Source organism: Melanerpes formicivorus, unplaced genomic scaffold (genome assembly GCF_026170545.1).
Source record: "Melanerpes formicivorus ecotype bairdi unplaced genomic scaffold, bMelFor1.0.p_v2 SCAF_117, whole genome shotgun sequence".
NCBI lineage: Eukaryota > Metazoa > Chordata > Aves > Piciformes > Picidae > Melanerpes > Melanerpes formicivorus.
Window position 1 is genome coordinate 1 of NW_027142469.1, and position 70,636 is coordinate 70,636.

At 48.9% G+C, this 70,636-nt stretch overlaps 2 protein-coding genes across 4 annotated transcripts in view; one reads left to right on the plus strand and one right to left on the minus strand.

Annotated features, from left to right (window-relative positions):
- Nucleotides 1-2,864: 2,864 nt before the first annotated feature.
- On the minus strand, nt 2,865-25,042 carry LOC137456132 (bestrophin-3-like; the record flags this gene model as incomplete). Its single annotated transcript, XM_068167437.1, has 5 exons — nt 24,905-25,042; nt 17,844-18,013; nt 12,798-12,892; nt 10,774-11,007; nt 2,865-3,019 (listed from the first exon to the last, which is right to left on the minus strand). Coding segments are annotated over exons 2-5 (636 nt in total), but the record flags the coding sequence as incomplete, so codon positions are not given.
- Nucleotides 25,043-38,095: 13,053 nt separating this feature from the next.
- Nucleotides 38,096-70,636, plus strand: part of RAB3IP (RAB3A interacting protein) — a 39,910-nt gene continuing 7,369 nt past the window's right edge. The window contains exons 1-7 of one of the 3 annotated variants that reach the window (XM_068167450.1): nt 38,096-38,170; nt 52,705-52,980; nt 54,589-54,850; nt 60,519-60,614; nt 63,969-64,046; nt 64,324-64,527; nt 66,515-66,643. In XM_068167450.1, the coding sequence (XP_068023551.1) occupies nt 52,730-52,980; nt 54,589-54,850; nt 60,519-60,614; nt 63,969-64,046; nt 64,324-64,527; nt 66,515-66,643 (1,020 nt within the window). In that variant the 5' untranslated portion in view covers nt 38,096-38,170; nt 52,705-52,729. The other 2 variants (XM_068167451.1, XM_068167452.1) reach the window with 2 other exon arrangements.

The window sequence follows — 70,636 nt, forward strand, 5'->3', positions numbered from 1 at the left end:
AAAGAGAAGAGACGCGAAGAGGCAGAAGAAGAAGAAGAGAAGAGAACGAGAAGAGAAGAGAGAAGAGAGAGAGAGAGAGAAGGAGAAGAGAAGGAGAGAGAGGAGAAGGGAAGGGAGGAGAAGGGAGGGAAGGGAAGGAGGAAGGGAAGGGAAGGGGAAGGGAAGGGAAGGGAAGGGAAGGGAAGGGAAGGGAAGGGAAGGGAAGGGAAGGGAAGGGAAGGGAAGGGAAGGGAAGGGAAGGAAGGGGAGGGGAGGGAGGGGAGGGAGGGGAGGGGAGGGGAGGGGAGGGGAGGGGAGGGGAGGGGAGGGAGAGGGAGAGGAGAGGAGAGGAGAGGAGAGGAGGAGGAGAGGAGAGGAGAGGAGGAGAGAGAGGAGAGGAGAGGAGAGGAGAGGAGAGGAGAGGAGAGGAGAGGAGAGGAGAGGAGAGGGAGGAGAGGAGAGGAGAGGAGAGAGAGGAGAGAGGAGAGGAGGAGAGGAGAGGAGAGGAGAGAGGAGAGGAGAGGAGAGGAGAGGAGAGGAGAGGAGAGGAGAGGAGAGGAGAGGAGAGGAGAGGAGAGGAGAGAGGAGAGGAGAGGAGAGGAGAGGAGAGGAGAGGAGAGGAGAGGAGAGGAGAGGAGAGAGGAGAGGAGAGAGAGGAGAGGAGAGGAGAGGAGAGGAGAGAGGAGAGAGAAGAGAAAAGAAAAATGAGAAGAAAAAAGAGGAAAACAAAAACCAAATCCCAACAAATTAAACCTGCATGGAGTTCAACTCTAAATCATTTTGCTCAAGTTCATTTATGCACATATAAACCACAGAGAAACATGAAAGTGTAGTATACGGAAATTGAGAGCATGACTATGCCAAGCATTCCCCTGTCACATTTCACAGAATCACAGAACATTAGAGGCTGGAAGGGACCTCCAGAGATCATCCAGTCCAACCCCCCTGCCAGAGCAGCAGCACCCAGGGGAGTCCACACAGGAATGCATCCAGATGGGGTTGGAAAGGCTCCAGAGAAGGAGACTCCACAACCTCTCTGGGCAGCCTGCTCCAGGGCTCTGGCACCCTCACTCCAAAGAAGTTTCTCCTCATGTTCAGCTGAAACCTTCTCTGGTCAAGTTTGTCTCCATTACTCCTTGGCTTATTGCTGTGCACCACCCAAAAGAGCTTGGCCCCCTCCATTTGACCTTCACCCCTCAGCTATTGATAGACATTGATCAGATCCCCTCTCAGTCTAAACAATTTGAATATCAAGATGGTTCACAGAATTGGAATTCTTAGAATTACAGGATTGTTAGGGCTGGAAGGGGACCTCAAGGATTATCATGTCCCTGCCATGGGCAGGGTCACCTCACACTACAGCAGGTTGCCCAGAGCCACATCCAGCCTGGCCTTAAACACCTCCAGGGATGAGGCTTCCACCATGGGCAACTTGTTCCAGTGCCTCACCACCCTGATGGCGAAGAATTTCTTCCTAACATCCTACCAATTCTTGGTATACTATATATCTCCTCACCAATTACCCTTATATGCAGTCTAGTGAACATGAAAGATTATTATATCATGGAAAAAAAACCACAAACAGCTTAACCTCCTAATTAAATAGTCAGGAAAATTATTTTCCCTGAAATTGATATTAAGCTCTTCCAAACATCAAATATTCTCAGCTTCTCCCCTGCAGCAATGAAACAGACATTCAGGCATTGGAATGTGCTGCCCAGGGAGGTGGTGGAGTTCCCCAGCCTGGCTGTGTTTGCAGGTGGTTTGGCTGTGGTGCTTGGGGCTGTGGTTTAGGGGTGAGCCTTGCAGAGCAGGGTTCTGGGTTGGCCTTGGTGATCCTGGGGCTCTTTTCCAACCTGAATGTTTCTGTGATTCTGTGAGTTTACAGTGAGGTTACAATAACTTTTTAACTCAGCAATCTGTTGCTTCAGTTAACCCTTCCTCAGTCATATGAATACAAACCCAGCACATTGCTGTGTGTGTGCTTCAGTGGATATTGCTGCACAGAGACAAGTGGTATAAATCCTGAGTAAGATTGTTTGGATGACACTGGAGAGCTGTGCACATGAAATCATAGAATCATAAGATGGTCTGGGTTGGAAGGGATCTCCAAAGGTCATCCAGCCCAACCAGTTCTGCAGTCAGCAGGGGACATCCTCAACTAGATCAGGCTGCCCAGAGCCCTGTCCAGCCTCACCTTGAGTATCTCCAGGGAAGGAGCCTCAACCACCTCCCTGGGCAACCTGTTCCAGTGTTCCACCACCCTCAGGGTGCAGAACTTGTTCCTCACGTCCAATCTAAATCTGCTCTGCTCTAGTTTGAAGCCATTGCCCCTGCTCCTGTCCCTGCAGGCCTTTGCAAACAGTCTCTCTTCATCCTTCTTGTAGCCCCCTTCAGGTAATGGCAGGCTGCTATTAGGTCTCCCCAGAGCCTTCTCTTCTCCAGGCTGAACACCCCCAGCTCCCTCAGCCTGTCCTTGTAGCAGAGCTGCTCCAACCCCCTGATCATTTTTGGGGCCATCCTCTGGACCTGCTCCATCAGGTCCATGTCCTTCCAGTATTGAGTACACAATACTCCAGGTGAGGTCTCCCCAGAGCAGAGCAAAGTGTCAGAATCACCTCTCTGGCTCTGCTGGCAGCGCTGCTTTGGATGCAGCCCAGGCCTGCCACTGGCCTTCTGTGCTGCAAGCTCACACTGCCTGCTCATGCCCAGCATCTCACCCATCAGCACCTCCAGATCCTTTTCCTCAGGGCTGCTTTCTACTACCTCACCCCCAGGCTGCATTGATGGTGAGGATTGTTCTGGCCCAGATTCTGTCAAGGCAAGGCTCCCATGCAGCAATTTCAGTTTAGCTTGCTTTAGAGGATTTTTTGCTCCCTACTTACGTTCATCAGGGTCTGCAGATCGACGCTGTCGCGAATCCTTCCCTCTTTCCGTGCCTTTGATGCCAGATTCCCAAACCACACAAATGGAACCCAGTATTTCAGGTGGGGAGACTTAAGGTCATCAAAAAGTTTTCTTTCGTGTCTTGTCATAAAACCTGTTTAACGACCACCGCCACCAAAAAAAAAGACACAGTTTACTCTGGACTCGCAGTGCTGCTGGGATTGACAAATTCTGCACGTGCTTTGATCTTGTTATGTGATCACAGAATCACAGAGTGTTAGGGGCTGGAAGGGACCTCAAAAGCTCATCCAGTCCACCCCCCCCTGCCAGAGCAGGAGCACCTAGAGCAGATCACACAGGAGCACATCCAGGCAGGTCATGAATATCTCCAGAGAAGGAGACTCCACAACCTCTCTGGGCAGCCTGCTCCAGGGCTCCAACACCCTCACACCAAAGAAGTTTCTCCTCATGTTCAGCTGAAACCTTCTCTGTTCAAGTTTGTCTCCTTTGCTCCTTGGCTTATTGCTGTGCACCACCCAAAAGAGCTTGGCCCCCTCCACTTGATCTCCACCCCTCAGCTATTGATAGACATTGATCAGATCCCCTCTCAGCCTTCTCTTCTCCAGACTCAACAGCCCCAGGGCTCTCAGTCTCTCTTCACAGGGGAGATGCTCAAGTCCCCTAAGCATCCTCCTGCCTCTCCCTTGGCCTCTCTCCAGCAGGTCTCTGCCCCTCTTGAACTGGGGAGCCCAAAACTGGACACAGGATTGCAGCTGTGGTCTCAGCAGGGCAGAGCAGAGGGGGAGAAGAACCTCCCTGGACCTGCTGGCCACACTTTTCTTGCTGCACCCCAGGATCCCATTGGCCCACAGCTATTGCTGGAGGTGTTCAGGAGGAGACTTGACGGGGTGCTTGGTGCCATGGTTTAGTTGATTAGGTGGTGTTGGATGATAGGTTGGACACAATGATCTTGAAGGTCTCTTCCAACCTGGTCTGGTCTGGTCTGGTCTGGTCTGGTCTGGTCTGGTCTGGTCTATTCTATTCTATTCTATTCTATTCTATTCTATTCTATTCTATTCTATTCTATTCTATTCTATTCTATTCTATTCTATTCTATTCCTGTGTTCTGTGTGACCACTAGCAGGCTGCGGACACACCCTGGGGACTGTACAGACTGCTCTCTAGGTTCACATTCTCCATTTTGGAAAAAGAAGGAACTGGATCTATCAGTCAAGAAACAATCACCTTTCAGCAATGACAGCTCTTAGCAGCATCACAACATATGTTGTAAGGCCACTTACCTGACCTGAATCTGATAATTCTTTGCTAAATCTGCAAAGCAACAAGCAAGCAACAGAGGCTGCAAGTGCATGCATGAGACAGAGCTCAGCAGAGAGCGTGCCTTCTGCCAGCACAACACTTGCCTGCCAGATGGTGTTTCATGTTTTCTTTGGAGTTATGAAGGCTTGCAAAGAGATAGAAGAGGAATCATGCTCTGAACCTTGAGTCCTGTGTCCAGTTCTGGGCTCCTCAATTAACAAGGACATTGAGATACTTGAATGTGTCCAGAGAAGGGCAACAAGGCTGGGGAGGGGTCTGGAGCACAGCCCTGTGAGGAGAGGCTGAGGGAGCTGGGGTTGCTTAGCCTGGAGAAGAGGAGGCTCAGGGGAGACCTTCTTGCTCTCTCCAACTCCCTGAAGGGAGGCTGTAGCCAGGTGGGGCTTGGTCTCTTCTCCCAGGCACCCAGCACCAGAACAAGAGGACACAGTCTCAAGCTGCATCAGGGGAAGTTTAGGCTGGAGGTGAGGAGAAAGTTCTTCCCATAAAGAGGAATTGGCCATTGGGATGTGCTGCCCAGGGAGGTAGTGGAGTCACCATCCCTGGAGGTGTTCAAAAAAGGTTTGGATGTGGCACTTGGAGCCATGGTTTAGTTGTCAGGAGGTGTTGGGTGACAGGTTGGACTTGATGATGTGTGAGGTCTTTTCCAACCTTATTGATTCTATGATTCTATCTCTGAGGTCTTTTCCAACCTGGTTGATTCTATGAGTCTCTGAAATCCCACTGCTAGTGAGACACGAGGCCAGCTGACCTGCTGGGGGGCTGCAGGCTGAAGCTGCTCTCTGCCACCCAATGCTGGGGTGCTGGGAAGGTGTTAAATTTCCTGCAGAGTTCCCCTGGCCTTGTGAAGCCCTGCTTCCACCTGCTGCAAGCAAGTCCAAGGTCAGGTAGCAGAGGAGCCAGGGCTATGTGTGAGAAAACCTGTATCAGAGCAGCTTGCTGCCTGGGGCTGGCATGGGAGCTGCTTGGTTTTTGGAGCAACACTTCTCCCTCCTTGGGTAAGCAAGCTCTGCTCTGCTGTCCTTCTTCCACCCAGCCTCTGATTAAAAACCACCTCAGAAAATTGATGGCAGGAAATGGCACATTTTTCTTTGTCCAAGTTCTGGATTTTCTGGGATTTAAGGCAGTATTCATGTTTAGAGAATCTTAGGTTTTTTTTGCTCAGGTGTGTGTCACCTACCAGGATGGGTATTAAGGCTTCTTTGGTTCTGTTGACAGTAGGTCTGAAACAGGACAAAATAACCCGGCAGCCCCAAAATCATCACAGAATGTTAGAGGCTGGAAGGGACCTCCAGAGATCATCCAGTCCAACCCCCCTGCCAGATTAGGATCACCCAGGGGAGTCCACACAGGAATGCAAAACAAGTTGCTCAGACAATCAATTACAAGTTTGAGTACTGAGAATTCCACAAGGGAACTGAGAATAGAGAGGATTTTGTTTTCTAGTCTCTAGCTAATAACTAAGGATTGGCCCATTATTGCTACACATTGCTGTATGGGCCATACATTGCTAGAGCTACATGAAGCAGCAAAGAAACCTTAAATGCACACAAAGTCAGTTGTATTTTGTATAAAACTGTGCATAAGGTAAAATGAGATTTGTTAAACTTGATCAGTCTTGGCCCAGAAGGCCAAGGGCATCCTGGCCTGCATCAGGAACAGTGTGGCCAGCAGGAGCAGGGAAGTCATTGTGCCCTGTGCTCAGCACTGGTTAGGCCACACCTTGAGTCCTGTGTCCAGTTCTGGGCCCCTCAATTCAAGACAGATGTTGAGATGTCCCCTTCAGGCTGCTATTAGGTCTCCCCAGAGCCTCCTCTTCTCCAGGCTGAGCACCCCCAGCTCCCTCAGCCTGTCCTTGTGGCAGAGGTGCTGCAACTCCCTGATTATTTCCTTATTCAATGATGAGTTCACCCTTGTGAATGTCAGCTCAGGCAGGATACAGTGTGCTCTCCATTACACCCAGATCAATGTTACATCAGGGCTAGCAATATTCCTAGAAGCTATCATAGCTCAGGCAGAAATTGCACCATGGCAAAGGATGTTGTGAGCAAGCTTCTGTGCCTTGTGGTATGGGTGAGTCAGACTAGGTTGGAAGAGGCTGCCCAGGAGGGTTGTGGAGTCTCCCTCTCTGGAGATATTCCAGACCTGCCTGGAGGTGTTGCTGTGTGATCTGCTCTGGGTGATGCTGCTGTGGGAGAGGGGGTTGGGCTGGATGAGCTTTGGAGGTCTCTTCCAGCCCCTAACATTCTGTGATTGTGTGACACTCCCACGACACTGCTCTCAGATTTTAAATCCATGAATTCAAGCAGCTCATTTGCTGGAAAGAGAAGTGCATGGCAAGAGGTACACCATGGCAGTTCTCAGTCTGATAGCAAAACAACAAATTGGGCACAAGCTGTTCCAGGGATGGCTGTGCTCTAAGCATTAGATTCTGCTGCTCATGTTCATGCTGAGTGCTGCACTCCAATACAGTCTGATACGTAATGCCACAGGGAGCTAGGGAGGAGATAATTGCAGAGTACTGTCTTAATCCCTGGATATTAGTAACAGCAAACTACACCCTCAAGTGCTCAGTGCTGCACCCACAAAAATTCTGTGGCACAAATCAGTTTGCCCAGGTGGCCAAGAAAGCCAATGGCATCCTGGCTTGGATTAGAAACAGGGAGGCCAGCAGGAACTGGGAGGAGATCATCCCCCTGTGCTCAGCACTGCTGAGGTCACACCTCAAGTACTGTGTTCAGTTCTGGGCCCCTCTCTACAAGAGGGACATTGAGGGGCTGGCGTAGGTCCAGGGTAGGGCAAGGAGGCTGGAGAAGGGCCTGGAGCACTTGGCCTGCAAGGAGCATCTGAGGGAGCTGCGGCTGGTCAGTCTGGAGACGAGGAGGCTGAGAAGAGACCTCATTGCTCTCTACAGCTCCCAGAAAGGAGGTTAGAGGGAGGAGTGGGCAGCCTCTTCTCCTTGGTGTCAAGCAACAGGAGCAGAGGAAATGGTTTCAGCTGCACCAGGGGAGGTTCAGGCTGGATGCTAGGAAATATTTCTTCCCAGAGAGGGTTCTCCAACACTGGAATGGTCTGCCCAGGGCAGTGCTGGAGTCACCATCCCTGGAGGTGTTTAAGCAGCCTGTGGAGCTGAGGCTTAGGGACATGCTTTAGGACTGACCCCTAGGTGGGTTGAAGGTTGGACTGGATGAGCTCTGAGATCCCTTCCAACTGGATGTTTTCTGTGATTCTGTGTAATATATGTTGAAACCTACAGAACAAATACTGAAATCCACAATGCTGACTACACTACCAATACTCAGTGATACAATTTAGAATAGAACACTTTTCACTGTTAAAAAAATGCAAAACAAAGCACTCAAGCTGCACCAGGGGAGGTTCAGGCTGGATGGTAGGAAGAAATTCTTCCCAGACAGAGAGCTTGGCCATTGGGATGTGCTGCCCAGGGAGGTGGTGGAGTCACCATCCCTGGAAGGGTTTCAAAAGAGCCTGGATGAGGCACTTGGTGCCATGGTTTAGTTGATGAGATGGTGTAGGGTGATAGGTTGGGCTTGATGATCTCCAAGGTCTCTTCCAACCTGGTTAATTCTGTATTCTGTACTTGTTTTCCAGTCTGCAGTTTTAGTACAATGCTGTGATATTTTCTCTCATTTGGAACAGATTGTCCTTAGCAGTAGGGAGGCAGAGCTGGATTAGCCTGATGGAAGTGTTGTAATTTTCCAGTGCATATTAGAAGCAGATTGCTGGGGAGAGTAACAGAAGCTTCCTTGACCTTTCACAGGCTCAGGTAAACAGTTTTGTTGAACAGCAAAGGGAACTGAATCCAACTGAATCCAACATGCCTTTTTTTGGGGTAAGGTCACTGCATTCTGGATTTTGTGCATAGAGAATCACAGAACTGTCAGGGCTGGAAGGGACCTCAGGGATCAGCCAGTTCCAAACCCCCTGCCATGGCCAGGGACACCTCACACTACAGCAGGTTGCTCACAGCCACATCCAGCCTGGCTGCAAACACCTCCAGGCAGGAGGCTTCCACCACCTCCCTGGGCAACCTGTGCCAGGCTCTCACCACCCTCATGGGGAACAACTTCTTCCTAACATCCAGTCTGAATCTACCCACTTCTAGTTTTGCTCCATTCCTCCCAGTCCTATCACTGTATATATGCACACTTCATTTTTTAGCTTGCTGCAACTTTGCTTACTAATCTCTGCCAAAGGAGTCATTTTAAGAACTGCAACACTCAGTAAAACAAACAAAACCCACCAACAAAACCAAACCAACAAATCTATGACTTCTCCTATTGAAGGAGACCCTCAGATCTCTGTGCTAACAAATAATAATAATAAATAGGAGAGGATAGGATAGGATAGGATAGGATAGGATAGGATAGGATAGGATAGGATAGGATAGGATAGGATAGGATAGGATAGAATAGAATTAACCAGGTTGGAAAAGACCTCAGAGATCATCCAGTCCAACCTACCACCCAACACCATCTCATCAACTAAACCATGGCACCAAGTACCTCATCCAGGCTCTTCTTAAACACCTCCAGTGATGGTGACTCCACCACCTCCCTGGGCAGCACATTCCAGCGACCAAGCTCTCTGTGAAGAACTTCTTCCTAACATCCAGCCTGAACCTCCCCTGGTGCAGCTTGAGACTGTGTCCTCTTGTTCTGGTGCTGGTTGCCTGGGAGAAGAGACCAACCCCCTCCTGGCTACAACCTCCCTTCAGGGAGTTGTAGAGAGCAAGAAGGTCTCCCCTGAGCCTCCTCTTCTGCAGGCTAAGCAACCCCAGGTCCCTCAGCCTCTCCTCACAGGGCTGTGCTCCAATCCCCTCACCAGCTTTGTTGCACTTCTGTGCTGGTGTCGTACCCCTGACCCTGAGCAAGCCAGTTAGAAGGCATGGTATCACTCCTTGACTTCAAATACCCAGTGAGCAGTCCTTTACAAAGAGGTAAAGTCTCACATAACTGGATGCTTCTCCCAGTCATCACACTCGGCGTGTCATCACAACAAACAGGGCATAAAGACATGCTTAAAGCTTGGCATATTTATATCTGAAAAAGTAAACTTAAGGGAGGTTGTAAACTTAGAGGAAAAAAGACAAAAACCCTTGGGGCTGAGGTGCAATCTACTTAAAATTAATTGAAATAGGGCTGGACTTGTGAAGTGCCTGCAGAGACCAGACTCTGATACACAAGAAAAAGTGATAGACTAAACATTTTTCCTCCTGTTTCCATGGAACTTCCTCTGCCTCAGCTTCCACCACTGCCCCTTGTGCTGGCATTGGGCATCCCCCAGCAGAGCCTGGCTCCAGCCTCTGGGCACTCACCCTACACATCTTGATCAACAGCAATGAGGTCACCTCTCAGGCTCCTCCTCTCCAAGCTACAGAGCCCTCAGCTCCCTCAGGCTCTCCTCATGAGGAAGATCTTCCACTGCCTTCATCATTTTTGTGGCTCTGTGCTGGACTCTCTCAAGCAGTTCCCTGAGGTCCTTCTTGACCTGAGAGGCCCAGAGCTGGACACAATATTCCAGATGTGGCCTCACCAGGACACACTAGAGGGGCAGGAGAAGCTCTCTGGACCTACTAACCACAGCCCTTCTAATCCACCCCAGAATGGCCTTGGCCTTCCTGGCCACAAGAGCACATTGCTGGCTCATGGTCAACCTTCCATCCACCAGGACCCCCGGGTCCTTTTGCCCTTCCCTGCTCTCCAATAGCTCAGTCCCCAACCTAGATGATAGTCCAGTCTTGTTTAATATCTTTATCATGGATCTGAATAAAGGAGTTGAATGTACCCTAAGTTTTCAGGTGACACTGAATTGGGTGGGAGTGCTGATCTGCTCCAAATTCTTGCCCTGAAGGAATACCTATGGCTGTGATTCCCCAAATATTGTTTTCACAGAGTCACAGAAACATTCAGGTTGGAAAAGAGCCTCAGGATCACCAAGGCCAACCCAGAACCCTACTCTACAAGGCTCACCCCTAAACCACAGCCCCAAGCACCACAGCCAAACCACCTGCAAACACAGCCAGGCTTGGGGACTCCACCACCTCCCTGGGCAGCACATTCCAATGCCTGAACACTCTTGCCCTGGAAAAAGGTTTCCCAATGTCCAGTCTAAACCTCCCCAGGGGCAGCTTGAGGCCATTTCCTCTTGTTCTGTCACTAATGACCTGGGAGCAGAGACCAGCACCAACCTCTCCACAACCTCCTTGCAGGGAGCTTTCAGTATTCAGTATCACTAAGGTTGGAAGGGACCTCACAACTAGAGTAGGGAGGACACTACTGCACACTGCAGGCTTGAACTCACAACCTTCCCATTAAGGGTCTTATGCGCTACCAACTGAGCCACCTGTAGAGAGCCAGGAGGTCTCCCCTCAGCCTCCTCTCTTTCCCACTAACCATCCCCAGCTCCTTCAGTTGTTCTTAATCAGATTTCTTCTCCAGGCCCTTCCCAGCTTCCTTGCCCTCCTCTGCCCTGGCTCCCTCCCTTCCTGTGCCCCCACCACTGAAGGAAAGGAAAGGAAAGAAAGGCTGGGGAGAAGGATTGCAGTACCTGCCCCTACCACATGGTCCATGGTGGGGAACCTTTTGTACACAGCTGTGCTGACAGAGCGGAAGATCAGCAGCGAGGTTAGGTTGACGTAGCGCATGAGAGTCCTCCTCAGCAGGCGCCCGTATTCATCTCTGCCCTGCACACAGCTGGAGATCAGCAGCATCAACCTGTCTGGCCATGGCAGGTTCACAAACTGGTTCCACCACCGGTTCACCACCAGGGTAACATAGAAACCTGAGGGTTGGAAGAAAAGCAAACCCCGACCACAAAGGAAAACAAACAAAAGAAAGTCCAGTGTCTGTCAGGAGCTCTCTTCATGGCTCTGTGCTTTAAGTTCGCAGAGTGGTGTTCACAAGGCTAAGCTGCTACATTGTCCCAGAGAAATGCAGAGAGTCACCTCAAAGCCCAGGATGCAATCTGTGCTAATTATTTAACAGACACTGCAACTTAATGGACCATTCCAGCTGATTAATCCATACTCATGAACTTCTCAATTTCCACTTCTCTAGTGAACCTTGAGTGGATTTAGTGCTTTGAAAGTTCAGGCACAGTATGTTAGTGTTAGCGGGCATTAAATAGATATAGAGACAGAGACAGATAGAGATAGAGATAGAGAGAGAGATAGAGATAGAGATAGAGATAGAGATAGAGATAGAGATAGAGATAGAGATAGAGATAGAGATAGAGATAGAGATAGAGATAGAGAGAGAGATAGAGAGAGAGATAGAGATAGAGATAGAGATAGAGATAGAGATAGAGATAGAGATAGAGATAGAGATAGAAAGAGAGATAGAGATAGAGATAGAGATAGAGATAGAAACAGAGATAGAGAGAGAGAGATAGAAACAGAGAGAGAGAGAAACAGAGATAGAGAGGTAGAGAGAGAGAGAGGTAGAGAGAGAGGTAGAGAGCTAGAGAGAGACTATAGTAAACTTTGAATGGATTTAGTGATCTGAAAGTTCAGGCACAGTATGTTAGTGTTAGTGGGCATTAAATAGATATAGTGATAGAGACAGAGATAGTGATAGAGAGATAGAGATAGGGATAGAGATAGAGATAGAGATAGAGATAGAGATAGAGATAGAGATAGAGATAGAGATAGAGAGGTAGAGATAGAGGTAGAGATAGAGATGATAGAGAGAGAGATAGAAACAGAGATAGAGAGAGACAGAGAGATGTAGAGAGAGGTAGAGAGCTAGAGAGAGACTATAGTAAACCTTGAGTGGATTTAGTGATTTGAAAGTTCAGGCACAGTATGTTAGTGTTAGTGGGCATTAAATAGATATAGTGATAGAGACAGAGATAGTGATAGAGAGATAGAGATAGAGATAGGGATAGAGATGATAGAGATAGAGATAGAGATAGAGATAGGGATAGAGATAGAGATAGAGATAGAGATAGAGATAGAGATAGAGATAGAGATAGAGATAGAGATAGAGGTAGGGATAGAGGTAGAGGTAGAGGTAGAGGTAGAGGTAGAGGTAGAGGTAGAGGTAGAGGTAGAGGTAGAGGTAGAGATAGGGATAGGGACAGGGATAGGGATAGGGACAGGGATAGGGATAGAGATAGGGATTATAGAGAGATGGAAACAGAGAGACAGAGATAAAGAGAGGCAGAGAGAGAGGGAGAGAGAGGGAGATAGAGAGAAAGGTAGATAGAGAGAGGTAGAGAGAGAGAGACTATAGTAAACCTTGAGTGGATTTAGTGCTTTGAAAGATCAGGCACAATATGTTAGTGGGCACTAAATAAATATAGATTATAGATAAAGACATATATAGATATATACACATACATGCAAACTTTACTTTTTGCTAGTGTATATACAACATGAACATAAATGTTACGGTGTCAAAAGCAACTCAGATTTAAGGAGCCCTATTTGAAGCGGACAATTTTCATGCCAGCCTCTACTCTGCCACGTGCCCATCAGCTCTGCAGGGCTCCCATGCACAGGCATTGACAAAAGGCCTGAACAGAGACAGTGCTGGAGAAATAATTTCACCTGTGGTGAAAGTGGTACTTACCAAGCACAAAAGTCACTGGGATTTGCTCAGCATATCTGTCACAGTAAATGGATAGTTTCTCAAAGAAGCGTTTTTGGCTACCTGTAAGGAAAAATCTGCAGCAAAAATAAAATGTATCTGTCCTTTCACAGGATGCTGGCACGAGCCACAGAGTGCCAACAGTGTGCATAATCAGGCATGTGCAACAGGCAACAGCTTAGCTAATGTCTTCAAAAGCAGCATTAAAAGTATAGTGCTGAGCACCTTTGGCATGTAACAAAAAAGGCTGGAGGAGAAGACATTATTCACAGAGTCACAGAACTGTCAGGGTTGGAAGGGACCTCAAGGATCAGCCAGTCCCAACCCCCCTGCAACAGGCAAGGGACACCTCACACTGGATCACGTTGCACAGAGCCACATCCATCCTGCTCCTTAAAAATCTCCAGGAATGAGGCTTCCACCACCCCCCGGGCAACCTGTGCCAGTGTCTCAACTCCCTCAAGGGGAAGAACTCCTTCCCAATGTCTAATCTAAATCTCCCCTCCTCTAGCTTGGATCTATTCCCCCAGTCCTATCACTCCCTGACACCCTAAAAAGTTCCTCCCCAGCTTTCCTGTAGCTCCCTTCAGATACTGGAAGGCCACAATGAGGTCTCCTCAGAACCTTCTCATCCCCAAACTGAACAACGTCCAGTCCTCTGCTCATCCTTGTGGCCCTTCTCTGGACACCTTCCAGCACCTCCAGATCCTTCCTGTTATAGGGGCTCCAGAAGTGGACACAGTGCTCCCTGATCTTTGCAGTTTTCTTGTTGCTATTTTAAGTGGCACTGCCAGTTAGGATCACTGCCTTGCTATCCTAGGCAGAGCAAATGGTGATAGAGAAATGCAGAGCTTGCTCCCCTTAATAAATCCTAGAGTCTTCTTGAATTGCCAGAGGTTATCAATCTCTGATTGCTCTTACTTGAAAATGCTAATTACTCTTAACTGCTAGAAAATTTTTCTTTTCCACAAGATGAAGACTCCAACTGCAGTTATTTCACAGTGAGGAAAACATTCATCAGAAAAGTGAAGCATGGCAGCATCATAGAATCATAGAATCAATAAGGTTGGAAAAGACCTCAGAGATCATCAAGTCCAACCTGTCACCTACTAACTAATGCCTGCTGACAACTAAACCATGGCTCCAAGCGCCACATCCAAGCCTTGTTTGAACACCTCCAGGGATGGTGACTCAACCACATCCCTAGGCAGCACATCCCAATGGCCAATTACTCATGCTGGGAAGAACTTTCTCCTCACCTCCAGCCTAAACCTCCCCTGGCACAGCTTGAGACTGTGTCCTCTTGTTCTGGTGCTGATTGCCTGGGAGAACAGACCAACCCCCACCTGGCTACAACCTCCCTTCAGGGAGTTGTAGAGAGCAAGTAGGTCTCCCCTGAGCCTCCTCTTCTCCAGGCTAAGCAACCCCAGCTCCCTCAGCCTCTCTGCACAGGGCTGTGCTCCAGACCCCTCCCCAGCTTTGTTGCCCTTCTCTGGACACCTTCCAGCATCTCAACATCTTTCCTAAACTGAGGGGCCCAGAACTGGACACAGGACTCAAGGTGTGGCCTAACCAGTGCTGAGCACAGGGCAGAATGACCTCCCTGCTCCTGCTGGCCACACTGTTCCTGATGCAGGCCAGGATGCCATTGGCCTTCTTGACCACCTGGCACACTACTGGCTCATGTTCTCCCCTGCCCATGCAGACAGATCTCTAATGAAATACAACAAGCTTAAATATAAACAGTTGTTTTATTTGGAGAGATGAGCATTGCAGTTAGCATTTGGCTTCATATAAAAGGAAAAGATGACAAATACTCCGTGGGCTTTGCTTGCAGTTGTGCAGTAAAACCTGCAGTGCTCTCCATGGTGTATTTACCATGGTCTTCAGTTGCCTAACTTTTGTCAGCAAAATTGCCTAAGTTGTGTCAGCAAAACTGAATGAATTTCAGTAAATGTGTGGCTCTGGTGTTTCTTTGCATATTAATGTGTGGTCTTTTTTCCCAGCTTACAGGTATAGATTACTGAATCACAGGCTCACAGGATGTTAAGGGTTGGAAGGGTCCTCTGGAGATTTTCTAGTTCAAGCCCCCTGCCAGAGCAGCACCATAGAATCCAGCACAGGTCACACAGGAACACATCCAGACAGAGCTGGAAAGGCTCCAGAGGAGACTCCACAACCTCTCTGGGCAGCCTGCTCCAGGGCTCTGTGACCCTCACAGTGAAGAAGTTCCTCCTCCTGTTGAGGTGGAACCTCCTGTGCTGGAGCTGACATCCATTGCTCCTTGTCCTACCCCAGGGCACAAGTGAGCAGAGGCTGTCCCTGTCCCTTCCTTCCTGACCTCCAACCCTCAGCTATTGATAGACATTGATCAGATCTCCTCTCAGTCTTCTCCTCTCCAGACTAAACAGCCCCAGGGCTCTCAGCTTCTCCTCCCCAGGCAGTGCTGCAGTCCCTTCAGCATCCTTGTAGCCCTCCCTTGGACTCTCTCAAGTCCATCTTGAAATGGGGAGCCCAAAACTGAATGCAGTACTCAAGATGAGGTCTCAGCAGGGCAGAATAGAGGGGGAGGAGAACCTCCCTGGATCTGCTGGACATTCTTCTCTGCATGCACCCCAGGATCCCATTGGCCTTCTTGGCCCCCAGGGCACATTGCTGTCCCATGCAGAACTTGTTGTCCACCAGCACTCCCAGCTCCTTCTCCTTGGGGCTGCTCTCCAGCAGATCACCTCCTGTCCTGCTGCAGTTTGTTCTTCTTTCCCAGGTGCAGGACTCTGCACTTATCCTGGTTGAACCTCAGCAGGTTTCTCTTTGCCCAGTTCTCAGTCTGAACATTTGGGCATTAATCACAAACTGAAGCTGATTTCCCTCCTTGCTTCGCACAAAAACCAAACACCAAGGGCTAATTACAGACCAAGGGAAGAGCTGAATCATGATTTTAATACTTCTGTGTACTTCATCAATTACAAGTTTCCCTGCACTAATTGATGCATTCCATCTGTCATCCAGGTGTTTAGTTCACTCCTTGCTGGAGTAAGCAACTCTCTTTCTAACGTGACCCTCCAAGGCGCTGGGTGACACACAGAAAATAACCACCTAGGGGTTCCACGCAGTTTTACCTGGCTCTCTGCAAGGTTAGAGATAAAGTCTGCCATGCTGTCTTAGCTTTAAAAGCAAAGCTTTGCTCCCATAGAATGGCTTAGGTTGGAAGGGACTTTAGAGAACATCTACTTCAACCTCAGATTCACAGATTGCATAGGGTTGGAAGGGACCCTCAAAGGACATCTTGTCCACCTCAGGTGAGTACAGAGGAGTTCAACCAATGCCTGTGGGATGCTTTGCCACTACTGTTCCTGGCACACAACTTCCTTCTCCTTAGGCCATCTCTCAAACCTGCTTTTCCCCTTGGGTTCATCTTGCCTGACACTCTTTTTCCTCTTGGGTCTTGGTGTTTACTGCCTGTGTCTTAGGCCAGGTGCTGCTTTTAGCACTGACTCCTCTGTCCTTTAGTGGTGTGGGCAGCTGAGAGCAGCATCTCTTTGCCTTACAAAACTCAGGCCACAATCCTTGCAAAGGGAGCTGCAAAAGGATTACTGCAGCACCCCTCCACCTCAGGTGAGTTTTGAGACCAACACACCAGCACTAAATATCTCCTGCCCTTTGCTCAGCCACTCCTTGGCATCAGTGGCAGCAGCTTCAGTGCTGGCAGAGGTGTGAAACAGTCCCAGGTAGCTGTGCTGATCTGGCAAAAGAAGATTCACCCATATTATACCCACGGGAGCATTGGTTTGTGCTGCTAAAGCTGTCACTGCCTCTGTACGTGTGAATAAAAGTTAACCAAACAAAAGCTGCTTTGGACTTAGCTCTGTTTCAGTTTCATCTTCTACAACACCCCTGCACTGAGCAGGGACAACTCCAACTAGATCAAGATGCTCGGGGCCACATGGGTCTGATCTTGAATGTCTCCAGGGACAGGGCCTCCCTGGGCAACTTGTTCCAACCTCCCTGCCATGGGCAGGGATGCCTCTCAACTAGACTCAGCTGCTCAGGCCTCATCCAGCCTGGCTTTGAACACCCCCAAAGAGGAAGCATCCACAGTCTCCCTGGGCAACCTCTTCCAGAGTCTCACCACCCTCCTGCTGAAGAACTTCTTCCTAAGATCCAGTGTAAACCAGATCCTGACTATATAACCTGGCTCTCAAATTACTACCTTTCAGGGTTTACTAAAGAGATCACAACTGAGAGAGTGAAGACAGTTCTGCAAGCAAAATGAAAGGCCTATACTTATCACTTAAAGCAGAGCACTTAAAGCTGCTGCCAACTCAATGCCAGAATGATAAAAGCTATAGAACACAGGCTAGCCATGGGTGTTCATTTAGCCTGACTTCAGTAGGATGGGTGCTCAGTGCTGGGCCCAAGGTAGAATCAGATGAATGCCACAGGCAGTGTTTTATTTATAGCCTGCCTGCCTTCTCTGGAACATTAAGGAACATCCAATTCCAAGGAAAAGACAATCCAAGAGAGATGTGGAGGTGCTGGAGCCAGGGCAGAGGAGGGCAAGGAAGTTGGGAAGGGCCTGGAGAAGAAATCTGATGAAGAGCAACTGAAGGAGCTGGGGATGGTTAGTGTGAAAGAGAGGAGGCTGAGGGGAGACCTCCTGGCTCTCTACAGCTCCCTGCAAGGAGGTTGTGGAGAGGTTGGTGCTGGTCTCTGCTCCCAGGTCATTAGTGACAGAACAAGAGGAAATGTTCTGCCCAGGGAGGTGGTGGAGTCCCCAAGCCTGGCTGTGTTTGCAGGTGGTTTGGCTGTGGTGCTTGGGGCTGTGGTTTAGGGGTGAGCCTTGTAGAGTAGGGTTCTGCACTGGGCTTGGTGACTCTGAGGGTCTCTTCCAACCTGAATGTTTCTGTGATTATGTAGCAACCTCCCCCACCCCCCCCACCCCCACCCACCATCATTCATCAGCCTAATAGCACCAAGGGTGACAGCTCAGTACAACATACACCAAGATGCGAACTGGAAGGAGTGTACCTGTACAAGACACTGATCGCTGTGTAAAGAGTAGCAAAAACAATGAACTCTCTGTACAGCAATTTGTAGATGCTGCCTTTCCACCTCAGGAGCAATCTGTGAAATCCAAAGAAAGTGGCGTTTGCTACTTTGCTGGAATAAGTGACTGTCATCCTCCTGGCAGGCTGGGCCTAGAAACAGCAGGAAAGAAGCAAGAAACCTTTAGCGTTTTAGACAGCGGAGCCTAACCTGAATGCAGCCTTGGCTTGATAGGTACACAGCTACACAGGCACAAATGAATGAATGATACACAAACACAGAAGGTTAGGGGCTGGAAGGAACCTTGAGAGATCATCCAGTCCAACCCCCCTGCCAGAGCAGGAGCACCTAGAGCAGATTACACAGGAACACATCCAGATGGGTTTTTAATATCGCCAGGGAAGGAGACTCCACAACCCCCCTGGGCAGCCTGCTCCAGGGCTCTGTCACCCTCAGAGTGTAAAATAATTTCCTCCTGTTTCCATGGAACTTCCTCTGCCTCAGCTTCCATGACTGCCCCTTGTGCTGGCATTGGGCATCCCCGAGCAGAGCCTGGCTTCAGCCTCTGGGCACATCCTTATCAACAGCAATGAGGTCACCTCTCACTCTCCTCCTGTCCAAGCTAAAGAGCCCTCAGCTCCCTCAGGCTCTCCTCATAAGGAAGATGTTAATAGTATATGCATCCATAAACACCTGCTGTGTGCATTTGGATACAGAGAAAGAGAGAGAGAAACAAAGCTCTTGCAGTTACAAGCGCCATGGGGACCTGCAGGCTGACTGATGTGAGGCTGCATTTGAGCTTTACCTGCAAGATCACTCAAAAGCAACAGCTGGCACTGAATGTGGCCATCTGCCTAGGTGGTGAACAGAAGGGATACATTCCACCTCTGAAGCCTCTACTTACACTGTTTGCTACAGAATCACAGAATTATTGAGGCTGGAATAGACTTCTGAGATCATCAGGTCCAGCCTATGACCTCACACCACCATATCAGCCAAACCATGGCACCAAGTGCCATATTCAATCTTTTCTCGAAGACCTCCAGGGATGGTGACTCCACCACCTCCCTGGGTAGTTCATCCCAGTCTCTAATTCCCCTTGCCATCAAGAAGTGCTTCCTAACATCCAACCTAAACCTCCTCTGGCACAGCTTCAGGCCATGCCTTCTCCTCTTGTCACAAGGTGCCTGGCAGAACAGCCTGACCCCCACCTGACTGCAACTTCCCTTCAGGTAGCTGTGGAGTGTGATAAGGTCCCCCCCTGAGTCTCTTCTTCTCCAGGCTGAGCACCCCCAGCTCCCTCAGCCTCTCTTCATTAGATTTTTCCTCCAGCCCCTTCCCCAGTCTCATTGCCCTCCTCTGGACCCACTCCAGCACCTCTACATCCAGTCTGGTGTGAGCAAAGAAAAGCTTTACAAACATTTTCATCACTCCAGCAAGAGAAGTAAAGCTGAGCTCCACAAATGCACCTTTCTTGCCAGACAGTGTTCTTAGCTGGCTTTGGTAATTATACTCATCTACAACTAAATGAGATTTAGAGATGGTCTCTTTCATTAACTGAGATCAGCTGGGGAACCCTGCTATCCCTTGTCTTGGCAGCTGCACATACTTACCAATACTTGAGCATTCCATGGCTATGCAAAAACCAAACAGATAAACAAGAACCATAGGGTTCCTCTCAGGTAGGCAGCATGTGACATGGTGTAATTAAAGCAGTACTAAAAGTATATAGATATATACTTTATGCTAACTCTACCTGTGACTGAAAGCAGTTTTGTATAGTGTGCAAGAATGGGAGTAGCCAAGACAAGCACAAAGCTTCAAGGTAGATATTGTGTATTGTAAATATAGATCATGGAATTGTTAGGCTTGGAAGGGACTTCAAGGATCATCCAGTTCCAACCCCCTGCCATGGGCAGGGACACCTCACACTGCAGCAGGTTGCTCACAGCCACATCCAGCCTGGCTGCAAACACCTCCAGGGATGAGGCTTCCACCACCTCCCTGGGCAACCTGTGCCAGTCTCTCACCACCCTCATGGGGAACAACTTCTTCCTAACATCCAATCTCAATCTACCCATTTCTAGTCTTGCTCCATCCTCCCCCAGTCCTATCACTCCCTGACACCTTCAGAAGTCCCTCCCCAGGTTTCTTGTAGCTCCCTTCAGATACTGGAAGGCCACAGTAAGGTCTCCTCAGAGCCTTCTCTTTTCCAGACTGAACAACCCCAACTCCCTCAGTCTGTCCTCATAGCAGAGCAGCTCCAGCCCTCTGCTCATGCTCATGACCCTTCTCTGGACACCTTCCAGCACCTCCAGATCCTTCCTGTAACAGAGGCTCCAGAACTGGACACAGAGCTCCAGCTGTGGTCTCACCAGAGTAGAACAGAGGGGCAGAATCCCCTCCCTGTCCCTGCTGGCCACACTTCTCTTGCTGCAGCCCAGGCTCTGCTTGGCTCTCTGGGGTGCAAGTGCTCACTGCTGGCTCATGTTGAGCTTTTCCTCCCCCAGCACCCCCAAGGCCTTCTCTTCAAGGCTGATTCTTCTCTGTATTTTCTTGATGCCACTGTAGGTCATTTGGTCTCAAAAAAACCCCAACCACCAACCCTGTTCCCCTAGTTCCTGGGTGGCTTGACTGCATTTTGTGCAGCTTGGCTGTGTCTCCATTGCAGAGAGTATGAAGGAAGCCACGAAAGTGCAGCTGTAAAAGTGCCACTCTTTCTTTTACTCTCCAAGGCATTCAGCAGGGAAAAGACAGCATAAGCCTTCTACTGCTGACAGACTGTCTCCTCCCTGCAGAGTGGCTGCTTGAGGTTTGTCAGCATGGGCTTGGAGATTTTTTTGTGTGTGCCACTGGAGTTTTTTCTGAGATGCAGGGGCTTCATTCTTTAGCATCCAAATGATAGCTTCTCTCTTTCTGAGACTTGCCACAGGCCTTAAAATGTGTTTTGGGGGTGGTGTTGAACTCCAGAGAGTTCAATTCAGGAGGCAAACTGGCTGAGTGGCATGCAGAAATGCAGTCCTGTCTGCTCAAAAGCCTGTGGTCAGGAGGCAACACTGGAAGCAGAATGGTTCCCATTCTCCAGTAGAAGTGGGAAATGCTTTATAAACAATGGGAGAAGTCTGTGGCTGGGCTATAGGGGGGAATGGGGTAAAAAAAACCCTCTTAAGGATACACTGATTTTCTTGGGAATTGTGTAGAAGGCTTCAGTCTTTGCCCATTAATGCTGGGGAGTACCTAGGCTCAAGCTGGAGCCAGGGCAGAGGAGGGCAAGGAAGCTGGGAAGGGCCTGGAGAATGAATCTGATGAAGAGCAACTGAAGGAGCTGGGGATGGTTAGTGTGAAAGAGAGGAGGCTGAGGGGAGACCTCCTGGCTCTCTACAGCTCCCTGCAAGGAGGTTGTGGAGAGGTTGGTGCTGGTCTCTGCTCCCAGGTCATTAGTGACAGAACAAGAGGGAATGGCCTCAAGCTGCCACTGGGGAGGTTCAGACTGGACATTAGGAAAGCTTTTTTTCAGAGCAAGAGTGGTCAGGGATTGGAATGTGCTGCCCAGGGAGGTGGTGGATTCCCCAGGCCTGGCTGTGTTTGCAGGTGGTTTGGCTGTGGTGCTTGGGGCTGTGGTTTAGGGGTGAGCCTTGCAGAGTAGGGTTCTGGGTTGGCCTTGGTGATCCTGAGGCTCCAGGATCCAACAATCCAACATCCAACCTGAATGTTTCTCTGTGATTCTGTGTGTGAAGCCATATCATCAAGAAGAGTGTTTCTGTCTCCACACTAATATTCACTTTGTGATGGAAACCTCCAATTAGGGACTGCCTGCATGTAGGGACTTATATGTAGAAAAGATATCTGATAATGTGAGAGCTTACAGCCTGGCCTCAGAATATCACATGTGCAGCAATTCATAGGTGAAGATCATAGAATCACAGAATGGTCTGGGTTGGAGGTGACCTTCAAATCTCATCCAGTCCAACCCCCTCTGCAGTCAGCAGGGACATCCTCAACTAGATCAGGTTGCCCAGGGCCCTGTCCAACCTCACCTTGAATATCTCCAGGGATGGGGTCCCAACCACCTGCCTGGGCAACCTGTTCCAGTGTTCCACCACCCTCAGATTAAACAGACAAATGCAGCCTGGAGTAAAGCAAATTGCTAATTGAGGGGGCAACCAAATATCAAACTAGGAGACTGGACAGATGCCACAGAGCTTGACAAAAGATGACCCTCAGGAGGAATTCACATAGAGGGGACATGGAGGGGAAGTGGCTTTGCTGGTCACTGGATCGCAGGGTGTTAGGGGTTGGAAGGGACCTCTGGAGATCTGAAAGGGATCTCTGTGTTCCAAACCCCAGCCCTCTGTCTCCCTTGGTATCTGGGAATTTTTGAAAGTTTCAGTTCTATCCTGGGCCATGAAGGGAAGAAGGATGCAGTGACTGCTGTCAAAGCCATGGCAAGGGCCACGAGGATGAGCAGAGGGCTGGAGCATCTCTGCAATGAAGACAGACTGAGGGAGTTGGGGTTGTGCAGTCTGGAGAAGGCTCTGAGGAGATCTAATTGTGGCCTTCCAGTATCTGAAGGGGGGTACAAGAAAGCTGGGGAGGGACTTTTGAGGGTGTCAGGGAGTGATAGGACTGGGGGGATATGGAGCAAAACTAGAAATGGGTAGATTCAGATTGGATGTCAGGAAGAAGTTGTTCCCCATGAGGGTGGTGAGAGACTGGCACAGGTTGCCCAGGGAGGTGGTGGAAGCCTCATGCCTGGAGGTTTTGAAGGCCAGGCTGGATGTGGCTGTGAGCAACCTGCTGTAGTGTGAGGTGTCCCTGCCCATGGCAGGGGGGTTGGAACTGGCTGAGCCTTGAGGTCCCTTCCAACCCTGACAATTCTGTGATTCTATGATGCTGCATATGGGGTTGAGGAAGGAGTTGTCCTCCCAGGCACCAGGGGATGGCCTGTGCCAGAAATTGACCTCTAGCTGAGCTGGCTAAAGTGGGTGAGTCCACCTCCAGCAGCAAATCCTGTCTTGCAGGACCTAGTGATGGGGTTTGGCCACAATTCCAGAGCTGTAATGATAATAGGATTCAGGAGAAAGAATATTTCCTCCCACTTTAGGTGAGGATAGGAGAACCTTCTACACAAAGTGCAATTTGCCTGCTTGATTCAAGCAACTTTATTTCACTAAATCAGGTTCCAGCTCTCTCACTTAGGACTTCAATTGATGCTCTTGGCTCAGAATAGAATAGAATTAACCAAGTTGGAAGAGACCTTTGAGATCATCAAGACCAACCTATCACCCAACACCATCTCATCAGTTAAACCATGGCAATAAGCACCTAATCCAGTCTCCTCTTAAACACCTCCAGTGATGGTGACTCCACCACCTCCCTGGGCAGCACATTCCAATGGCCAATCTCTCTGTCTGGGAAGAACTTCTTCCTCACATCCAGCCTAAACCTCCCCTGGTGCAGCTTTAGACTGTGTCCTCTTGTTCTGGTGCTGGTTGCCTGGGAGAAGAGATCACTCTTCATATGAGCCTGGGAGGCACGGGGCACCTGCACCTTTTTCTTTCTACCCCTGAACTGGAGCAAAGAGAAGCAGGACTGCTACAGCAGGTTCAGGCTTCAGTGCCTTGGTCTCCTTGCCCTGCCCTGCACTGTCTTTTAGGTTCCTGCTAAGCAGTTGCTTTACTGAGTATTTATCACTGGGTTCATATGAGGACTTCAGGGCAATATAATGTAGTGTCCTAAAATATACATTAGGTCAGGTTAGGTGATGTAAGAACCCTTTAAAACTACATGAAGCTATAAAAGACAGCCTGCCTGATTAGTTTTCACAACACAGCAAGCACAGGTTTATATCTGCATTGGGTTTTCTTCTTCCTTCCCTCCCCTAGTAACAACCATAACCACCTGGGTACTGCTCCTTGTTCCAATAGGAAGTTTTGGCATAAAAACTTGTGCTGGGCCTGGTTCTTGCATGGTGGTCCCAAGTCTGTGGGCAGCATGTTGACTGGCAGTCCTTACCCTGAGAACATTCCTCATGGTCACAGGAAATTAAAAAGCTAAAACTGAGAAGGACAGGAAGAGCAAAGCATAACAATGTCCCCCAGCACATTCCTGCCTGAGTACTCTGTTGGCTGGGCCACAGAAAGGACAGGCAGCATTAGATCAGATACCACAGGCACTGGTGTCATGAAAGACTTTCCTGTTAATTGTGTTGCCCTTAAACTCCTTAGAAGATATAGGGCTTGGCTTCCTGCTGGCATGGATCTGTGAGTTTTGAGGACATAACACAAGTTAAGTCTACTTTATGGCTGCAGAAAGTTTGGCTCCTGTCTATGACTCTGCTTTTCCTTTTGCTCTGTGTTTGTTCCCTTTCTGAAACTTTCAGGTTCAAATGTGACCTGCACATTACTCCACTTTTGCTAAGATCATAGGATCATAGAATTGTCAGGGTTGGAAGGGACCTCAGGGGTCATCTAGTTCCATCCTCCCTGCCATGGGGAGGGACCCCTCACACTAGATCAGGGGATGACAGGCTCATAGGATGTTAGGGGTTGGAAGGGACCTCCAAAGAACATCAAGTCCAACCCCCCTGCCAGAGCAGGACCACAGAATCTAGTGCAGGTCACACAGCAACACATCCAGATGGGTCTTGAAAGTCTCCAGAGGAGACTCCAAGATCATAAAATCATCAGAAGCCTTTGTACATAAACACTCAAATAAAAGATTCCTCCCCAGCTCCCCACACCCCCTTTAATATTGAGCTAAAGTAGAAGTGGGCTTCTTGCCTGGCTGAGAACTTCAGGATGCATTAGGATTCAAAGAGAAACCACAGTAAAAACACAATCACAGCCACCAGAGTTTCCTAACTGAGCATGAAAGGCACATTAGAGAGTGTATAAATCCCTGGTGCCCCTGAACAGACCTGCCCCTTTGCCATTGTCCCACCTTAATTCTGGGTTTTTAGCACAGCAGAGAAAGGGAGCAAGAGGGATTCAAGTTAAGCCAACTACAGAAAAGCACTTTAAGATGGTGCTGTAGTCACTGACCTGCTATTTTGATTCAGCAATCCAAGCCCGAAGGCAAATCCTGTACCCCTCCTGTGTGTCAGACGTCCCCAGCCAAGTCCCCTTCTGGTCTGCAGTAGTCACCTTGCTCTTCCCTTAACCTGAAGCAAGGGGTTGCTGCTGCCGAGCTGCAGGAGGAGTGGACTGACAACAACAGGGGTTAAAATGTCTTTCCACTTCTGGAAGGCTGTTTTTGCCAAGTCCTCTGTCCTGTCAGTTACAGAGGGAACAAACACAAGCAGCAGTAGCAGCAGCAGCAGCTGCTGATCTTGCTCTTTCCTGGTCTATAATTATAACGCCACTTGCCATCGGGAGGACCCCTTGCATTTGCGTGGAGAATCTTGCAACGCTCTGCCTGGCACCTCCACTCCTCTGCTTTTTCATTTCCCCATCCTCAAACTGGCATGCACCAGACGGGAGGATTTTCCTCGGGGGCTGTTCTTGAACAGAGCAATCTCTTTGGGCCAGCCCTGCAAAGGCACAGAAGCCAACAGCACTGACTGCATCTACATGGGACTGGACTGGAAACAACCCCACCATGTACCCAGGGAGGTGGTGGAAGCCTCACCCCTGGAAGTTTTTGAGGCCAGGCTGGCTGTGATTCTGGGCAACCTGATCCAGTGTGGGGTGTCCCTGCCCATGGCAGGGGGGTTGGAACTAGATGATCCTTGAGGGCCCTTCCAACCCTAACAAGTCTATGATTCTATACTTCAGCAATGTGCCCTAGCTGTACCTCCATTCCACCCTGGAGCATACCTCTGCTGCTGTAATGCTGATTCAAACTGGAAAATCAGGACAGTGTGAGGTGTCCCTGCCCATGGCAGAGGGGTTGGAACTGGATGATCCTTGAGGGCCCTTCCAACCCTGACAATTCTCTGATTCTATGACTCTGGGGTGTGCTGTAGAAATCATCCGTCCCTCAAAACAGGCAGAGCTGCTGCTACCAAAAGACCTGAACCTTCAGTGTGTTAAAGCCTTTCTGCAGTTGGTGAATCTGCACAGAATTTCTTCCCCTCTCCCCCTCTGCATAATGAGATGAACTCTGTCTTTTTATGACCTGTGGCATTAAGAGGAAGCTGTAAAAGGTGACAGACTGAAAACCCAGGAGATCACAGAATTGTCAGGGCTGGAAGGGACCTCAAGGATCAGCCAGTTCCAACCCCCCTGCCATGGGCAGGGACACTTCACATGAGACCAGGTTGCTCACAGCCACATCCAGCCTGGCCTTCAAAACTCCAGAGATGAGGCTTCCACAACCTGTGCCAGTGTCTCTCCCAATGCTGCCACAAATCTCTATGGAGGATGAAATAGTCTGACAATGAAGTAAATAAAATATAAATAAACCAAACCAAACCAAAATAAAATAAAAGAAATAATGCAGGGGGAGAGGCTGAGCAAGATTTATAGATTTAATATATTTTATGATGAGAGGGGCTTTTTCTTCCCCCTCCCCTCCTTGCCTAAGCCCCATTAAGCTATCTGAGACCACTTCTTTGATTACAGCTCTCCTTCAGAAAGAGAAAAATTGCTGCTGTTGTTTGCCTGCTGGCTGGCAGGGGCAGAAGGAAGACACTTAGATGTCAAAGGAGGCGAGGCATGAGGCTGTGGCATGTGTGTGTCAGGCAGTGGCCTGTGGCAAAGGATGACAAATCATTCCAGCATTCAGTGACTTGGCAGGAAGGAACCTCCTGCCCTGATCCTATTACACTGACTGCCCTCTGCAAGGAAAACTCCTCACAACGCAATTGTTGGAAGGTCACTTAGTAAAATAATTACTGAGGCCCCCAAAACATTTTTCTTTGCTGAGTCTAATTGTTCACTGGCCATGCTAAGCAGTGAATAACAGCACCTCTGTGCCGGTGGCTGTCAGGTGGTTTTCCTGGCAGCTCTTCGGCCTTCCCGCGGATTGCAGCAGCCGAGATCGCTCCGCTGCCTCTGAGCTGTTTTGCAGCAGACAGGAGAATCAGAGCTCCTGTGTGTCCACAGGCAGAAACAAATACAGATTTCCAGCTGTGCAGCTCCATTGTGACTGATCCTCTAGGAAATAACTCCTGTTTTATCACTGAGGTCCCCCTAAGCCCTTGCTGGATATTTCCCAAAGCCAGGCAATGCTGTTCTCTCTCCTCCATTTCACACAATCACAGAATGTTAGAGGCTGGAAGGGACTCAAAAGCTCATCCAGTCCAACCCCCTGCCAGAGCAGGAGCACCTAGAGCAGATCACACAGGAACTAATCCAGGAAGGTTTTGAATATCCCCAGAGAGGAAGACTCCACAACCCCCCCTGGGCAGCCTGTTCCAGGGCTCTGCCACCCTCACAGAGAAATAATTCTTCCTCCTGTTTCCCTGGAACTTCCTCTGCCTCAACTTCCACCACTGCCCCTTGTGCTGGCATTGGGCAAGGGAAGCAGATTGATTGGTGTAGAGCGCTTGTTAACAGAGGCTGTTCTGTGGCTTTACTGCACCATCTGACTTGGCTGGGCAAATTCTTTCCCAGCTAACAGCATTCCCATTTTAGAGGACACTTGGGAGTCTGTCCAGTACTGATTTAGGTTGTCTGGGTCCACCTGCACGTGGGAGGGAGTGACAGCTTGTCAATGCTACTGCAAAGTTCCCACTTCATGAACTGACTACTTTTTTTGAACTGATGCTAATATCTTTCACAGCATCACAGAATCAGCCAGGTTGGAAGAGACCTCCAAGATCATCAAGTCCAACCAATCACCCAACCCTAAATGATCAACTAGACCATGGCACTAAGTGCCTCATCCAAGCTCTTCTTAAACCCAGGAGTGAGTGGAGAACTTTCCTGTAAATTTTAAGGCAGCCTCACATTTCAGTTCAGTGCTTCAGCTTAGCTTTGTATCAGTATTTTACACTGACAAGGTGAACAATACATTGGTGGTGGGCCCCAAAAGCTCATTTATTACAAGAAGGGCTGTGAAAGTCATCACAATAATTTCTTTGTTTGACTAAGGACTAGCTAGAGAGCTCTGCAAAAGAATCCCTTTTCCACCCCCAAGACATTAGAAGCTGCCTTGTGCTTTAGAGACAGGGGATACACATTGGCCATAACAACCCCATGCAGTGCTGCAGGCTGGGGACAGAGCAGCTGGAGAGCAGCCAGGCAGAGAGGGACCTGGGGGTACTGGTTGACAGCAGCTGAACATGAGGCAGCAGTGTGCCCAGGTAGCCAAGAAGGCCAATGGCATCCTGGCCTGCATCCGGAACAGTGTGGCCAGCAGGAGCAGGGAGGTCATTCTGCCCTGTGCTCAGCACTGGTTAGGCCACACCTTGAGTCCTGTGTCCAGTTCTGGGCTCCTCAGTTTAGGAAAGATGTTGAGATGCTGGAAGGTGTCCAGAGAAGGGCAACAAAGCTGGGGAGGGGTCTGGAGCACAGCCCTGTGAGGAGAGGCTGAGGGAGCTGGGGTTGCTTAGCCTGGAGAAGAGGAGGCTCAGGGGAGACCTTGCTCTCCCTGAAAGGAGGTTGTAGCCAGGTGGGGACTGGTCTCTTTTCTCAGGCAATCAGAACAAGAGGACACATTCTTAAGCTGTGCCAGGGGAGGTTCAGGCTGGAGGTGAGGAAGAAATTCTTGCCAGGAAGAGAGATTGGCCATTGGGATGTGCTGCCCAGGGAGGTGGTGGAGTCACCATCCCTGGAGGTACTCAGGAGGGGACTGGATGAGGCACTTGGTGCCATGGTTTAGTTGATGAGATGGTGTTGGGTGCTAGGTTGGACTGGATGATCTCTGAGGTCTTTTCCAACCTGGTTAATTCTGTATTCTGCATAAAGAAGGGGACTGGGGAGAAAGTAAAAAAAAATAAAGCAGTGAATGCTTTTCCCAGCCTGACAGAAGTGTCAGCTAAGGCTAAAGTCTGAGGAAGCATTGGGTAATGACAATCACACTACTTTGCTCTGGGTGATGTTGACATGGCTGTGACAGTCCTGCTGTACACAAAATGCCTGCTGTGGATTTGGAGGGCTGCTGGCAAGGCAGCTGTGCACAGGACACTGCTGCAAGGGGCACACAGCTAAGCAGAATTGCAGGGAGGCACTGAGGCAGAGGCTGGCCTGTGGCATCTGTTCCTCTGCCCCTCCACCACGGGGCTGCAGTCTTACAGGGGTGTTGCAGTATCACAGTATCACAGAACATTAGAGGTTGGAAAGGACCTCCAGAGATCATCCAGTCTAAGCCCCCTGACAGGGCAGTATGACCCAGGGTAGTCCACACAGGAATGCATCCAGGTGGGGTTGGAAAAAGTCTCTACAGAAGGAGACTCCACAACCTCTCTGGGCAGCCTGCTCCAGGGCTCTGCCACCCTCACTGCAAAGAAGCTTCTCCTCATGTTCAGCTGAAACCTTCTCTGTTTGTCTCCATTGCTCCTTGTCTTATTCCTGTGCACCACCCACAAGAGCTTGGCCCCCTCCACTTGGCCCCCAGCCCTCAGCTATTGATAGACATTGATCAGATCCCCTCTCAGCCTTCTCCTCTCCAGACTCAACAGCCCCAGGGCTCTCAGTCTCTCTTCACAGGGGAGATGCTCAAGTCCCCTAAGCATCCTCCTGGCTCTCCCTTGGCCTCTCTTCAGCAGATCTCTGTCTCCCTGGAACTGGGGAGCCCAGAACTGGACACAGGATTGCAGGTGTTACAGCACCAGGTGTGAGAAACACTGGGCACAAATGTCCCACCTTCTCTCCCTCCTCCTCCTCCCCCTCTCCCCATTGCTTATCTAGCACATGACAGTGGCCAGAGATTATATGGCTGCAGTAGGAGTGGAAACAGTGCCCAATGCCCATCTTGGGCAGCAGAGATGGAGCTGGCACAGATAGTGATGCAGGGAACAGTTTCATGAGCACTGCTGATCTGCTGGCCTGCTCCTGGGGAGCAGCAATGACCACTCAAGGTTGAGCAGAGTTGCTCCCTTATGACAAATTGCCCTCCTGAGCAGGGCTCTTGCAGGCAGCCTCCTTCCAACCTGCCTAGCAAGAAATCACTGTTGCTGAATGGTGTTCATCGCTGGGGGGGGGGGGGGGAAGAGGAGGGGGAAGCTCTTGGTAGCTCCCTATTTTTTTCCAGGGGGGGTCTTGTGTTGTTTATCATTTGTAAATACATGTAACTATTGTGTATTTTGTACATACCCATTGCATTCCATATTTCTAGACTGCAGTGTGCTTGTAAATGTAGCTTCATTTGCCTCCCAACTGAGCTGGGCTGGCAAATTTTATTCTGTCTGTGTGTGTGTGTGTTTTCAACCCACCACACAGGTGTATGTGGCAGACAAGAATCTCAGATGTCTCACCTACCACCACAGCTTTCAGAAGTTCCTCCACACATGCAGCTCTGCTAATGGAGCTTTTTTGCACTCCTGTTTTCTTGATGTGCTTTTGGGTACTTCCAGGTCACACAGAGACAAAAGCATTTCAGCCCTGTGTAACTAGGCAGGTCCCTGCTAATATCATCCACGGGTGCTTAACATGAAAGTGCAGTGCAGCAGATGGTAGAAATCCATCCAATGGGAGTTATTTCATGTGTTTGTGCTTCCTGCTCCCCTTCCCTCTTGATCTTGGTGCCCATTCACACGGGCAGAGGGGAGACATTAATTCACGCGGTGCTGTCAGTGAAGCTTCAAGCCAACACGTCAATAGCTGTAACAACAACATGCAGTGCCAGCATCCAAGGAAATGCCATTAACAGCCAGGCTGAAAACGTGGCCTGAACAACATGAAAGACTTTTCTCACTGCACAGAAGTGAATAATTAAAGCACTGGGGAGAGGGCAGTGCTACAGAAGTCGCTGTCAGATCTTTCTCAGCTGAGAATGTATTGAGGTTTGCTTTAATTTTCTACCTACTGCTGGAATTCCTGTCTTAAACAAATGAGCAAATTAACATAAGATATCCTCTGCTCATGGAGCAAATGTGTAGAGGAGCTGCTGTGGTATCTTAGAGTCTCTTTCATGAGAGAAATTGCAATAATTAAGTTAATCTAGTGGGAGAGATACCACCATGCTTAGCATCACTCGGTGTGGGCTGTGGAAATATACTTTAAAGGAGGCTCTTTTATCTCTGGGAGTCATGTGGTAGAGTACTTCAGAGGATTAGAAATGAATTTGTCTGCAGGATAAAGCCTGCTGCCCTAAAAGATTAATTCTCCCAGCACTGTAAAAACTGTATTCAGAAACACTTTGGGTTTTGCAACTTCCTTGTAATGAAATAAACATCATTTGTTATGCAGCACTGCTGAGCTTGATACTAGAAATATTGTTGTTGTTGTTATTATTATTGGGACTGTTACCAGCCTCAACAATCCTTTTGTTGCTGGAAGGCACAGACACACCAAAGCAAACTGTTGTTACAGCGTGGGGCTTGTCAGACAGAGGATGGGATCAAAAGAAAAGCAATACACACAAAAAAACATGTCCAGAGGGACCTGGACAGGCTGCAGAGCTGGGCCCAAGCCAACCTCATGAGGTTCTACAAGACCAAGTGCAAGGTCCTGCAACTGGGTCACAGGGCAATCCCAGGCACTGATATAGCCTGGGCAGGGACTGGCTTGAGAGCAGCCCTGAAGAAAAGGAATTGAGGGTGCTGGGGGATGAGAAGCTCAACAGGAGCCAGCAGTGAGCACTTGCAGCCCAGAAAGCCAACCAGAGCCTGGGCTGCAGCAAGAGAAGCAGAGTCAGCAGGGACAGGGAGGAGATCCTCTCCCTCTGTTCCACTCTGGTGAGACCCCACCCGGAGCACTGTGTCCAGTTCTGGAGCCTCTGTTACAGGAAGGATCTGGAGGTGCTGGAAGGTGTCCAGAGAAGGGCCATGAGGATGAGCAGAGGGCTGGAGCTGCTCTGCTATGAGGACAAACTGAGGGAGTTGGGGTTGTTCAGTCTGGAGAAGAGAAGGCTCCAGGGAGACCTTCTTGTGGCCTTCCAGTATCTGAAGGGGGCTCCAAGAAAGCTGGGGAGGGACTTTTGAGGGTGTCAGGGAGGGATAGGACTGGGGGGAATGGAACAAAACTAGAAATGGGTAGGTGCAGATTTGATGTTAGGAAGAAGTTCTTCCCCATGAGGGTGGTGAGGGACTGGCACAGGTTGCCCAGGCAGGTGGTGGAAACCTCATCTCTGGAGGTTTTTGCAGCCAGGCTGGATGTGGCTGTGAGCAACGTGCTGTAGTGTGAGGTGTCCCTGCCCATGGCAGGGAGGTTGGAACTGAACTGGATGATCCCTGAGGTCCCTTCCAACCCTGACAATTCTATGATTCTATGAAACTAGACTCAAAAGTCAACACCTGGGTTGACTGGCAGTGCTTTCTCCTGGCTTAAGACAAACCTCTCCAAGGTGCTACTTATCTTGTTAGTTGAAACAGGATGGGTGGGTTGGTTAACATATGCTAATGTAGCTTCAGCTAAAGTGACAGCTAAAGGGTCAGAAGGGCAAGTGCAGGAGAGGTGCTTGAGTTTGCTCTGCAGGTTGACTCTTCTGAAGCTGGTAGCATCCTGCTTTGCAAGATGACTTAGGGTTCAAAACTTCTTGCACCATGTCAGGCATTCAGTATTTCCTTGCTTAGAAATGCAGCTGGTTGCACAGCCATTTGCATAATCATCCTTTTGTACATGCAGCTAATTTCTTCTCTTCCTTTTTTTTTTTTTCTCTTTCTTTTCTAATGAAGGATGCCACAGAATTCTGTATTGTTGTGGGCACTGAAAACTACTGATGGGTGATAAACAGCCTGTGCCACTAAAAACGTGGCTCCTTCTCTCTGTACTCACAAGAGAGGCAGATTGTATTGCAGAAGAAAGGCAAAGAAGTTTTGTAGGAAGCCAAGCCTGAGCCACATAACACTGAGCAGGCATTATAATGCATTAGCATAGAATCATGGAATTGTCAGAGTTGGAAGGGACCTCAAGGATCAGCCAGTTCCAACCCCCTGCCATGGGCAGGGACACCTCACACTACAGCAGGTTGCTCACAGCCACAGCCAGCCTGGCTGCAAACACCTCCAGGCATGAGGCTTCCACCACCTCCCTGGGCAACCTGTGCCAGTCTCTCACCACCCTCATGGGGAACAACTTCCTGACATCCAATCTCAATCTACCCATTTCTAGTTTTGCTCCATTCCCCCCAGTCCTGTCACTCCTTGACACCCTCAAAAGTCCCTCCCCAGCTTTCTTGGAGCCCCCTTCAGATACTGGAAGGCCACAATTAGGTCTCCTCAGAGCCTTCTCTTCTCCAGACTGAACAACCCCAACTCTCTTAGCCTGTCTCCATAGCAGAGCAGCTCCATCCCTCTGCTCATCCTTGGGGCCCTTCTCTGGACACCTTCCAGCACCTCCAGATCCTTCCTGTAATAGAGGCTTCAGAACTAGACACAGTGCTCCAGGTGGGGTCTCACCAGAGTGCAACAGAGGGGGAGAATCGCCTTCCTTGACCTGCTGTCCACAGTAATTCTGATGTATTTGTCAATGTCTCCTGCCCTTTTTAGGGAGTCAGGTTTGAGAAAGAAAGTGTTTTTTTCCTCACATCTTTTGTAAGAATATCCAAAATGTTTGTGTTACAATTACTCATAGAACCATAGAATGATTTAGGTTGGAAGGGACCTTAATGATCATATAGTGCAAACACCTCTGCCATGGGCAGGGACACACTAGACTATATTGCTCAAGGCCTCATCCAGCCCGGCCTTGAACACCTCTAGGAAGGGGACAGCCACAGCCTCCCTGGGCAACCTGTGCCAGTGTCTCACCACCCTTACTGTAAAGAATTTCTAATCTCCAGTCTAAATCTGCCCTCCTCAAGCTTAAAGCCATTCTCTCTTGCTAGGTGGGGAATTTGTCCTCCTCACTTCTCTGGGTAAAGCCATGGTTTGATTATTTTTGGGGAGAGATGCAAAACTCCAAGGTAGAAATGGGTAGATTTAGATTGGAGATTAGGAAGAACTTCTTCACCATGAGGGTGGTGAGACACTGGCACAGGTTGCCCAGGGAGGTGGTGGAATCTCCTTATCTGGAGACTTTCCATCCCTGTCTGGATGTGTTCCTGTGTGACCTGTGCTGGATTCTATGCGCCTGCTCTGGCAGGGGGTTGGACTGGAAGATCTCCAGAGGTCCTTTCTAACCCCTCTCCTCCTGAGAACTATAGGAACTTTGTCAGAGCTACAAAGTTGTTTTTGCTTCCAGGGGGGGATTAATTTTCAGATTAAAATGTATTCTGTATTTTGATTTTCCCCAGTTCTGAATCCAGGTCTGGCATCTCTGCTGTTTTCCTGCTAGGGATGAACACGTTGTACTATTTTTAATCCTACTCTGGATCCATCCCTGCCTTGCTTCTAAAGATAAATGAAACCACATGCCAGTCCTCACAGAAGTTCACAGGATCACAGGATCACAGGATGTCAGGGGTTGGAAGGGACCCAAAGAGATCATCGAGTCCAACCCCTCTGCCAGAGCAGGACCATACAATCTAGCTCAGGTCACACAGGAACACATCCAGACAGGGCTGCAAAGACTCCAGAGAAGGAGACTCCACAACCTCTCTGGGCAGCCTGCTCCAGTGCTCTGTCACGCTTACAGTAAAGAAGTTTCAGATTGTTTCAACTCCTAATTTTAACCATAGAAGTTATTTTCCCTGTGGTTTGTTGCTGCCTGCCTTTGTAAAGCCTTGCATACAGCAAAATACGGGAGGGCTTTGGCAAAATAAATCTGTTGGTGATTAATTTTAGCACAGTCAAACCTCTTTGGAAGTGCCTTGCTTTTATTTCTTGAAGTGCAAGATGTCTAATCTGGTTAAGACAGCAGATTGTCATGCTAAGTACAGTCACTGTACAGGATTAAGAACTATAGGATTACAGATCCTAATTATAGACTCTTGTCAGTTTGTTGTGTCTTAGCACATTGTTTGTAACCTCTGATTCCACTTGTCATGTCTCTTTTGCAATCATGTTCTTCATGAACTTCCTGATGCCTTTCTAATGTGGCAAACCTGTGTTCTGATAGCGCTGCTTGGGTTCTGCTGGATGTCAGGGTTAGTAAATGAAATAATTGTAAGGGTCTGAGCTCTTCAAGCTGAACATCTCTGCTGCCTGAGGCTTTTTCTCAGAAAACTTCAAATTATCCTGCTGTTTGAATATTCTACTTTTGGCACAGCTTGGTTCCTTAGTTTTCAGCTTGCTCATGGAAAAGCTGTAGACAGTGATTTGTTGCAGCCATTTTTGCTGCCTGAACCCCCTTGTAGCCACTGTAGATTTACATACTGAAAAGGAATTTAGGAGCTATTACTATTTATAGGTAAATATATTTACTGAAGTAAATACAGAATACAGAATTAACCAAGTTGGAAAAGACCTTCAAGGTCAGAGTCCAACCTACCACCCAACACCATCTAATCAACCAGACCATGGCACCTACTGCCTTATCCAGCCTCTTTTAAAACACTTCCAGGGCCAGTGACTCCACCACCTCCCTGGGCAGCACATCCCAATGGCCAATCTCTCTTGCTGGGAAGAATTTCTTCCTCATATCCAGCTGAAACCTCCCCTGGCACAGCTTGAGACTGTGTCCTCTTGTTCTGGTGCTGGTTGCCTGGGAGAAGAGACCAACCCCCACCTGGCTACAGCCTCCCTTCAGGGAGTTGTAGAGAACAAGAAGGTCTCCCCTGAGCCTCCTCTTCTCCAGGCTAAACGACCCCAGCTCCCTCAGCCTCTCCTCACAGGGCTGTGCTCCAGACCCCTCCCCAGCCTGATTGCCCTTCTCTGGACACCTTCCAGCATCTCAACATCTTTCCTAAACTGAGAGGTCCAGAACTGGACACAGGACTCAAGGTGTGGCTTAATACTGCTGAGTACAGGGGCATTGATACATCAGCCTTTTGCCATCCTGAGGGTGACAAAACACTGGAACAGGCTGCCCAGGGGAGTTGTGGAATCTCCTTCTCTGGAAACATCCAAAACCCACTTGGATGTGCTCCCATGTGACCTACTCTAGGTGCTTCTGCTCTGGCAGGGGGGTTGGACTGGATGATCTTCTGAGGTCCCTTCCAACCCCTAATGTTCTGTGATTCTGTGATATTATGAACTTTCTTGCTTCGTGGATGCTACCATGGAGGTGCCAGTCAGCAAATTATGAGTGACCATGTCCTGCAGGACTGGCCAAACGGGATTCTTCCACATTCAGTGGAAAGCTGTCAAGATAATTAACGTTTCAATTATTGACTGGAATGTGGCCTGGATTCCTGAACTGATGAATGGGACAAGATTTTGTTTACCTTAGCTTTTTGCTGAAGCTCCTCACCATTGCAGCGCATGGTTCAGTTCAGCTGCACGCTGCCCAGCCAGCACTGCTGTCATTCCAAGCGTGGCTTTTGGCACTGCCATTGGAACCAGAGGTAAAATGGAGCCTTGTTTGATAGCAGCTTTCCAACGTTTTGCCTACTGGTTTTCTAAAGACATAGGAAACACAAAGACAGTACAGATCAGGACATCAAAAGGAAAGAAGTGAAAGCTGCTTGTTCCTCTGAAAAGGTGGAAAATTGCCCCAACTGCTGTGCCTTTGTCAGGGTGGCAGTAATGAAGGTTTAGGAGAGAGGCAAGCCAAGATGAGAGGTTGTTGTAGTGATCTACCTTTGTCAGACAAACTAGTAGAGCTGGAAAACCACATCTTTTTAGCAGGTGAGCCCTATTTTAGCTCTCTGTGTGGCCTTATTTCACCAGTTCTGTGCATATGAATTACAGCTCATTCTTTAATTACCACACACATTGGGCAGGATCAGAATCTGATTTGGAGCAGTGCATGCCCTGTGAATGAAAAATCAGTGGAAAATGTTCTGGCATATGTTTTAATTTTCTCAATTTTAATTGTGTAATCTTGTGCTTTTGTTACTCCACACCATTATTAATACAGAATGATTAACTTCCTCATTTTTTTCATATTAACAACGCATTCAGACTTTAATAGCCCTGTCCTCACCTGCCTGTGAATGTTTCACTCTGGTGAGACCCCAACTGGAGCACTGGGGGCAGTTCTGGACTTCTGGAGCCCCTATTACAAGAAAGATCTGGAGGTGCTGGAAGGTGTCCAGAGAAGGGCCACAAGGACGAGCAGAGGGCTGGAGCTGCTCTGCTGTGAGGACAGACTGAGGGAGTTGGGGTTGTGCAGTCTGGAGAAGAGAAGGCTCTGAGGAGACCTAATTGTGGCCTTGCAGTATCTGAAGGGGGCTCCAAGAAAGCTGGGGAGGGACTTTATGGGGCGTTAGGGAGTGATAGGACTGGGGGGAAATGGATCCAAGCCAGAGGAGGGGAGAGTTAGATTAGTTGTTAGGAAGAAGTTCTTCCCCATGAGGGTGGTGAGAGCCTGGCACAGGTTGCCCAGGGAGGTGGTGGAAGCCTCCTGCCTGGAGGTGTTTGCAGCCAGGCTGGATGTGGCTGTGAGCAACCTGCTGTAGTGTGAGGTGTCCCTGCCCATGGCAGGGGGGCTGGAACTGGCTGATCCTTGAGGTCCCTTCCAACCCTAACAATTTGGTGATTGTTCCAGGCGATGAGTGAAGGCACAGCAATGTTGGCCAATCTCTCCCAAAGCTACAAGGGTTTGCAGCCTCCCTTCTTGTGTAATGCACTGCTGGACAGCAGTCGTGCCCTGCGCTGTGCCAGGATGTTTCCAGCCATGCTCTAAGGAAACGATCTGCCTGCATTTTGCAGTGTCTGCCACAGGCTGCCCCGGCACTGCTTGGAGCAGAGGGGTTCTGCCCTTCACACACGAGTGGCACCTGTGCAACACATCTGCTTTCCCTCAGCCTCAGGCCTCCTCTTGCCAGACCTTCTGGCCTCTGACATCCCGACTGGCAGCACGGCCGAGTGTCAGAATGATGACGGAAACGTCTCCCTGATACTGTCCCTCATAGGTATTTTGGTTCACCGACGGGTGCGAGCAGACAGCGAGGCCCAGGCACCACCACCGGCAGGAAGCTGTTCTGGCCAGCCCTGCACCTCGGCCTCTGGGGTGGGACCTGGCCTCGGCGGCCATGCACTGCCCCCTCCAGACCCCGGGAGGCCCCAGCGGTCCCCGGCGCGCAGCGCGCACCCACCGCGGGGCTGCTACGCCAACCCCCGCTAGGGGGCGGTGGTGGGGGTCGCGCACATCTGCCCCCCACCCTCTGCGGGCGGTGCGCCTGCGGGGCGCATGCGCGGCGGCTGCCCGGCGCCCCGCCCCCACAGGTTGAGCGAGGGGACGCGGTGCGGCGGCAGCCGCTCGGACTGGACTCGGCAGGTACGTGGCAGGGGCGCTGCGCGGCCTCGGCTCTGCTGGAGAGAGAGGGGCGTCCGTCCGTCCTGTCCGCCGGCGGATCCCCGCTAGCGCCGCAGCACCTGCCTGGTGCCGCGCTCCCGGGAGCCCCTGCCCGGCCCGGCGGGCGGAGCCGGCGCCACCTGGGAGGGCTACCCCTTGCCGGGGCGCGGTGGCCGGGCGCGGGGGTGGTCTTCCCCGCGGCGAAGCCATCGCCCTCCCGCTGTGGCCCTCTTAGCTGCAGGGAGCGGGAATCTTGCGTTCCCTCCACCCCTCACCAAGGAATACGGCGGTGGCAGGTGGCGGCCCGGGCCGTGCCTCTGTGGCCGTCTGCGGCGAGGAGGAGCCGCCGGCCCGGGCGCCCTCGGCCCCGTCGAGGTTTGCGTGGGCGCGGAGGGGGCAGCCGGTGGCCGGGCTGTGCGTGGCCCCAAACGCGGTCGAAGGCAGAAGTGGCAAAAAGTAGTTGTCGGCGATCAGCCCTGCCGGTGTCGGGCGCACCTGCCCCGGGAGAGCCGGCTGCGGACAAAGAGCGTCGCACGCCCGGCGCTGCTGCCTGGGGAGCGGCCGCCCTCCCCTCGGGGCAGCCTGCGTGGGGGCCGCTCTGACGAGGGGTAGGGCGTCCAGCCGAGAAGGACTGACATGAGGAGCAGGAGGGCTTGTGAGAAGTGGGTGCTGAAGTCTCCTCCGCTCACAAACCTCTCGTCCGGCAGGTGCGGCGGCAGAGGAGGGGCGCAGGGCCGCTGGGGGGGGTCACAGACTTCGCCCCCGTCAGCCGAGCCCGGGGCGACGGTGCCGAGGGGTGCCAGAACCTGCGCGGCTGGAGACCGGAGGGGAGTGTTGCTTTGTGGGACTGTGGAGCTGCGCTCGCCTGTAGCTTTAAGGGTCTTCGAACAGTACTAATACTAGGTCGGCGATAAATAGTCTTGTGAGCTCAAGTATTTTAAGTAGCAGGGGATTTCAGTTAACCCCAGTTTCGTCATGCAGTTACGTTAGAGAGTAAGGCTGGGGAAGGAAATTCTGTTTACAAGTTGATTGCAAGTGATGAGCAGTGCAGAAATTTGTGCTGCCGAAGTGCTGATGCTCGGGAAGCAGGAGAACACACCGGGTGGCCAAAACCTTGGTGATACAGGGCTTAGAATCATAGAATTGTTAGGGTTGGAAGGGACCTCAAGGACCTGAACGCTTGCCTTGCTGAGGGGAAAAAAAAGCAACAGTGTTTTCATCAGTTTGAGAGTATCGTCCGTTTTGTTTGCGGATAGTGCACTAAGATTTCTTACACGGCTTGATTTGTTTGCTGTGTGCGTTTCTGAGCATGTTCTTAGGAAGTCTCACAGAGTCACAGGTTGGAAAAGACCCTCAGGATCACCAAGTCGAGTCTCCAAGCCAGTAGTCTGGCTAGCTAAAATAATTAATCTTCCTCAGACTTGCCATAGCTGTGAAATTATCAGCTGCACTTTTCAAGCAGATGGAAGGTTATTCACTCTAGGAGCATGTAGTGGCAGCTACCATCTGTTCAGATATTTGTATTTGTCAGTAAAATATGGGGCAAAACCTGAGGTCTTCCTCCTTTTAATATTTTTATTGTCTTTTGGTTTGGTTTTTTTTTTTATTGTAGATCTGCTTAGTGAGTTCTGGGAAGGGTTAAAGTTAGGCCTCCTGTGTTTGTGTCTTGGCAGTCATTCATCTGCTCTGCTTGGTTAACCTTACCTAGTGAGCAAAGGAGGATAAATAATTTACCATTCTCATTATGCTTTTAATAAATAACAAATGGGAGTGCACCTCACAGCTGTGACTGAAATATCTGTCTTGTGACACTGGATTTAAAAGGGGAATTTTCCTTTTTTTCTAGAGGAAAAAACAGTCACAAGAAGCCTTTTTGATTATAGACTGCAGCTATCTTCATAGCTTTTTGTTGGCTTGCTTTAAAATTCATGTGAAATGCCAGATTCAGGCTGGAGGTGAGGAAGAAGTTCTTCCCCATGAGAGTGGTGAAGCCCTGGAATGGGTTCTCCAGGGAGGTGGTTGGGGCCCTGTCCCTGGAGGTGTTTAAGCCCAGGCTGGCTGAGGCTCTGGCCAGGCTGATCTCGTGTGGGGTGTCCCTGCCCATGGCAGGGGGGTTGGAACTAGATGATCCTTGTGGTCCCTTCCAACCCTGACTGATACTATGATACTATGAGCTGGTGTCTCACTGCTTTGCTTGTGTTTATGGGTATCCACAGAAAAGGATTATGTACTTCAGATTTTTGGGGTTTTTAAGACCATTTTTAATATGGCATTTAAAAGTGTTGTCTTAATGTAGCTTGACTAAGGCCTCTACTAGGCTGCTACATGCTAAACATTTTTTTTCAGGAATGGAAGAAAGGTTTCTCTAATAAATTGCGTTTGCAGATATGTTTAGAAAGCTTTTGCATATCAGGAAAACTGTGATTGTTGTTACTTCAGTTTACTAACTGAATAGTTTCAGTGTTAACTGAGAAATGAGAAGGGCCTTCAGGTCCAAGGATGCTTCCCTGGCTTAAAACTGCCTGGATGGCCAGGCCCAATGAGTGGTAGCAAATGGAGTTAAATCCAGTCGGTGGTCAGTCACAAGTGGTGTTCCTTAGGGCTCCATGTTGGGTCCAGTCTTGTTTAATGTCTTTATCAGTGGTGTGAATGAAAGGATTGAGTGCACCCTCACTAAGTCTGCAGGTGACACTAAATTGGGTGGCAGTGCTGAGCTGCTTGAAGTTCAGATCTGCAGAGGGGCCTGGAGAGGCTGGATCTATGGACTGAGGTCAGCTGAATGAGGTTTAATAAGGCCAAGTGCCAGGTCCTGCACTTGGGTCACCACAGCCCCATGCAATGCTAGAGGCTTGGGGCAGAGTGGCTGGAAAGCTGCCTGGCAGAAAAGGACCTGGGGGTGCTGGTTGACAGCCATCTGAACATGAGCCAACAATATGTTCAGGTGGCCAAGGAGGCCAACAGCATCCTGGCCTGGATCAGAAATACCGTGAGCAGCAGCAGGAAAGAGATCACGCTCTTGTACTCAGCACTGGTGAAGCTGCACCTTGAATACTGTGTTCAGCTTTGAGCCCCTCACTACAAGGACATTGAGGTGCTGGAGCACATCCAGGCAATGGCAGTGAGGCTGGTGAAAGGCCTGGAGAAAAAAGTCTTTGGAGGAGTGGCTGAGGGAACTGAGGTTGTTTAGCCTGGAAAAGAAGAGCCTGAAGGGAGACTTTATTGTTCTCTACCTGAAAGGAAGTTGTAGTGAGGTGGGGATCAGTCTCTTCTCCCTAGTGTCAAGTAATGGAATCAGGAATTACCAGGGTTGGAAGGGACCTCCAGGATCATCTAGTTCCAACTGCCTGCCATGGGCAGGGACACCAGGGAGAGGAAGTGGCCTCAAATTGTGCCAGGAAAGATTTAGATTGCATATTAGATAAAAAAAATCTTTACTGAAAGAGTGGTCAGGTGTTGGAATAGGCTGCCCTAGGATGTGGTGTAGTCACTGTCCCTGGAGGTGTTTAAGAAACATGTAGAAATGGCACTTTGGGATATGGTTTAATGGCCATGGTGTTGTTAGGTTGACAGTTGGACTTGGTGATCCTGGAGGTCTTTTCCACCCAAAGCAATTCTGTTGTTCTAAGTCTTGGTTTATCACTGTGGTCAGTGATAAACCTGAGATGGAGCTGTGAAGCTTTCCAAGGTAAGGCAGAGCAGTGCTGTGTCTAGAAAAGAGCAAAGTGTTTGCAGAGAGAATCATGTTTGCAGTTAAATTCACTTGGTTTAGAGAGTCTTTGGGAGCTGAGCAGCATTCATTGAGCTTCATTGTTTACGACAAGAGTTTGCAGTATTCTACCTTCCAAAGTGCTGGTTTTACTTCCTAGTAAGAAGTGTACTATTTACCAGACTCTAAAACATGTTTATTTATAGGTTTCACAAGCACTTCATAAATATAGGTCGTTGAATCTCATGTGCTGCTTGGTGCTGTGAAGAGAGCCACTTGCTGCCTGCACCTGTATTTTTCTAGTTGAAGATAGCTCTGTAATAAAGTTTAAAAGGAAAAAAAAAAAAAGTTTAAATAATCAGTTCAGCAAAATGAAAATTCTGACTCTATCCAGCCCAAAATTCTCTTGACTCTGTCCAGCCCAAAATTCTTTTGCCCTTCAGGGAGTTGTGGACAGCAATAAGGTCTCCCCTGAGCCTCCTCTTCTGCAGGCTAAGCAACCCCAGCTCCCTCAGCCTCTCCTCACAGGGCTGTGCTCCAGACCCCTCCCCAGCTTGGTTGCCCTTCTCTGGACACCTTCCAGCATCTCAACATCTTTCCTAAACTGAGGAGCCCAGAACTGGGCACAGGACTCAAGGTGTGGCCTAACCAGTGCTGAGCACAGGGCAGAATGACCTCCCTGCTCCTGCTGGCCACACTGTTCCTGATGCAGGCCAGGATGCCATTGGCCTTCTTAGCCACCTGGACACACTGCTGGCTCATGTTCAGTCAACTATTGACCAGTACCCCCAGGTCCCTTTCTGCCTGTCTGCTCTCAGCCACTCTGACCCCAGCCTGTAGCACTGCATGGGGTTGCTGTGGCCAGTGTGCAGAACCTGGCACTTGGATGTGTTCAGTCTCCTGCCCTTGGACTCTGCCCATCTGTCCAGCCTGTCAAGGTCCCTCTGCAGAGCTCTCCTACCCTCTAACAGATCAACTCCTGCCCCCAGCTTGGTGTCATCCAAACCCAGTGGACTTCCCCTATGGGTAAATATCTGTGTGGGACCTCTGCCCCTGGGCACCATTTACCTGTCCTCAGGGGAAGACAATTTCACACCTTTGTCTTTCCCCATTCAAACCCCTGCTGATGGAGGTGGGGGAAGCAAGCACCATATTTAAGCTTGCTTGAATTCTCTGGCTAAGCTTGAACACAAAACAATTCAAGTGAAAAAACCCAACCATACACCAAACCTCTTTGTCCCATGCTAACATCTGATGAGTGTTTGTAATTGAATTAGTTGTGAACTTTACCTTTCAGTTTGCATGTGCCCTAGACCAATTTCACTATTGAAACAGCCTGTTTGCATCTGATAGGAATGGAGTGCTTAACTGCACTATTTCTTTAAAAGGCATTAGTCCACTTTAATTCCCTGCTGAGTTGTTCAGAGCTTAAAATGTGTTACATTCCACACTGTATAATGCCAGCTGTTCCAAAGCTCTTATTTTTTTTTCCCAAACCCCCTGAGAAGATTGCAGGCCAGTTGGTGGGTTGGTGCCAGTCCCTTGAGAAACTGTTGCAAATAATCCACTTTCTGTCCCCTCCCAAACTACCTGAAGCAGATGTTGGGAGTCTAGCAAGTGAAATCCTTGAGACTTCCTTCATTACATTTTTGTGAAGATTAAAGCTCTGTAGCTCTAGGCACCTATACAGAATCACAGAAAACATCCAGTTGGAAGGGATCTCAGAGCTCATCCAGTCCAACCTTCAACCCAGTTTGGGGTCAGTCCTAAAGCATGTCCCTAAGCCCCAGCTCCACAGGCTGCTTAAACACCTCCAGGGATGGTGACTCCAGCACTGCCCTGGCCAGACCATTCCAATGTTGGAGAGCCCTCTCTGGGAAGAAATATTTCCTAGCATCCAGCCTGAATTTCCTCTGGTGCAGCTGAAACCATTTCCTCTGCTCCTGTTGCTTGACACCGAGGAACAGAGGTTGCCCCCTCCTCACTCCAGCCTCCCTTCAGGGAGCTGTAGAGATCAATGAGGTCTCCCCTCAGCTTCCTCTTCTCAGCTTGAACACCCCCAGCTCCCTCAGGTGCTCCTTGCAGGCCAAGTGCTCCAGGCCCTTCTCCACTCTTGTTGCTTTTCTTTGAATCAGAGAATCGCTAAGGTTGGAAATTACCTCAAAGGTTATCAAGTCCAACCTGTCACCCAACACCTCCTGACAACTAGACCATGTCTCCAAGTGCCACATCCAGTCCCTTTTTTGAACACCTCCAGGGATGGTGACTCCACCACCTCCCTGGGCCTCACATTCCAATGGCTAACAATTCTCTCTGTGAAGAACTTTCTCCTCACCTCCAGCCTAAACTTCCCCTGGTGCAGTTTGGACCTGCTCCAGCCCCTCAGTGTCCTTCTTAGAATAGAATAAACCAGGTTGGAAGAGACCTTCAAGATCATCGTGTCCAACCTATCAACCAATCCAACCCACCTAAACAACTAACCCATGGCACCAAGCACCCCATCAAGTCTCCTCCTGAACACCTCCAGTGATGGTGACTCCACCACCTCCTTGGGCAGCACATTCCAATGGGCAATCACTCTATCCGTATAGAACTTCTTCCTGACATCCAACTTAAACCTCCCCTGGCGCAGCCTGAGACTGTGTCCTCTTGTTCTGGTGCTGGCTGTCTGGGAGAAGAGACCAACATCTGCCTGTCTACAACCTCCCTTCAGGTAGTTGTAGAGAGGTAGTTGTGGTGAGGGGCCCAGAACTGAACACAGTGCTTGAGGTGTGGCCTCAGCAGTGCTGAGCACAGGGGGATGATCTCCCAGTTCCTGCTGGCCTCCCTGTTTCTAATCCAAGCCAGGATGCCATTGGCACTGTAGGCCAATGGGGTAAATACTAACTAGAATTTACTTGGCTTCAAGGTGTCTAGAAGCAGTAACATTTTTCTTGCATGATCTTTTGTTTTGTTCACTGGAGCAGCTGACCCTTCTTTTGTGATGTGATGTGATGCTCCTTATTATTAAAGCTAAAAATTGTCATTGTTTTTATTGTTCCTTTTTTTCCCCAAAGAGAATGAACCACACTAAACCTCTGCTTTTCAGGGGGTTTTGTAGTGTTTAGTTCTTGCCTGCTTTGATTCAAACAAGCAGCTGAGCCCCTCCTAGAGTAGTAACAGGAGAATTAGGTGAAGCAGTTTGATTTGACTGCAGTTGAAAACGTTCATGGTTCTTGATTCCTGTTAGAAGCTGTAGAAATGTGCTGAACTGACCACTGTTACTCTGATGTCCTTGTAGTAGGATGGTGAAGGGATTGGAGCACATGCCCTGTCAGGGGAGGCTGAGCCCTGGGGCTTTTTGGTCTGGAGAAGGGAAGACTGAGAGGGGATTTAATAAATGTCTATCAATATCTGAGGGCTGGGGATCAGGAGGGAGGGGACAGGCTCTGCTCAGTTGCATCCTGTGATAGGACAAGGGGTAATGGATATAAACTACAGCACAGAAGGTTCCACCTCACTGTGAGGGTCCCAGAACACTGGAACAGGCTGCCCAGAGAGGTTGTGGAGTCTCCTTCTCTGGAGCCTTTGCAGCCCTGTCTGGATGTGTTTCTGTGTGTCCTATGCTGGATTCTGTGCTCCTGCTCTGGCAGGGGGGTTGGACTGAAAGATCTCCAGAGGCTGTGTGCCCAAGTGGCCAAGAAGGCCAATGGCATCCTGGCATGCATCAAGAATAGTGTGGGAAGCAGTAGCAGGGAAATCTTTCTGCCCTGTGCTCTGCACTGGTTAGGCCACACCTTGAGTCCTGTATCCAGTTCTGGTCCTCTCAGTTTAAGTAGGACGTTGAGACACTTGAATGTGTCCAGAGAAGGGCAGCGAGGCTGGGGAGCAGCCTCGAGCACAAGCCCTATGAGGAGAGGCTGAGGGAGCTGGGGTTGCTTAGCCTGGAGAAGAGGAGGCTCAGGGGAGACCTTCTTGCTCTCTCCAACTCCCTGAAGGGAGGTTGTAGCCAGGTGGGGGTTGGTCTCTTCTCCCAGGCAAGCAGCACCAGAACAAGAGGACACAGTCTCAAGCTATGCCAGGGGAGGTTTAGGCTGGATGTGAGGAGAAAGTTCTTCACTGAGAGAGTTGTTAAGCATTGGGATGTGCTGCCTGGGGAGGTGGTGGAGTCACCATCGCTGGAGGTGTTCAAAAACGGCTTGGATGTGGCACTTGGTGCCCTGGTCTGGTCATGAGGTCTATGGTGACAGGTTGGACTGGGTGATCTTTGAGGTCTCTTCCAGCCTTGGTGATTCTGTGATTCTGTTCCTTCCAGTCTCCAAAATCCTGTGAGCCTGTGTACATACGACATCTGATTTGAGCATTGTTTCATCATGATGTTATGTGGGTAATGAGCAATGTTGGTCTAGCAGTGGGGTGGTAATAAAAACCTGCAACATTTTGCCAGCTTCCACCAAATTTGCAGTGTTTCCAGATGGAGGTGTGACAAAATCAATTTATTTCTGTTGTTTTATCCTGATTTATTACATTATTTGAATTTTGCACCTCATTTCCTGTGTGACCTACTCCAGGTGATCCTGCTCTGGCAGGGGGAATTGGACTAGGTGATCTTTTGAGTTCCCTTCCAACCCCTGATGTTCTGTGATCCAAATTGCATCCTATCAACTCAGACAACGATAACCGCTTATTGGGTTGGTGCTGATGCTGCTTCAACCTTTCACCATATTAACATATGGTGGAAAAAGTATTAAGGAAATCCTGAAATGTCAGGATATCAGCTTTTCTTGGCAGTAGCAGACTTACTACTGAAGAGTGCTGTGTCAACACTGCTTCTCTTTACACATTGTCAGCTTGCCTCCTAGTAAAGCTCTCCGCTTACCATGCGCTCCATGGGCTGGAGCCATCCTCACTGTCAGTACAGGCTGGGGGAGGAGGGGATAGAAAGCAGCCCTGGCGAAAAGGACTTTGGGCTGCTGGTGGATGAGAGGCTGGACATAGGCAGGCAGTGTGAGCTTGCAGCACAGAAGGCCAGTGGCAGCCTGGGCTGCATCAAAAGATGTGTGGCCAGCAGATCCAGAGAGGTGATTCTGCCACTGCGCTGTGCTCTGGAGAGACCTCACCTGGAGTACTGTGTACAGCCCTGGAGCCCTCACTATTGGAAGGTCGTGGACCTGATGGAGAGGGTCCAGAGGAGGGCCATGAAAATGATCAGGGGGTTGGAGCACCTCTGCTACAAGCACAGGCTAAGGGAGACATTGATCAGATATCTTCTCAGCCTTCTCTTCTCCAGACTAAACAGCCCCAGGGCTCTCAGCCTCTCTTCACAGAGGAGATGCTCGAATCCCCTAATCATCTGCATGGCTCTCTGTTGGACTCTCTCCAGTAGATCCCAGTCTCTCTTGGACTGGGGAGCCCAGAGCTGATATTTAATATGGACCTCTTGGTCCTGCATGGGTGATGTGCCCAGCTTCTGCCTGCTCACTGCTAAGTGAGAATTAATGCTAGGAAAGAAAAGAGTTGTGAATGGGAAGTGTTTTACACAGATGGTGTGCTTCTGAGTGCCCATTTGACAGGCTCTGGGAAGAGTTTAGCTGAGGGACTTTATTTTCAGCTCCTCCAGGAATAACTTGTATAAGTTTTTTACTTACTGTATCAGAAAGAGCTTGGGTTTTGATAATTGAGAATGTCTTTCTTGTGTGTGTGTGTGTGTTGATATTTAATGTATAAGCAGAATGATAGTTCACAAATTCCATCATCTTCTTAGTTTGGGGATTTCATTTTGGTTTTAACTGTTAAAAACACTCCAGGGTATAGGCAGCTTGGGTGGAAAGGCCGTAGGGAAGGAGTTAAGTGGAACATTTCTCACTGGAGTAGGAGCAGGTAGGTAGAATAGAGAGTTTGTTGGTAATTACTTCTTCTACAAGCATCTGCTTCTCTTAGATTAATGTGAGGGTTTGGAGAGAGAGAGCTGCAAATGCATTTAAGCATGTGGAAGATAATAAGTAGACTTCTGATCCATTTTCTCCATGTGAGCCAGCACCTGTTTCTGCACTTCATAATGTATCTGGATTTATGTGAATTAGCATAAAGATATGGAATGCAGGCATCTCTGAGCCTGCTGTTTACTTGATAGACTTAAAGTAGCCTAAGTTCTCCCCCTCTATACTGCTCTGGTGAGACCACAGCTGGAGCTCTGTGTCCAGTTCTGGAACCTCTATTACAGGAAGGATCTGGAGGTGTTGGAAGGTGTCCAGAGAAGGGCCATGAGGATGAGCAGAGGGCTGGAGCTGCTCTGCTCTGAGGACAGACTGAGGGAGTTGGGGTTGTTCAGTCAGGAGAAGAGAAGGCTCCAGGGAGACATTCTTGTGGCCTTCCAGTATCTGAAGGGGGCTCCAAGAAAGCTGGGGAGGGACTTTTGAGGGTGTCAGGGAGTGATAGGACTGGGGGGATGGAGCAAAACTAGAAATGGGTAGATTGAGATTGGATGTTAGGAAGAAGTTGTTCCCCATGAGGGTGGTGAGAGCCTGGCACAGGTTGCCCAGGGAGGTGGTGGAAGCCTCATCCCTGGAGGTGTTTGCAGCCAGGCTGGATGTGGCTGTGAGCAACCTGCTGTAGTGTGAGGTGTCCCTGCCCATGGCAGGGGGTTTGGAACTGGCTGATCCTTGAGGTCTCTTCCAACCCTGACAATTCTGTGATTCTATGAGAAGGCTTACTGGTGGTCAAGAAAGAGGAGAGAGGGGGAACAACAGAAGTGAATGTCTTTGTAGATGGGAGCCTGACTTTGAGCCCGCCAAGGTGGATGTCTTTTTCAGCTGGGCTGATGGAGTTTAAATGGCTGCTTTGGTGTGTGGGGTTTTGTTTTCCCAAGCTGACAGTATTTTAGCTTGTTGAAAGTGAAACAATGACATGCAGTAGTTGCACTGTAGACCTGCAAACCCTTGTGAAATTCAACCTTGAAGAAATGTCCTCTAGCACCAACAGTGCCTCCATTTTCCTGTGTTGGGTCAACAGGTTTTTATCATCATGTGGAACATGTAACTAGAATACTTAAGATAGTTAAGAAGGACTTGCAGGGAAAACAAACAAGAATACTTTTCAAACTGAAACTTGAAAAGGAGCTCTTCACCCCTGTGTTACAGTAGAAAATGCTAAAGCATAAAACTGTGAGTGTGTGTTTCTGGTGTAACAGAAACTGCTGTTAGCAGTTCAAAAGAAACCCAACTGATGCCTAAAGCTGGAAAAAAAAGACCTAAAAACAAAACCAGGAACAAGCCCCAAATGCCCCCAAAGCCAAACAACAAACAAAAACCCCTCATCCCTTTTTAAAGTAATTTTTGTCCCTTAAATCTGGACAGTTTCTCAGAGGTGGTTGATTTTGCTTCACAGAGTCACAGAACTGTCAGGGCTGGAAGGGATCTCAAGGATCATCCAGTTCCAACCCCCCTGCCACGAGCAGGGACACCTCACACTACAGCAGGTTGCTCACAGCCACATCCAGCCTGGCTGCAAAAACCTCCACGGATGAGGCTTCCACCACCTCCCTGGGCAACCTGTGCCAGGCTCTCAACCACCCTTATGGGCAAGAACTTCTTCCTAACATCTAATCTAAATCTCTCCTCCTCTAGCTTGGATCTGAGCAGATTTCTCTGTATAATGCAAAGTGTTTCATGAAGATACTGCACTTCCTTTTTTGTGCATGTTAAGTAGCTTTGTGAAGCCTTAAGTTTCACTCTTCTTTATTCACATAGCAGGGAAAATGCTTTTTTTGCAGTGAATATTCACTGCTAAGCAACTCCTTCATAAAGTTGTCCATACTACTTCCAACTTACAGTGTTGTATCATGGAAAGATTTTTGTGGTCTCTGCTAAACTGCTGGTCTCCAAACTGGTGACACATGGGTTTGATGGGTGGACCACTAGATGGATAAGGAACTGGCTTGATGGCTGCACCCAAAGAGTGGCTGTCAATGGCTCCATGTCCCAGTGGAGGCCAGGGACAAGCGGAGTCCCTCAGGGATCAGTCCTGGGACCTGTCTTATTCAACATCTTTGTCAGTGACATGGACAGTGGCATTGAGTGCACCCTCAGCAAGTTTGCTGATGACACCAAGCTGTGTGGTGCAGCAGACAGCTGGAGGGAAGGGAGGCCATCCAGAGGGACCTTGACAGGCTGGAGAGGTGGGCACAAGCAAACCTCATGAAGTTCAATAAGAGCAAGTGCAGGGTCCTGCAGCTGGGTCGAGGCAATCCCAGGCACAAATCCAGGCTGGGCAGTGACTGGCTGGAAGGTAGCCCTGAGGAGAGAGACTTGGGGGTGCTGGTGGACAAAAAGCTCAACATGAGCTCTCAATGTGCTCTTGCAGCCCACAAAGCCAATCAGATCCTGGGCTGCATCAGGAGAAGTGTGGCCAGCAGGTCGAGGGAGGTGATCCTCCCCCTCTACTCAGCCCTGGTGAGACCCCACGTGGAGTACTGCCTCCAGTTCTGGAGCCCCTATTACAAGAGGGATGTGGAGGTGCTGGAACGTGTCCAGAGAAGGGCCACAAGGATGAGCAGAGGGCTGGAGTTGCTCTGCTATGAGGACAGACTGAAGGAATTGGGGCTGTTCAGTCTGGAGAAGAGAAGGCTCCCAGGTGACCTCATTGTGGCCTTCCAGTATCTGAAGGGGGCCTACAGGAAGGCTGGGGAGGAACTTCTCAGGATCTCAGGTAGTGATAGGACTAGGGGGAATGGAATGAAGCTGGAGGTGGGGAGATTCAGGCTAGATGTGAGGAGGAGGTTCTTCCCCATGAGAGTGGTGAAACCCTGGAATGGGTTGTCCAGGGAGGTGGTCTAGGCCCTGTCCCTGGGGGTGTTTAAGAGCAGGCTGGATGAGGCTGTGGCCAGGCTGATCTAGTGTGGGGTGTCCCTGCCCATGGCAGGGGGGTTGGAACTAGATGATCCTTGTGGTCCCTTCCAACCCTGAATGAAACTATGAAACTAGGAAAAACTGTGTCCAGAGAAGGGCCACAAGGACAATGAGAGAGCTGGAGCTCCTCTGCTATGAGGACAGGCTGAGAGAGTTGGGGTTGTTCAGTCTGGAGAAGAGAAGGCTCCAAGGAGACCTTCTTGTGGCCTTCCAGTATCTGAAGGAGGGTACAAGAAAGCTGGGGAGGGACTTTTGAGCGTGTTGGGTAGTGATAGGAATGGGGAGAATGGATCCAAGCTACAGGAGGGGAGATATAGATGGGATGTTAGGAAGTTCAAGAGGGGATTGGATGTGGCACTTGGAGCCGTGGTTTAGTAGTCATGAGGTGTTGGTTGATAGGTTGGACTTGATGATCTCTGAGGTCTTTTCCAACCTTGTTGATTCTATGATTCTAAGAAGTTTTTCCCCATGAGGGTGGTGAGACACTGGAACAGGTTGCCAGGGAGGTGGTGAAAGCCTCATCCCTTGAAGTATTTAAGGCCAGGCTGGATAGAATCATGGAATCAATGAGGTTGGAAAAGACCTCAAGGATCATGAAGTCCAACCTGTCACCCAAGACCTCCTGACTATTAAACCATGGCACCAAGTGCCACATCCAGTGTGGGTCTGGGCAACTTGATCTAGTGTGAGGTGTCCTTGCCCATGGCAGGGGGTTTGGAACTGGATGATCCTTGAGGTCCCTTCCAACCCTGAATATTCAGTGGTTCTGTGAAAACAGCTTTCTGTTGGGGCTTGAAGAAACCCATGTATTGTACTTGTTTTCTCTTGATCCATTGAAAACCAAATGTAATTAAAAATAATTAAAGATACTGTCAGTTTAGTTGCTAATTCCTAGTACTTTTTTCCCTGTGATATATTTTTGGTGTGATACTTATTCAGGGTTTCCATCATCATTTAATCATGTGATGCGTTAACTAGACATCCTCATACTTGATGAGAAGTCTTATGGGCAGATTCTGTGTTTTCAGTCAACTCTTAGAAGATCAGATGTTCACTATGGACTATAAATTACTTCAAGGCTGGCTGATTTCTGGCTCTAGATTATTTGCTTAATTGAAGTTAGAAGTGGAAGCTTTAGATTGGTTATTCATTCTTCTTTTTACCAGTGCCCAGGTCTTCCCCTCTTCCATGAGTGTCATCTATTTGTGTTTTGATGCAAACCAGCTCTAGGCTGTATTCTAGATAACTTTGCTTTTTGATAGTAGAATGTGTTCTGGAGTTCATCATCCCATTTAGATGTGGAGTCTGCTATTGAATCTGCTGGGCTCAACAGTCCAGTGTCTGCTAAAAACATATTTGGTAGTCGAAGGTAATACTTTGGCAAGATTTATCCAGAGTTTCCATTATAGCATGAAATATTCTGGATGTATTTGTCTGAGTGCTTTTTTGAAATGGAAATAGTTGTCAGATGGAATGAAATACTTCCCTGTGTGAAGAGAGACTGAGATCCCTGGGGCAGTTTAGTCTGGAGAAGAGAAGGCTGAGAGATGTCTCATCAGTGTGTATCAATATCTGAGGGGTGGCTGTTGAGTGGAGGGGGCCAAGATCTTTTCAGTGGTGCACAGGAATAAGCCAAGGAACAATGGGTTCAAGTTTGGACATAGATTTCACCTCAACATGAGGAGACACTTCTTTACAGTGAGGGTGCCAGAGCCCTGGAGCAGGCTGCCCAGAGAGGTTATGGAGTCTCCTCTGGAGATTTTCCAACCCCACCTGGATGCATTCCTGTGTGGACTCCCCTGGGTGATGCTGCTCTGGCAGGGGGGGTTGGACTGGATGATCTCTGCAGGTCCCTTCCAACCTCTAATATACTGTGGTACTGTGATTTCCTGCTTGCATTCTGACAATGTGATTATTTAATTCAGGGTTTCATATGATGAGGTTTTTATTATGGCCAGTGACCCCTTGGAAGGCTTTCATGAAGTGAACCTTGCTTCGCCTACCACACCAGATCTACTTGGAGTGAAGGAGCCAGGGACTCAGGAACAAACTACCTCACCTAGCGTTATCTACAGACCACATCCTTCTGTTGTGTCCTCCACACCCATCCAGCCCAATGCTTTAAACGTGTCTGACCTTCCCACACAACCTGTTTATTCATCTCCCAGGCAACTGAACTGTGCAGAAGCATCAGGTGTCAGGTAAGCTCCCCCTGTGTCCCCTGATGGAAATTGCTGCTTTGTTGCATGTAAAAACTGTTTGTGAGTGATACTGAAAACATATCTTCACTGAAGGAATTTTGTAAGGCTGAATGGTGTCCATCAAGGCACATTCAACACCACTACAGGTAAGTTCCCTCTGTCCCTGGATGGAAATTGCTGCTTCGTTGCATGTAAAAACTCTTTGTGCACTCTCAGTGTGCACTTGCAGCCCGCAAAGCCAATCAGATCCTGGGCTGCATCAGGAGAAGTGTGGCCAGCAGGGCAAGGGAGGTGATTCTCCCCCTCTGCTCAGCTCTGCTGAGACCCCACCTGGAGTACTGCCTCCAGTTCTGGAGCCCCTATTCCAAGAGGGATCTGGAGGTGCTGGAAGGTGTCCAGAGAAGGGCCATGAGGATGAGCAGAGGGCTGGAGCACCTCTCCTATGAGGACAGACTGAAGGAGTTGGGGCTGTTCAGTCTGGAGAAGAGAAGGCTCCCAGGTGACCTCATTGTGGCCTTCCAGTATCTGAAGGGGGCTACAGGAAGGCTGGGGAGGGACTGCTCAGGATCTCAGGTAGTGATAGGACTAGGGGGAATGGAATGAAGCTGGAGGTGGGGAGATTCAGGCTGGAGGTGAGGAGGAATGGGTTGTCCAGGGAGGTGGTTGAGGCCCCATCCCTGGAGGTGTTTAAGCCCAGGCTGGCTGAGGCTCTGGCCAGCCTGATGTAGTGTGAGATGTCCCTGCCCATGGCAGGGGGGTTGGAACTAGATGATCCTTGTGGTCCCTTCCAACCCTGGCTGATACTTTGATACTTTGATTGATACTTTGATAATAAAAACATATCCTCACTAAAGTGATCTGTAAGTGATATTAAAAACATATCTTCACTAAAGGAATTTGTAAGTGATAGTAAAGATATATCTTCAGTAAAGGGATTTGGAAGTGATGTTTAAACCATATCTTCACTCATGGAATTTTGTAAGGCTAAATGTTGTCCATATTGGCACCTTGCAACACTGCTTCAGGTCAGTTCCCTGTGTCCCCTGATGGAAATTGCTGGTTTGCTGCATGTAAAAACTGTTTGTGAGTAGTATTAAGAACATTTCCTCACTAAAGTAATTTGTAAGTCATATTAAAACCATATCTTCACTCAAGTGATTTTGTAAGGCTAAATGGTGTCCATCAAGGCACATTCAACATCACTACAGGTAAGTTCCCTGTGTCCCCTGATGGAGATTGCTGGTTTGCTGCATGTAAAAACTTTGTAAGTGATACTAAAAACATATCTTCACTAAGGTAATTTGTAAGTGATATTTAAACCATATCTTCACTCAAGTGATTTTGTAAGGCTAAATGGTGTCCATAATGGCACCTTCCAGCACTGCTGCAGGTAAGTTCCCTATGTCCCCTGATGCAAATACCTGGTTTGTTGCATGTAAAACCTCTTTGTAGGTGACAGTAAAAACACCTCCTCACTAAAGTAATTTTGTAAGGCTAAATGGTGTCCATAATGGCACGTTCCAACCCCTCTGCTGCCATTTCTCAAGTGTCTCCTCTGTGATGTCTTGTGTAAATTGAAGACTAAAAGCTGTGTCCCTCTCTTTGCAGCATCAATGTTACCGACGCAGCGCTGTGTTCTACCTCTGGACCCCAGGGTGGGTCGTTCAATCACAATCATTCCAGGAAGGAGAGCAATAACGTAGAGAGAGAGTTTTTGCAGGGTGCTACAGTAGCAGATGTTGCTGAAGGAAATGAAGATATTTTTGGGTTGAGTGCAGACAGTTTATCTCACTTACGGAGCCCATCTGTACTGGAAATACGAGAAAAGGGCTACGAACGCTTGAAAGAAGAGCTTGCAAAGGCTCAGAGGGTAAGGCCTGTTGTCTTGTCTCCTCCTGCTTTCTCTTTCTCTCTATCTCTCCAGAGTGGTTTTAATGTTGCAGAATGATAGATGGGCCAGAAGGTGCAGTCTGAGCCTACTGATGCCTTACAGGATTGGTTTATGTAAAGTTTTCTGCACGCGTGCAGCACTGATGCCTTAGAATTGTTCCTTGAGAATGCTGCCCTTGGAGAGCTCTTGCTGCAGTAGGTGGTTAAAGAGGCTTTTTTCCTGTGAAAAGCTGATGCTTTCTTTGTTTTGCTATTTGAGAACAGGGGTGATTTTCCCCCCCCCCCCCTTCTCAGTCCATGGTTCCTGTATAAGTATTTATAGATGCTGCTGATAGTCCTCTCGAACCTTTTCCTCCCAGAACATAAAAGCGTAGCAGGTGTCACGGAATATAGAAATGCTTTAGAGCCAGGGGTACTTCTGATGCTTCATGAGGGAATGCCTGCATAGAAAGGAAGCAATAAAGATGTCACTGGTGTCCTTTACTTAGAGTTACTGTTACACCACCCTTCCAATTGAACGTGGCTGCATTCGGAGAGGCTGTGGCTCAGTTCGTTAATATTTGTAAAGCGCTTTGTCTTGTTTGGATGGATGGTGCTATATAAATGCAAAGCCATTGTTTGTCATTCTAACATCCCTCTGTGCTAGAACTTGTGCAGTAGATTTTTTTTGTGCTCTTTGTCTTTGTGCTCTTCCCCTCTCCTCTCCGTGGTTCCACCCCTGTGTAGATTGGAGCTCTCTCTCACCTTGGTTGAACTTGTTTGCTTTCCTGGTTGCTGCGTCATCTTGTCCAGTGTAGTCATCATCTCTGTCATAGTTACATTTGTGCTTGTCAATGTGACTCCTAGATATGGACTCTATTGTTCTGTTGTTCTGTTGCTGAGTGGTTGCTTCCTTTGCTGATGTGTTCAATTGCTTGGCATTTGAACACTGAAAGGAGACATTAAGGTGAGCCAAGGTTGAGGACCTTGCCATGCCAGTGTATAATCCTAGTGATTAAAATTGAAACCTCAGGATCTAAGAACAAATTAAAGTTTAAACTTAGAAAAGCTCTTCCAGCTCCTGACAACATACCAAAGCACAGCTAACATGCTGGAAAACCACAGCTTGGTTCTGCTATTGTTACCTTGGCATTATCTGAATATCTCATGCCAAGATACCTCTCTCTCTTAGAGATTTAAATGCTTTCTATTTCACTCTGAAAATTAATTAAGCTGGTTTTAAAGGAAATAGCATTAGGGCTGCTGGGACATACTAGCTGCAGGCTATGCATTTTCAGACCCTTGGGGTCGTAACAAAACCAGATCAGCACTGACTTGAGGCTGCTGACATCAAAGTTCTTGCTAATTCTCAACCCAACAGGGTAATTCTTACCAGGGTTATACTAAATTTGCACTGCTTAGTAACAGAGGAATCACGGCAGGAGTGTTTACAGGCTGTGCAACAGCAAACCCTATTCCTTCTGTAGAATCTGCTTTCTTTGACTTCCTGTCTAGCCTTTTCTAGCCCAGATTGATCTCTGATTGCTTTCTTCCACAAGTCAGGACTGTCTACATGGAGCTATACACACTCTGCAGTATCCAGTATGTCTTGCAGTCTTTCAGACTTCTAAGGATATTAGTTTTGTTAACAAGTGCTTGATTTAAAACCTTGTAGGGATATAATGAATAGGTAGTGCCTGTGTACAGCTGCCTGGGTGGGTGTTTTTTTTTTCTGCAGAATGGTTTTAAATTCTCTGCAAGTCTCTGTGCTGTCTATCAGGAACAGGGAGAAAGATGAGAACTGGAAATGGCACTTCAATTTTGTGAGCTCACTGAACCTGGAAACCTTGCAGATGACAAACTTTCCAGGAGTAGACAAAGTAAACAGAGATTTGCTCTTTCACTTCTCACTTGTTCTGAATTTCATACCCAAATTGTGGCTCTGAGCAACCTGCTGTGGTGTGAGGTGTCCCTGCCCATGGCAGGAGGGTTGGAAGTGGATGATCCTTGGGGGCCCTTTCACCCCCAACAATTCTATGATATTAAAGCTTGATTTGAATTTGTTGTAGTTGTGATCAGAAAGGAAGTAGGAATTTCTAAGCATGGGATCCACTATCTGATTTTTTTTCCCCTCCCTGTTTCTTCCCTGTGGCTCTATGTGTCTCATCCAGGCTTTTTTTAACACCTTCATGGACATCTACCCCACCACCTCCCTGGGCAGCACATTCCGGTGGCCAATCTCTCTGTCTGGGAAGAATTTCTTCCTCACATCCAACCTAAACTTCCCCCTGGCACAGCTTGAGACTGTGTCCTCTTGTTCTGCTGCTGCTTGCCTGGGAGAAGAGACCAACCCCCACCTGGCTACAACCTCCCTTCAGGTAGTTGCAGAGAGCAAGAAGGTCTCCCATGAGCCTCCTCTTCTCCAGGCTAAGCAACCTCAGCTCCCTCAGCCTCTCCTCACAGGGCTGTGCTCCAGACCCCTCTCCAGCTTTGTTGCCCTACTCTGGAAAACTTCCAGCATCTCAACATCTTTCCTAAACTGAGGGGCCCAGAACTGGACACAGAAAAGCCTGGATGAGGCACTCAGTGCCATGGTCTGGTTGATTGGATAGGGCTGGGTGATAGGTTGGTCCGGATGATCTTGCAGGTCTCTTCCAACCTGGTTGATTCTATGAAGTCTGATTTGCTGATATTTCCCTACTAGAGTGAAATTGGGAAGCTTTTTCCACACTGAATCAGTGATTCTTCTGCAGGTGGTAGTATAGGATGTTGGGAGTGTAAATTTCATTTACTTTAAGAACCTGATCCTCAAATTTGGAGTTTCTTATTTAGTTTTAAAAGGCTTCAGCCTCTGCATGCATGCTTCATTGCAGAAACAAACTGAATGTTATAATTTGGTGTCTTGTGTGTTGAATATAGGGTATGAAGTAGATTCCCCGCTCTCCTCCCCTGTTGTTCTCTCTGTATCATCACAGATGCCAGTCTAACAGAGGCCATTGCCTGGAGAAGAGGGAACTTAGAGGGGAACTTATCACTCTCTACAGCTACCTAAAAGGAAGTTGTAGTCAGGTGGGGGTCAGGCTCTTGTGCCAGGCAACTTGTGACAGGACAAGAGGGCATGGCCTGAAGCTGTGCCAGGGGAGGTCTAGGTTAGATATTAGCAAGCATTTCCTGAGGGAAAGGGGAATTAGAGACTGGGATGTGCTGCCCAGGGAGGTGGTGGAGTCACCATCCCTGGAGGTGTTTAAAGACAGATTGAATGTGGCACTTGGTGGCATGGTTTGGCTGATGTGGTGGTGTTAGGTCATAGGCTGGGCTTGATGATCTCAGAGGTCTGTTCTGTGATTCTGTGATTAGTAGAGTGTTTCTGCTCAGGCTAGCACTGGTGGTTAAGTCCCTTCACTTTTACACAGTAATACATGACAGATTAAAACACTGCATGGATTAATGAGTAAATAGACTTCCAGTGACCACCAAGGAATTTCGATGGTACTGTACAGTACATTCATAATTTTAAAGGCCTGTTGTCACAGAATGACCTCCCTGCTCCTGCTGGCCACACTGTTCCTGATGCAAGCCAGGATGCCATTAAGCAAATGGAAGCTGTGTTTACAAGCAAGAACTGCGCTCTACGATGGAATGCAAGGATTATGTGCAAAATCTACAGGCTTTACAATATTGTACAATCAGCAAACAACACAAAAATCCCCCTGGTCAGAGGCCGTGGAAGCTGTTCCACTCCACCCCTCTACCCCCATGTCCCAAGATCAGAGAGAGAGCAATGGGTTAGACTTAACTGAACAATGCAGCCAGGCCCAGGTCAGCCAGAAGCAGGTTAATCTCTCCTAGAACTCTGCTGAAGAGTGAGCTTTCAAACTGTGCTAAACCAAAATTGCAGCTGAATAGTAAGGCCACTGGCTTGTGAGTCTTAAAGATGAGTTGGCTCTCTGTAGGTGTTTTAGCAATTCACAGGATGTTAGGAGTTGGAAGGGACCTCTGGAGATCTTCCAGTCCAACCCCTCTACCAGAGCAGGGCCATAGAATCCAGCACAGGTCACACAGGAACACATCCAGATGGATCTTGAAAGTCTCCAGAGAAGGAGACTCCACAGCCTTTCTGGGCAGCCTGTTCCAGTGCTCTGTGACCCTCACAGTGAAGAAATTCCTCCTCATTCCTTCAGCTTTGGGATAGTACAGATGAGATTTGGCATGTGTAACACTGACCCTGCCAAATCTGTGTTAAAATTTTGCTGTAAAACTGGTCTGGTCAGGCCTTGGCTCAAATTTCAGCAGTGTAGACAAATAGCATTCTGGATTTTATTAAATTGCTTTAATTTGGTTACATAAGAGCAAGGATAGAATTAGAAGAGGATTTTGGAGTTGTGCTACATGTAAGGGTATAGGTAGGGTACAATCTTTATGGTAAAATAGGCTTTAAGATTCTTTTAGAACTGGGGACTACCTTCAGAGAAAGCTGGTTTGCTTTTTGTTTTAAGGATTACTCTTAAGTGTCTGTTAGGGAATGGCTTCATTCAAGTGTATGTTAAAATCCCAGAATCAAACAGGTTGGAAAAGACCTCAGAGATCATCAAGTCCAACCTATTACCTAATACCCAACACCTCCTGACAACTAAACCATGGCTCCAAGCGCTACGTCCAGTCCCCTCTTGAACACCTCCAGGGATGGTGACTCCACCACCTCCCTGGGCAGCACATCCCAATGGCCAATTACTCTTTCTGGGAAGAACTTTCTCCTCACCTCCAGCCTAAACTTTCCCTGGCACAGCTTGAGACTGTGTCCTCTTGTTCTGGTGCTGGTTGCCTGGGAGAAGAGACCAACCCCCACCTGGCTACAACCTCCCTTCAGGTAGTTGTAGAGAGCAATAAGGTCTCCCCTGAGAATGGGTTAAGAGAAACTGATATTCTGTCTTTCCCAATATTTCATTTGATCTCTGTATCCTTTTTTTTATTTCAAGAGTATTTTGGAAATGCTGCTGTGTAGCTTAGAGTTACTTTAGCTTGGCCTGGTATGTTTCATAGAATCATAGAATTGTTAGGCTTGGAAGGGACCTCAAGGATCAACCAGTTCCAACCCCCCTGCCATGGCCAGGGACACCTCACACTACGGCAGGTTGCTCACAGCCACATCCAGCCTGGCCTGAAAAACCTCCAGGGATGAGGCTTCCACCACCTCCCTGGGCAACCTGTGCCAGTCTCTCACCACCCTCCTGGGGAACAACTTCTTCCTAATATCCAGTCTCAATCTCCCCATTTTTCGTTTTGCTCCACCCCCCCCAGTCCTATCACTCCCTGACAGCCTCAGAAGTCTCTCCCCAGCTTTCTTGGAGCCCCCTTCAGATACTGCAAGGCCACAATTAGGTCTCAGAGCCTTCTCTTCTCCAGAGTCAACAACCCCAACTCCCTCAGTCTGTCCTCATACTGAGGTTTCTGTATAGCAGGAAAAAGTAGCTCTGTGTACAGCATTAACTAATTGCTTCTAGTGTTAAGAGTAATGCTTTGCCTAGCAAAGGTCTCATGTTCCTCTGATTTTTACTTTATTCTTTATTTTTCTTTCCTGCTTCTTTCTCTCCCCCTTCCTTCTGGTATTAGCTTTAATAGGCCAACTTTACTACTCTCAGTCAGAATAAATAACTTTCAATTTTCCATAGGAGCTGAAGTTAAAAGATGAAGAATGTGAAAGGCTTTCTAAAGTGCGAGACCAACTTGGACAGGAGTTGGAAGAACTTACAGCTAGTCTGTTTGAGGTGTGTTGGAGTCTTCAATGTGATATCCTTAAAGGAAGCTGAGCCAGATGTTTCATGGAGAACCAGTACATTGTGTGCCAAAGTTTTCTGCAGTAAGCTTCTGAAGGGATTTGTGTCCTGAAGACCTGGGTGTGTTGAAGTAGAGGCTTGAGAGCAAGCAGCAGACTTTTCATGTAGAGGAAGGAGACCTTGTTGAGCTCGTCAGTCAGCCTAGACACAAAATGAAGAGAATCAAGAAAATAACTCCAGAAAGCTTTAGTCTGTTTAGGCTTTTTTGGCTTTTTTTTTTGGCATAACTATTTTGAGACAGCTTCTCTGTCTGACAACAAGGCTAGCTAGATAAGAGCTAAATTTGGGGTTGCCATGGTGACTAAATGGAAAAAAGAAAAACCAACCACAAACTTGGTTCCAGATCAATGGAGGCAGCAAGGATGGAACTGTGGCTTTCAGCTTTTGAATCTTGGCTCTGGCAGCATGCTGCCACCACAGACTTGAAGCATTCATACTGTGATTAGGATAGGATAGAACAGGGTAGAATAGAATAGAACAGAACAGGGTAGAATAGAATAGAACAGAACAGGGTAGAATAGAATAGAACAGAACAGGGTAGAATAGAATAGAACAGAACAGAACAGGGTAGAATAGAACAGAACAGAACAGGGTAGAATAGAACAGAACAGAACAGGGTAGAATAGAACAGAACAGGGTAGAATAGAACAGAACAGGGTAGAACAGAACAGAACAGGGTAGAATAGAACAGAACAGAACAGGGTAGAATAGAACAGAACAGAACAGGGTAGAATAGAACAGAACAGAACAGGGTAGAATAGAACAGAACAGAACAGGGTAGAACAGAACAGAACAGGGTAGAATAGAATAGAACAGAACAGGGTAGAATAGAATAGAACAGAACAGGGTAGAATAGAACAGAACAGGGTAGAATAGAACAGAACAGAACAGGGTAGAATAGAACAGAACAGAACAGGGTAGAATAGAATAGAACAGAACAGGGTAGAATAGAATAGAACAGAACAGGGTAGAATAGAACAGAACAGGGTAGAATAGAATAGGGTAGAATTAACCAGGTGGGAAAAGAGCTTTGAGATCATCCAGCCCAACCTATCACCCAACACCATCTCATCAACCAAACCATGGCACCAAGTGCCTCATCCAGGCTCTTCCTAAACACCTCCAGTGATGGTGACTCCACCACCTCCCTGGGCAGCCCATTCCAGTAACCAACCAGGGTGGAACCTGGTTACCAAGGGAGAAGCCTGAACTTCAAATGGGACCTTTTGTTTTTCATTTTGAGCAAGAGGCAGTAGTTCTAGCAAAGATTCTGAGCTTGGATTATACAGGGCAAAAAAAAATAGTCATAACTCCATACTTGAAGCATAATCAGTTCTCATTTTATCATAGGAATATATATAGGAAAATATATTTAGCCTATCTCTCTCTATATATGTAGGCTGCATTGTGATGCCTGTAACTGTCAGAATCCATTTCATAATCTGAGGATGATTTATACATTTATCAAATTATAAACATTGGGTGGGTTTTTTTTTCCCCCCATATACATAAAGATACAAGATTAGGTAGGCTTTAGAAGCAGCATTTAAGCCTGGGATGTTGAATTGGTACAAAAGTAATGATTAAGACTGACACTAAACCCCCCAAAATAGTCACATTTCAAACTGCTCTGTGGGTTGGCAATGCATTTTATTTTGTCATCCTGGTACTAGGACAGAGTTGCTCAAATTATTAAGCAGTTCCTCTGTGTAGAGAGCAAATGGGAGACTGGAGAGGTACTTTGTAGCACAAATGCTTGTGTGTGTTGGGAGGGGAGGGAAGTCTTGAGCAGGTATTTTAACTGCAGGGGAATAGAGGTTTATCAGTGAAGTTCTTCTCTATCAGTGTCACTTCCTAACTTAGTGCATCAGTTTGTTAAAGCTGTGTTTGAAATCTAGCACATGATTAGTAATAATTGAAGTTTTAATTACTCAGCACTGTCATGGGCATGTCACCTGAATGTCCTGTGCTGGTTTGGCTTCACTTAAGAGACCCTCACTGAGCGCAGCGTTGAGGTTCCTCGATGCTTGCGCTGGAATCCACAGCCCTTCAATTCACCTTCTGTTCTGATTGCCACTAACTTCAGCGACCATGCCAGTGGCCAGGATAGATTCTATATTGATGCACCTCAGTGGAGGCTCCAGGCTTGTTTTGCACAGCTGAGTTTGTGTAGTTACTCCATCAGAGCACTGCAGTAGGCACCGTACCCTGCTTTGCTTCCCAAGCTGCATCACCCAGCGGACCCTGCATGATCGATGTTAAATGTATCTGTACACATTGTATAAATGTGTATGTGCCCATCCCTGCATGTGTCTGTTGTTACTGGAGAAGAGTTTTTTACAAACCCATATGATACAGCTGTGTTGTATGCCAGTGGGAGTCAGGTCTTTTGGTCTGGTGATGTATGAACTTCTTTTGTTCTATTTATATAGCGTCCAGATACGTGCTAGGCGCTTTACAGATATGAGAGGGCTCCTAAGCCCAAGTCCTGTAGCTGGGGGCCCTGATGTTTTAATCTCTGTTGCCTTCAGTAAACACCAAATAAGAACAGGAATTTGATGCCAAATTGCTGGGCCAGAGCCCTAAACTAACACATTATGCAGACAAAAGGCTTAGAGGTATGAGGTAAAAAGAAAGCTTAAAACCCAACCCCCAGTCCTTTTATGCTTTCTGCTTTATTGGCTTGGTCATGTGTCTTGATTTGGATTGGTTGTTAGTCCTGCTCAAGAAATGTTTATTATTCCACAGATTACTTGTAAGCTGTTGCTTTGTCTTATTGATGGTAAGAGTTTAAACTTGATAGTTGCCTGACCGGTTCCTTCATGCAGGACTTGCCAGTTGCCTGCAACTGGTTATTCTGGCTAGAAGGGAGAAGTTCTTTTGAGTGAGCTACTGTGCCCATGCTGCTTTTGTTGCTGCTGGTTGAGTCTTTCTCTTGGGGGTCAAGGAACTTGGCAGCCACCAAGCATGACTGGAGCCTGGTGTTCATGAAGAGAGGTATTGTTCCTGCTGGAGGAGGGTGGGGGAAGTTGCTGAATTTTGGGTTCAGGTCCAAGGAGCATAAGCTTTGGTGGGGCACTGATGAATCCAAGTGATAGGTTTGTAGGGATTGGGGTTTTTTTTTTGGTATGTAACTACTTCAGACTGTTGTTCAACTTATTAGTCATGGGTAGTCTCCATGAAGCAAAAGGATGTCCTTAATTGGTTGGGTTTTGTACTGCTGGTTCTAGGTTTGTGTGAAGTATTCACATTAGCTAAACATGATTTTACTTCTTTTTTATATAGGAAGCACACAAAATGGTTAAAGAAGCTAATGTCAAACAAGCTGCAGCTGAAAAACAGTTAAAAGAAGCACAAGGAAAAGTGAGTTCTGTCCAACTTGTTTGCTGCTTCCCCCCCCCATGATTATGAACATAAAGTGTGAATCATAAAGATGTAAACAGAGCATTGCCTGTAAACTTTACCATTTTAGTTGGTTTGTGTCCTAGCTGACACCTGTGGACACAGCTGGCTCCTCAGCAAGGTGCATATGAAGTTGTGATTTGAACAAAGCTGACTGGAAGTTTTATTACATGACTTAGTATAGCCTAAGATGGCATTTTGGGTTGTTAATGACTTTGTTTCCCTCCCCCTCCCAAAGATTGATGTCCTCCAGGCTGAAGTAGCAGCATTGAAAACACTAGTACTGTCCACTTCACCTACATCTCCAACCAAGGAGTTTCAGTCTGGTGGAAAAACTCCCTTTAAGAAAGGCCATGCAAGGAACAAGAGTACAAGCAGTGCTATGGGTGGCAGTCACCAGGACCTTACCATGATGCAGCCAATTGTAAAGGACTGTAAAGAGGTAAGGCTGCAAGGATTGTCCTCTTTTTGCTGAGAAGGTGGCTTTACTCTCTTGTTTTACTCACAATAAACCTGGGATACATTAGATCTTCATGTAATGCTGACTGTTTTAGAGATATTTGTTCATTGGAGAAGGGATTTTTCTTCATACCAGCGGTTGGTGATTTTTTCCCAACTTTTGTTTACCTTTTAAGTCATGAGGAGATGAGATAAGGTTTGAAACATTGGAATGAATCATAGAATTGTCAGGGTTGGAAGGGACCTCAAGGAAGAACTTCTTCCTAACATCCAGTCTGAATCTAGTTTTGCTCCATCCCCCCCAGTCCTATCACTCCCTGACACCTTCAAAAGTCCCTCCCCAGCTTTCTTGGAGCCCCCTGCAGATACTGGAAGGCCACAATAAGGCCTGCTCAGAGCCTTGTCCTGTTGAGTTAAATCTAGAAAGTAACCAAGCTAATCAGAAACCCATCTGTATTTTTTAGACTCCTAGAGAACAAATCAAAAATGACTTTTTTTCCTCCCCCCTGCATGGTGTCTTTTGATTGCATTCATTTTCAAGCCAGGCCTGAGATGAGTTTTAAAGGTATGAGAAACGTTCCTTTAGGGGGGCAAGTTACACCTCTTGAGTTTCATGTGTACAGTGAGGTTGGTGGCTTAGCAACCAGCACATTTATGGCCTGGCTTAATTAAGATGGCTGCTCCTGATTGCACCTGAGTGTAAGGTGAGTAGCTCTCGTGGAAAACAAATTTGCCAGTCTAATTTGTTTTTTTCTGTGTGGATTGAAAGGCAACAGAAAGGACAAAAGAGTTCCCCAAAATATTTGTGTTAAAAAAACAAACCTGGCAAAGTGCTGGCAGCTCAGAGAAGGGGTGAAAGAGCAAGAGCCTGGAGGAGGTTGGTTCAGAGCAGTGTACTTTTGGTAACCAAATATGTTAATTTTTAGCACATGTTCTTTCTCCTCTTTCCTTATCTCAACTACAATTGAATGCACCAGCAGCAGTGTGCAGATGACACCAAGCTGAGTGGTGCTGTTGATACACCAGAGGGACAGGATGGCATCCAGCGGCACCTGGACAGGCTGGAGAGGTTCAACAAGAGCAAGTGCAGGGTCCTGCACCTGAGTTGGAACAATGCTCACTGTCAATACAGGCTGGGGGAGGAGGGGATAGAAAGCAGCCCTGAGGAAAAGGATTTGAGAGTGATGATGGATGAGAAGCTGGACAGGAGCAGTGTGAGCTTGCAGCACAGAAGGCCAATGGCAGCCTGGGCTGCATCCAAAGCAGCATTGCCAGCAGACCCAGAGAGGTGATTCTGCCACTTTGCTCTGCTCTGGAGAGACCTCACCTGGAGTACTGCATCCAGCTCTGGAGCCCTCAATACAGGAAGGACATGGAGCTGATGGAGCAGGCCCAGAGGAGGGCCATGAAAATGATCAGGAGGTTGGAGCAGCTCTGCTACAAGGACAGGCTGAGGGAGCTGGGGGTGTTCAGCCTGGAGAAGAGGAGGCTCTGGGGAGACCTAATAGCAGCATGGCAGTACCTGAAGGGGGCTACAAAAAGGATGGAGAGAGGCTGTTTGCAAAGGCCTGCAGGGACAGGAGCAGGGGCAATGGCTTCAGACTAGAGCAGAGCAGATTGAGATTGGATGCTAAGAACAAGTTCTTTAGTCTGAGAGTGGTGCCACACTGGAACAGGTTGCCCAGGGAAGTGGTTGGGGCCCCTTCCCTGGAGATACTCAAGGTGAGGCTGGACAGGGCTCTGGACAACCTGATCTAGTTGAGGATGTTCCTGCTGACTGCAGAGGGGTTTGGACTGGATGAGCTTCAGGGGTTCCTTCCAACCCAGCCCATTCTGTGAGAGCATTTCTTCTTCTTCCGCAGTGGAACGCACTCCGTTGGGATGCTCATTGTTTGCCTGTGGGTGTTTGCAGATGCTGCACACCAGTGTGGTAATTGCAGCACTGAAACATGTGAATCTTTGTGTTCTAGGCTGACCTGTCTTTGTACAATGACTTCAGATCTTGGAAGGATGAGCCTACCATGGACAGAACCTGCCCTTTCTTGGACAAAATCTATCGGGAAGATATTTTTCCATGTTTAACCTTCTCCAAGAGTGAGGTAAATGGAAGCAGACTCAATGTGGCCTCTGCCACTTTCCCCTTCACTCTTCTACAGAAAGCTAACAGCCTGCACTGAAATGGTTGTGTGTGAAGTTTCACCTCTTTGTTTGTTTGTTTCCTTGGAGTGCAGCAGTTCACAGCAAGGTGCTGAAGTATCTGGAGTGCTGAAATGGTCTTTTGTTTTGCCTTTTCTCTGCTGTGATGCTAGTCCAGACATGGCCTTTCTTGGTCTCCTCCTCTGGATGTTGCTGCTGTCTGGCAGAGTTTGTAGGGAATGGTTTGTGTTTTGGCTTTGGGTTTATTTTTTCCTCCCCCTGACATTTTTAAGGGACTGTTTTATGGAAACAGTGTAATGTCACAGCTGCTTCTGGATATATAGAATTTATATATAAATATAGTATTAAAAGTATAGATATACATTATCTATAGAGATATTATCAACTAGGTAGCAGCAGCAGCTAGAGACCAGCAGCTGGCTAGGTGCCCCCCCCCCCCCAGCAGCTGGCTGCCAACCCCCCAGCAGCTGGCTGGGTGTCTGCCCCCCCCCCAGGAGCTGGCTAGGTGTTGCCTCCCCCAGCAGCTGGCTAGATGTTGCCCCCCCCCCAGCAGCTAGCTGGGTGTTGACCTCCCAATCAACTAGCTAGGTGGCCCCCCCCCAGCAGCTAGCTAGGTGCCCCCCCCGCCCCAGCAGCTAACTAGGTGACCCCCCCCAGCAGCTAGCTGGGTGTTGACCCCCCCAATCAGCTAGCTAGGTGCCCCCCCCAGCAGCTAGCTGGGTGTTGGCCCCCCAATCAGCTAGCTAGGTGCCCCCCCCCACCCCAGCAGCTAGCTGGGTGTTGGCCCCCCAATCAGCTAGCTAGGTGCCCCCCCCCGCCCCAGCAGCTAGCTGGGTGTTGACCCCCCAATCAGCTAGCTAGGTGCCCCCCCCCGCCCCAGCAGCTAGCTGGGTGTTGACCCCCCAATCAGCTAGCTAGGTGCCCCCCCCCGCCCCAGCAGCTAGCTGGGTGTTGACCCCCCAATCAGCTAGCTAGGTGCCCCCCCCACCCCAGCAGCTAGCTGGGTGTTGACCCCCCAATCAGCTAGCTAGGTGCCCCCCCCCGCCCCAGCAGCTAGCTGGGTGTTGACCCCCCAATCAGCTAGCTAGGTGCCCCCCCCCACCCCAGCAGCTAGCTGGGTGTTGACCCCCCAATCAGCTAGCTAGGTGCCCCCCCAGCAGCTAGCTGGGTGTTGACCCCCCAATCAGCTAGCTAGGTGCCCCCTCTGCCCCAGCAGCTAGCTGGGTGTTGACCCCCCAATCAGCTAGCTAGGTGCCCCCCCCCGCCCCAGCAGCTAGCTGGGTGTTGACCCCCCCAATCAGCTAGCTAGGTGCCCCCTCTGCCCCAGCAGCTAGCTGGGTGTTGACCCCCCCAATCAGCTAGCTAGGTGCCCCCCCCACCCCAGCAGCTAGCTGGGTGTTGACCCCCCAATCAGCTAGCTAGGTGCCCCCGCCGCCCCAGCAGCTAGCTGGGTGTTGACCCCCCAGTCAGCTAGCTAGGTGCCCCCCCCCACCCCAGCAGCTAGCTGGGTGTTGACCCCCCAATCAGCTAGCTAGGTGCCCCCCCCCACCCCAGCAGCTAGCTGGGTGTTGACCCCCCAATCAGCTAGCTAGGTGCCCCCCGCCGCCCCAGCAGCTAGCTGGGTGTTGACCCCCCAGTCAGCTAGCTAGGTGCCCCCCCCCACCCCAGCAGCTAGCTGGGTGTTGACCCCCCAATCAGCTAGCTAGGTGCCCCCCCCCACCCCAGCAGCTAGCTGGGTGTTGACCCCCCCAATCAGCTAGCTAGGTGCCCCCGCCGCCCCAGCAGCTAGCTGGGTGTTGACCCCCCAGTCAGCTAGCTAGGTGCCCCCCCCCACCCCAGCAGCTAGCTGGGTGTTGACCCCCCAATCAGCTAGCTAGGTGCCCCCCCCCACCCCAGCAGCTAGCTGGGTGTTGACCCCCCAATCAGCTAGCTAGGTGCCCCCCGCCGCCCCAGCAGCTAGCTGGGTGTTGACCCCCCCAGTCAGCTAGCTAGGTGCCCCCCCCCACCCCAGCAGCTAGCTGGGTGTTGACCCCCCAATCAGCTAGCTAGGTGCCCCCCCCCACCCCAGCAGCTAGCTGGGTGTTGACCCCCCAATCAGCTAGCTAGGTGCCCCCCCCCGCCCCAGCAGCTAGCTGGGTGTTGACCCCCCCAGTCAGCTAGCTAGGTGCCCCCCCCCGCCCCAGCAGCTAGCTGAGTGTTGAACCCCAGTCAGCTAGCTAGGTGCCCCCCCCCGCCCCAGCAGCTAGCTGAGTGTTGACCCCCCAATCAGCCAGCTAGGTGCCCCCTCTGCCCCAGCAGCTAGCTGGGTGTTGACCCCCCAATCAGCTAGCTAGGTGCCCCCCTCTGCCCCAGCAGCTAGCTGGGTGTCGTGTGTCGTCCCCCCAGCAGCTAGCTGGGTGTTGTGTCCCCCCCCCCCCAGCAGCTAGCTGGGTGCCATTGCACATAATTCATCTCTCTATAATTTTCTGGGCTGTTGCTCTCCAATATCCATCACAGCAGGCTGCAGGCACAGCCTGGATGTTTTCTTTGCTGGCCAGAATTAGGCACTTGTGGATTTTATGTTTGGGAATAAGGTCTTAGATGAACCAAATTACAAGGAAAGGGAGGAGGTTTTTCCTCTCCTGGGAATGAGGTGAAACTGATTCTGGCTTCAAGTGCTTTACTTTTGGTTCTTCAGTAGCAGTTGTGGTATCAGTCCCCAGGAGAAAGGGACCATATTATGAGATCTCTATTTGAGTAAGAAGACATTTTAAAGCCCCTCAGACTTTTTTTCCCCCTATTAGAGTGAAATACTTCACTTGGAAGATGCTCTGTTTTCTTCATGACATTTCCCTGTTGTCCTCATGGGATGTTGCCTTTTCCCCCCCATGCTTTTCCACCTGCTGTTACTTGCTGACCCTCAGTCTTTTACTCCATTGCATACCAATTCATTAGGATGGCTACACAGCAGCATAACAACCTCTCCCACTAAAAACTTTACTTGGTTACTATGGAAATCAAATTGTTCCTGCAGTAGGTAGAAGTAGGCCATCCTGCTGTGTTTCCCAGCAACTTACTTATTTATTTTCCTGCTTCAGTGATGATATAATGGCTGTAGGTTTGCATTTCCTCCTCCTATAGTTGCTGTAGGTTTGCATATCCTTCTTAGGATCTCAGGTAGAGATAGGACTAGGGGGAATGGAATGAAGCTGGAGGTGGGGAGATTCAGGCTGGAGGGGAGGAGGAAGTTCTTCCCCATGAGAGTGGTGAAGCCCTGGAATGGGTTGTCCAGGGAGGTGGTTGAGGCCCCATCCCTGGAGGTGTTTAAGCCCAGGCTGGCTGAGGCTGTGGCCAGTCTGATCTAGTGTGGGGTGTCCCTGCCCATGGCAGGGGGGTTGGAACTAGATGATCCTTGTGGTCCCTTCCAACCCTGACTGATACTATGATTTCCTCCTCCTATAGTGGTTGTAGGTTTGCATTTCCTCCTCAGGAAAGAAAGAGGCTTCCAGGACCTGTCAGTTATGATCAGTGATTGTTTCTAGCTGCTGTGCACAGTGACTGTTTTCACTTGAAACGAACTCATGTGCAGCTAAACCAAACGTGCCTTGTGGTTTTGAATCACTGGGAATGCAGCTGTGTTGAAGTCTTGCATTCACTCTCAGTAGCCTCTTGTGGATGAGTGTAGTGTTTTCTCTTGCTCTTGGGGGATGGCAAAGAAGGAGAATAGGAAAGATCTGGAGGTGCTGGAAGGTGTCCAGAGCAGGGCCACGAGAATGAGCAGAGGGCTGGAGCTGCTCTGCTGTGAGGACAGACTGAGGGAGTTGGGGTTGTGCAGTGTGGAGAAGAGAAGGCTCTGAGGAGACCTAATTGTGGCCTTCCAGTATCTGAAGGGGGCTACAAGAAAGCTAGGGAGGGACTCTTGAGGATGTCAGAGAGGGATAGGACTGGGGGGGATG